Genomic DNA, 72089 nt, shown 5'->3' with positions numbered 1-72089 from the left:
AATTTGTACAAAAACTACTCAGATGCCCTTGGATCCCATATCCAACGACCTCGAAGCTCGTATCACCGTAGCATCTAAGATGAAGGAGGACATCATATTCTCCTGTATGTAAGAATATCATGTTCTACCACACCTTAGATGCTTTGGTGATACAAGATCTTCGGAGCCGTTGGATTTGTGACCCAACAACTCCTCGGTGGTTTGAATGGTTTTTTGCAGAAAAGCCCCCAAAGAGTTCGGCCACTGCTTACAAGCACAAAGACTGCTCAGATGCCATTGGATCTCAGATCAAATGACCTCGAAGCTCGTATCACCGTAGCATCCAAGCTGCGAGAGCACCTGATGTTTTCTCGCACGGGTGAATATGAGGTGCTCCCGCACCGTAGATTCTATGGTGATACGAGTTCACGGAGATCTAATGGCCCACAGTAGGAGGTTTGAATGTTTTTGCAATATACGACTGAGAGAGTTTGGGAATTGTGCAGAAAGTACAAGTACTACGCATGTGCCAACTGATCACAGATCATACGACCTAGATGCTCGTATCACCATAGCGGCTAATTAAGCTATGGGGAGCACCTAATATGAGCAATGGGGAGTCGTTGGATCCAAGATGCAGCGGCACACACGAGGCCTGAATGTTTTATTTGCAAAAAAACCTTTGGAGAGTTTGGAAATTACGCATAATTACAAAGACTACTCCCAAGCCATTAGATCTCACTTCCAACGATGTAAAAACTCGTATCCAAGGTTGTTAGAATCGCAATTCTGTTATACAATTCTATGACTTTACGATCCAAACTTACCCATCTGATTCTACGATTTTAGTTCATAAAATCTACGTTTCTACGATCCTGGTAGTGACGATTCTATGATTTACGATTCTACCATCAGAGCTCCGATCTGATTCAAAATCGCAATTCTAACAACCTTGGTCGTATCACCATAGCATCTAAGCTGTGGGGTGGACGTGATATTCTATGTCGTTGTCATTTTTGTTCGTAAACTTGCAAAATACGTGTAACTCATGCCGTTACTTGTCTAACCGCGCAAAGTGTTTGTTCAAAAAAACCATCCTACACTGAAATATCGGAACAACACACGGGGGTCCCACTTGTCATTGATCAAATTTGGACCTAAAACTAACAAATCTGAAAGACGAGATTCGAACTGGCAATCTGGACTACAAAGTATAAGTTGATAGCCTGAAACAACAATGGTTGTTGGATTTATCCCATATCTTGATTTTATACAGTATTACGTTGAGTAGAGTAGAGGGAGTGCCTCGTCAACACGTGCATGACCGTTGACTCACTTACTGGTGGGCCCTAGGTCTGCGATCTCTCTCTCTCTCTCTCCTCTCCATCGTCTAACCTTTAGACGCATGGGCACACACGAAGAGTGGCTCTAGCTTGCCGTGGTGTTATTATAACTAAAAATAGCTTCGAAAATAGAAGAATCGCCTAGAACAAGAGATGTTGTGGTTGGTCGAGACAGAGCTAACCACACCTATCCTCCATGCCACGTTAGCATGATGAAGCTGTGTGGCTAGTGGATGTTTTCGACCGACTGGCTGGGTCCCGAGGTCGAACCATATGTACTACTACGTCTGATATATTTTAACACGCACATTTTTCCTCTCTGCCGAGACGTGGCACACCCTACCGCGCGGTTTCAGGGTCCTCCTGGGTGGTGCACGCATATATTCTTCCTTGCCGAGACGTGGGACGCCCTACTGCGCGTTTTCTGGGTCCTCCTCGGTCGTAGCACCGAAGCAAGTAAAGGAGTCATCAAATCACGAAAGATCACCTTTCCCGCCGAGTACATCAATGAAGCACGATGGCTAGCTAGTTGAGCTAGTGCGACCCGATTAGCTAGGCCGCCGTCAGATTTGTTTTTTCACCCTTTTCTTATCTCCTTGCCGGTAGGTAAATTTAAATATCTAGCGCGGCATTGCTCTAGTCTTTGGGTGCGGCAGGCACGGCAGGATTTTTAATTTTTTGATTGACGGGAGCAGGCACGGCAGGATTTTTAATTTTTTGATTGACGGGAGCATGCGCGGCAGTAATTAGTCATGATGACTCCGCCTGTAAAACCCACTGCTCCTTGATGTGAGAAGTCCTCGACTGGTGTTTTCCCATGGTGAAAACCTAAAGATTCCCCGCTCCTCGGCTGGCTCCCTCCGCCTTCCCGTAGATTGCATTGCCTTTCACCCATTTCGCCCCCTTTGCTTCCTCTCCCCATTGCTTTTACCTGGTGCCCTGGCGGCGCAGCAGATCACGGAGTCTGAGGTGAGGCGCCTGACACAGGTGCTCGAGGCCAAGGATGCGGAGCTCAGGGCCAAGGACGTGGAGCTCCGTGAGCTCAAGGAGGAGAGGAGTGCCATGCTCCTCCGTTATGTGCGGGAGTTCACGGAGCTTCAAAAGCGGCAGGCGTCCACCACAAAGATGCTTGAGGCGTCCGCGGCGTTGCTGTAGAAAGCGGGAGATACGATAGGCCGTCAGGGGAGGCGGCTGGAGCGCGAGCGGGCCGATCGTGACGAGGTCCAGGATCGCCTCAGCCACTTGGTGGACCAAGTTGCCACGCACGTGTTGCGGCTGCGCGATGCCTACCGTCGTGTCAGCGTGACCATGCCGACAGTCGGGCTAAACACGTTCAACCACCCCGTCGACTTCAATGAGCTACGGCTTCCTGACCTGGTCTCCTTCTTCACCTATATCTCCGAGGAGCTGAGCCGTCTCCGCGCAATGGTGGGGGCGGAGCTGGACAAGGAGGGGTTGTGGGTTGCCGTCGCCGTTGCCGGGCGAATCCCTCTCAGGGCTCCGTCACTGGAATCCATTCGTGCCATTGGAAGCCGTCTTTGACGAGCTGGCTCCTGTCGACCGGGAGCGGGCTCTGCGGGCCGTTGCACCCTGCATCACCAACGTCGTGCGCCTCGAGAAGCAGAGGGACTTCGGTGGTGTTTAGGCGTCCTCTGCATGGGCATGGGCATGTCCATGTCTCGGTGCAACATGACCGTTGGATCAAAATCAGACGGTGCAGATCAGTCACTGTAGCACAAAGCGTGTTGGTGTGTTTGGTTGCATTCTCATCTCAATATAGTTACATTACTGTTCATATAGTTGACATGCGCACAACATCATTTGTTATCGTCATATCTTACTCCTACACTAGCAACAAGATTACGTAGTACTGACGTATGAACCACTGCACATGCCTAGTAGTAGGAGCACTGTGTATGTTCAAGTGGCTACTGTGTTTCGCACTCCTCCGTCGTAAGAGTGGAAACGCTTGCTGTGATCATTTTTTTTCTTCAGAAAAAATAGTGGACTCCCTCTACCATGCGCATCCTCCTCGACGGTCGTCGGGAACTTTGCTACTCACTTTCGCCGATGTGTGGGACAGCCATCATCAGGGTCATGCACTAAATTACTCCGTAGTAGAGTGCCCAACTGCACGGTAGACTTCCCCGATCAAAGCGTCGCAGTAATGCCCAATGAGCCGTCAAATCACAAAACCCCCTCCTTTCCAGCAGTAAGTTGGATGGACGAAGCAACCATCATTTCACTCTTCTCTCTCAGCTTCCTCTCTACCCAACCCTCGCTTCTCCCTCATCTTGTTCCTCATTTCTTCAAGAAAACCCCGACCTGCTTCTGCCATTGTTCTTCTCTCCCAAAGAAGGAAAGGTGAGCGCATCAATGGTGTTGATTCTGGCCAAGGCCCGGTCTTGCAACCCTGAGATTGGTCCTATGACTCCCTCTCTATTCTTCTTTTGGGTTTGTGATTATGGTTTCTTTTCTTTTATTTCTATTTGACAGTTTCTTGATGGACGCTGGAGCACCAGCCGAAGTGATGTCTATGGCTCTGGCAAAAACCGTCGAGGCTCATGGTACGAAGAAGCATAAGCACCCCGCCGAGACTACCGCAGACAAGCTCAAAGCCATCGCCCTGTCCAAGCCGCCCTCTCCGGGATCCCTCATTAAGCAAGTCCAGGTAATATCTCTTCTTGACGATCTTTTTCTCGATCTTGATCGTGTTTTTTCATCTAACACTCAGTACTAGTACTAGTAGTACCACTATTTGGGTGATCTTGCATGTGATTTTTGTGTGCCAAATGGCGGTTCTAAATTCCTGTTTTGACCAAAACATGCGAGAGGTTGACACTGATTTCTTATAGATTACTTTCAACTACTTTATGAACATCAATGCTACCTTTGAAGCAGGTATATTTGCATCAATAACTTGTGTTATGGATATTGGAAGTAATCCCTCTGCTCTCATGCCTTTGAAGACATGTTCTAGTGTCTTTGTTCACTCATTTCTGTGCGTATATGTAGTCATATATGGAGTAAAATATCGAGAATCATCTTATATTTCTGAACGGAGGTAGTAATAAAATATTTGGTTTCTGTTTGAATTAGAACCAAGTCTACGGTGGAGATGAAGTTCTCAAAGTCATGCCGTGTGAATTGGAAGACCTGAGGATGAGTTCTACTGCTAAACTATCCAGCTGTTGTGTCCTTGTCGCCACGTGTCCTGAACTAGTGTTTTCATGTAGCATTGTTGATAGGCGTGTTCTCGATGCTGTACTTGACCACAACAATTTCCTGGTTGTGCCTTCGATTATGAAGGGTGTGGTTCTTGTAAAGCTTCCCGACAAATCTGATGCGGCCTGTCTTCATCGTCATGTTTATGAGTGGAAAGACCACTCTGCTAGGTTCTCCAAAGTTGAGGAGAGGGTGATGGTGCCGGTAGACATCTCTCACGAAGTCCATGGCCTAGTCAGTTATGCGGGGTTCATCCCGTAGGTCGGTGGCAAGAAATAGTCTGCAGAGTTTAATTAGTGCAACTTTGCTTGTCTGTAGTACGTACTATTGTTCAGTACTTGATTTGTGTTTCTGAACCGTGTATTGTTTAGTACTGCCGCTTGTGGTGTGTGGTGAGTCATGAGAACAGTCTATGTTAATGTCTGTCCACTCAATTTAGTCTGTATATTTTCAAGTATCCAGATCATCTTTTTTGTGAGGACGGTTTATCAATTATGGTTACACTCCAATATCTGTATGCATTGCAGGGTTTATCGCACCCACCATGATTTCCAGTCCCATGGATGTTCGGTCCATATGATTTGTCACGACCTTTGGACTGTCCTGCTTGTGGGAGTAGGCGGGGGCCCTGCATGCCACGCGTAGTTGGACGACCAATCTTCTGTTTAGTACTTCAACATAGTGATTTCCTAGTAAGGATTCACTCGTGTTACATCAAGTAAATCTTATTGATTTACTGTCTAGATCTTATTGATTTAATGTCATGTTTTCTTTCTTTTGCTGCAATTTTACGATGCAGGTTTTGCCATGTGACATTCATCACAGAATAAACCGTTTGGTTTGCTCTACGATGGATATTTTTGCAGGTTTCACTTATTATGTCGTGTCAGTAACGAAGGCACTGTCCATCACTTATATTACTGGAAAAAATTGGATTAGTCTGTTGTTTGAGTACAAGCTGAATCCCTATGATGAACTACAGTTTGGTTTAACAAACACGCAACAATTAGTCCTTCTCGCATTTAAAAGAAAGGAAGAAAAAGACCGGATCACGGTCACGGCGCCTAGTCAAGTTAGAAAGCTGATCAGACACGATCGCTGCTGTCTCGCACATAGGTACAACCTTCAGCAATGGATCGAGCACCGGCAGTTGCTCTTGCACTGACAGCGGCAGCAGCTCAGACTGATCTAGCTTAGGATTGGGCACCGATCGCGTTAGCGGATCAGGCTGATCTACCGGAGGATCGGGCATCGACACCGGGACCTGCTCCGATACCGGCACCAGCTCTACAAGGAGCACCATCTCCGGCAGCCGCAGCGGCACTACCAGTCGCACCGGCATGGGCACCAGCAACGGCTTCGACACCTGCACCAACACTTGCACTTGCATCTGCTCCGGCCCGTGCAGCGGCAATGGAACCAGCAGTTGCACCAGCAACAAACTGGGCTGCAGCTCGTACTTCATATACCAAAGTCCTTACAAAAACCGGCATGTCCACCTTCTTGGTAAGCATTGGCCGCCCAAGTGCTTCGTTCTTTTTTCTTTCCATCTTGTTTCACATGATTCACTGTGTTGATCTAACTGTTTGTGTATGTCTTCTGATAACCCACAAGTATAGGGGATCAATTGTAGCCTCTTTCGATAAGTAAGAGTGTCGAACCCAACGAGGAGCTAAAGGTAGAACAAATATTCCCTCAAGTTCTATCGACCACCGATACAATTCTACGCACACTTAACGTTCGCTTTACCTAGAACAAGTATGAAACTAGAAGTACTTTGTAGGTGTTTTGGATAGGTTTGGAAGAATATAAAGAGCACGTAAATAACAATTAGGGGCCGTTTAGATAAAGATACAACTAAATTAGTTTTAGTAGAGAGCTTTTTGTCACGAGAAAGTTATTTGTCTCTAGGCAATCGATAACTAGACCGGTAATCATTATTGCAATTTTATTTGAGGGAGAGGCATAAGCTAACATACTTTCTCTTCTTGGATCATATGCACTTATGATTGGAACTCTAGAAAGCATCTGCAACTACTAAAGATCATTAAGGTAAAACCCAACCATAGCATTAAAGTATCAAGTCCTCTTTATTCACATACACCATGACCCACTTATCCGTGTTTGTGTTTCAGTCACTCACGCAACACAGACAATAAGCAAACCATTAACATATTGCAAACCCTACAGCGGTGATCCCTCACGCTTGTGCAACACGGAGAGCACCATAGGACGGCACCAATAATAAAACATGCAACTCAAACCAATCACGATCATCAATTAACCCATAGGACAAAACGGATCTACTCAAACATCATAGGATAGCCATACATCATTGGGAAATAATATATAGTGTTGAGCACCATGTTTAAGTAGAGATTACAGCGGGTAAAAGAGGGGTTACACCGCTGCATAGAGGGGTTAGATTGGGTGATGACGGCGGTGAAGTTGTTGGTGTAGATTGCGGTGATAATGATGGCCCCGGCGGCACTCCGGTGCCACCGGAAGCGAGGGGGAGAGAGCCCCCTCCTTCTTCTTCCTTGACCTTCTCCCTAGATGGGAGAAGGGTTTCCCCTCTGGTCCATGGTCTCCATGGCGTGGGAGGGGCGAGAGCCCCTCCGAGATTGGATCTGTCTCTCTGTCTCTTTCTGTTTCTACGTTCCTGATCTGGCCTTTCACCGTTTCTTATATTCCCGGAGATCCATAACTCCGATTGGATTGAAATTTGAACACGATTTTTATCTGGATATTGGCTTTCTTGCGGCGAAAGAAGGGCAACAACCGCCTTACGGGGTGTCCACGAGGGTCAGGGGCGCGCCCCCTGCCTCGTGGCCCCCTCGGGCATCATCTCGCGTTGATTCCACTTCCCATAATTCACATATATTCCAAAAAAATTCTCCGTCAGTTTTTATCCTGTTTGGACTCCGTTTGATATGGATTTTCTGCGAAACAAAAAACATGCAACAAATAGGAACTGGCACTGGGCACTGGATCAATATGTTAGTCCCAAAAATAGTATAAAAAGTTGCCAAAAGTATATGAAACTTGTAGAATATTGGCATGGAACAATGAAAAATTATAGATACGACGGAGACATATCAGCATCCCCAAGCTTAATTCCTGCTCGTCCTCGAGTAGGTAAATGATAAAAAAGATAATTTTTGACGTGGAATGCTACCTAGCATAATCTTGATAATGTAATCTAATCATGGCATGAATGTTAAGACATGAGTGATTCAAAGCAATAGTCTATCATTTGACATTAAGACAATAATACTTCAAGCATACTAATAAAGCAATCATGTCTTTTCAAAATATGTAACATCCCAAAATTCTAAATTTTGGAATGTTATATGAAATAGATAGATTTGATTGATTGTTTGATTGTTGTGTGATTGATTAACTGAAAGTGAGTGAATTTGAAACTTTTGAAAGTTAAATGAGAGGGAATAAAATGACTTTCCCAAAACTTTCACTTTGCTTTCTAATGTCCATGAATTCAAATTCTTTTTCAAATATAAAACCCTAGAGAGCAGATGACATGACTTCTTCCATTTAATTAAATGAAAAGGGTATTTGAAAATATTTGAATTTTATTTGAAAATATTTCAAATTCAGAAACTTTAAGCAACTCAATGATTTTCATGAGAGAAGATAAAATGACTTCTTCAAAACATATGAAATATGAGTTGGAAGTTTTAAAAGAATTAAATTCAAAGACCCCATGAAATTATTTTCAATTCGGAGTTATTTGGGTTTTATTCAAATTATTTTTCTCCAAAAATAAAATATAAGGAAAATAGGGTAAAATGATTCCCTACATCAGAAAATTGGAGACAAATAAATTTGAAATCATTTTGGTATTTTTAAAATGATTTTTACTGGGTTTTATTGCACCAGTAGCACTCTTTGATTTATTTGAATTTTTTTGGACTTTATTTGACTCTAGAATAATGTTCACTTTGTAGAAAATATTTTTCTGAAAATTTTGATATATTATATGTCTATATAATATTTTATGTTTGTTTTGTTTTATTATTTTGTTGACTGTGTTTGAAAAAAACTTTCTTTCCCCGCCGTCGACTGGGCCGGCCTAAGGCCCGACCGCGGCCCAGTACAGAGCGCCGCCCCTCTCCTCCCGAGCGGGAGTCCCGCTCGGGCACGCCGCCGCGCCGCCATGGGAGGCCATGCCGCCTCCGGCCTCCGCCTCTGCCCCTTCCCCACGCTACCTCGGAGCCGCCCTCCCCTTCTATAAAGCCGCCGCCCTCCTCTCCTCCTCGCTTCTCGCAGCCGCGCCCCACGCCGCATCTTCCGCCGTCGCCAGACTTTGCCGCTGCCGCAACCGCCGCTTCCCATCGCTGACGCCGCTCCGCGCTGCAGCCACCGTCGCCATCGCCCCGTACATCCGCCGCCACCGCCTCGCCGCCATCTCTGCCGCCTGCACCCGCGCCCGAAGCCGCCGCCGTTCGCCCCGTCGCCACTGGACTCCGCCGCCGTTGACGAACCGCGAAAACCGCCGGTAACCGCCGCGAACCGTCGGTTTCTTTCGGCTTATTTTCGGTTCGGCTTTTCTTTTAAAACCGATCGGTTTTGTTTCTTTAGTTAGGATAATTAGTAAACGTTCACTAGTTTATCTTCTTTAGCAAACAGTTTTCGTTCATTAGTGATCGGTAACGAACGTTCACTATTTAGTCTTTTTCTTTTATTTTAGATTTCTGCGAGGGACCTATCCGTAGTGTTTTTTTATAGATTAGTCCCTCTGTTTCAAACGATCATAACATTCACACCGTTTATCCAAATTCGATGAAACCAATGCCCACTTCTTTGTCATGAGCTCCTCTATCCAGTAAAACAACTTAAACATGTTTTTGAAATTTTAAAATATGAATTAGATCATATTTGAATTAGAAACTTCTTTTGTTCATAACTTGAGTGTTACAACTCCGATTTAGTTGATTCTTTTTGCAAATTGAAGCTCTTGACCTAAACTTTCTGATAAGGCCAAATTCACATAATTTTGGAACTGTTAGAAATTGTTTTATGTTGCAAGAGTGATTTGCTTGGTTTTGAAGCTTTCCGAATTGTCTTCTTCGATCTTTCTGATCTTTTGAGTGATTGCTTATGTGTGGTTACTATTGCTTGCTCTTGATAGATTGAACGGAGTGTGGCGAATAGAACTATCAGGAGTTATGAGTGTGAGTCATATTCATCAATTGTACAAGGCAAGTTCACACTTTGATCATATCCCTTTCATACCCAGTTTTTATGCATTAGTTTCAACCCTCAAACATTGCATGAGTAGGATTGATAACATGTGGGTATTGGGAAGTAGTTGATGAGGTAGGAACCTATTGTCTTGCATTCAACCCCTGGGAGCTACTACGTTATGCTTATACTGCTATGCTATGCTCGTAGACGTGGATTGGTTGAGTGTATTCATGAAAGATGTGAGAGTTATCATTAATGGTTAACTTAAGGTGGCAACTTTAATACACATCAGGGTGGATTGGTTGGGGCACCCTGGAGTACCCAGTGGTTTGCACGGGCACCTGGAGAACCCAGTGCTTGCCCAAGGGGATCCCGGAGGACCCGTGTGATCACCCTATGGAATGCCACCCAGGCTCAAAGGGATCATAAGATTATTCATGCTAGAAACTTCCGTGTGCAGCCACAAGCCATTATGGGCTCTGGCATAGTTGAGTAAGTTGCGTGAGCTCTTGAAGAGGTAGACTAGCAGATGTAGTGGTTTGTAGGTGGTACTGTCTACCTAGAGTAGAGAGTTAATGCTTCAGAAAGACTGTGTCTCGAATCTCCGACCATGGATGTATTCGAGTCTTGTGGGGAAAAGTGTGCAAACCTCTGCAGAGTGTACAAACTAATCATGGTTAGCCGTGTCCCTGGTTATGGACATCTTAAGTATCTGGTTCTTGAATTATCATGTTGATCTCATCACATTACTTAAATAATTTGTTGGGTTATTGATGTTAATTTGGGATTGAGTTGGAGGAACCTTCTCAATGTTTTCACCAAACTTTGTAGTTAAATAAAATATATTCCTTTGCGGTAGGGAAAAATTGGCTTTTCGCAAAAACAGTATAACCATAGAGCTTTTCCACCAGCCAAATATGCATGTAGTGATAGCTATTATTCATCATTATCCTATGGTGTGAATTTGCCAGTACATTCAATGTACTGACCCTTTGTGGCTGCAACGTCTCATGTTGCAAGAATCTTACGACGAGTAAGTGATACGCTACGGTTACAATTTCTACACTCAACTTTGCCGTTGGTGTTGAAGGGGATCCACAATCTTGTTGTTACTTCCGCTATTTGGATTGAGGTAATAGTATTTACGTTACTTTATACATGTGATTTACCTCTGTTATAAATCCTCGAGTACTGTGTGTGTCAGCATACCAATCCAGGGATGACACTCAAGCACAGAGCCTTGACCGTTTGAGGTTGGGTCGCTACAAGATGGTATCAGAGCACATGTTGACTGTAGGACGTGACCCTAGAAACCGGCAAGCCATAGGAAAAAATTTCTCTACAACTTCATTTTCAAAAGATCTTTTACCTCTCTTCTCTTCTGAGCTTATTCAAATATTGCCTTTTAGTGAGACTATACCCCTTTCCCCATTTGAGCACTCGAAGATTCAACTGATGAGTCCACTCCAAGAAGTACAAGACATCGGACAACTAAGACCACTTCGGAAAGAAGAGGATTTTACCGTGCATTATAAGAATGGAAACTACAATGGTTGAAGGCTCCGAAGACTAGGGGAATTTGAAGGCTCTGAAGAATTTCCGGATTTGTATGACCTAGGAAGGCTACCCTTATGGAACTTGGCAGACTATGGAAGCTGTCAATACCCGAGATCAAGGTGTATCAGAAAAAGACCGGAACATGGAGCATTAGAACTCAAAGTTTTGTCCAGAAAACCCTAAGACAGGAGATATCAAGTATGGAATGAAAGCTCATGGCAGTAACATGGGCATAGACACGGTTATCCATGATGTCATCGCCCGCTGATGCTATGGTCACCATGCTGAGTTAAACATGCATTTCTTCAGAATGATTGGATGGTAGAAGGCTGATGGGGCATCTATCAGCAAAGGATGCAGTTTTAACCTTAGCTGGTGTATCGCCAGGATCTGGAGTATCAAGAAGTTTAGGGTGGACCTTTAGGAAGCCGTATATAAGGAAGCAGTTCGTAAAGAACTCAGGACCCAGAAGCTGATAGTAGCCAAGCTGGAGGAGCAAAACCTCGAGATACCGGAGATTCGTCAGGAACTGGAGAATAGTAGGACCATGGTTTATGCCAAGGATGTTGAAACCCAGAAGTTTGGAACGCAACTCCAGTAAATATTAAAGGACTTCACGAGAGAGTTCGCGTCAATAGAGATGATATGGCAAAAGAACTTGAGAAGGACAAGCACGATCGGAATAAGCCATCGGAGACATGAACAAGACTTGAAGAGTTGGCGACTTTGAAGATTTATTGACCTTTAGAAGACCAACCCCTGTTATATACCTACGTTAGAGGCGACGATTGTGAGCTGTCATTTGTTTGATGTTTTTCCGACAGCCACAAAACAAAATCGGTCTTTTCAAAACTTTTGATTGCATTGTGTGTATCCCTCTCTATCTCTCTTATCCCACCCCCAAAACCCTTGGACCCAATAGAGGACGAATGGAGATGATCTTGTATTTTCTGGACCGATGAGTCAATTGGAGACGGACCGATAGATTCAGAACATGGAGGATCACATGAAGAATAACCCTATAGTCGGAAAGGATATGACCCAGCATGCTCTTCGGTGCTTTGAAAGAGGTGCTGCTACTAGGTGCAGGATGTAACAAACCATCAATGGATGGCAAGGAGTAACCACTTGGGAAGAATTTAAGTCGACTTTGCTAAAGTCTCGGTTTGTGTCCTAGAAATTGAAGCATTATAGAAATGATAAGAAGAAACCCTGTGCATGCAAGCTTTGTGGAGAAATAGGACACAACCATAAAGAACACAAGGGTGAATGCCCACATTGTGAAGAAAGTCACCCAGCTGAAGAATGCCCAACTAGACAGATTACTTGTTTCTTGTGTGAAGGGACTACCCACTACCCTGCTCAGTGTCACATTTACCCCATGGTACAAAGAACCATCCAGCAAAAGAAAGAAGCAATGAAAGGAGCCCTCATGGAAATTTTAGAAGAACCTGTGATGAAGGAAGAGGTGGAGGACACACGCAAAGAGGACCCAATTAAACCCTGCACCAAGTCGTGCTATTCATGTGGAGAAGAAGGACACATCTCACAGGATTGTCTGAATGGGAATCTAGTAGAATTCCCGACAAAGGAAGTAGAGTATGGCCCACGGGAAATAGAAGCCCTAATTGGAACAGAAAAGTCCAGGAAGAGAAATAGATTGGATTCCAGGAAGGACCTGAGTCATATCACCTGTTTCAGGTGCAAGGAATCAGGGCACTACTTCAGCAGTTGCCCAAAATGGAAGCCGAGGACCCAAGGAGGCTATGTAGTCATAAGGAAACCACGAGACTTGTCGGAAGTATTATGTTTTCGCTGTAATGAAGCAGGGCACTTTGCTAGGGATTGTCCCAAGGAGGAGACTTGTGATAATTAGTTGTGTTTGTGAGAAGTAATGTAGTAGTAGTAGTAGAAGTAGTGGGAACAACTCTTTTGTATTGAGGTGTTGAGTTGAGGCATGTAATGGAAATGCAAGAGATTGAAGTAATTCAAGAATCAATAAAGTTAGCACCATTGGTACTGATTTGGATTTTATGAGCAGTGACTCTATGAAGGAAGATTTTGACAATTTTCGAGGATATGAGAAATATGGTCTATGGAAGAGTTGGATGCATTTTAAGGGTGATAGTACCCTGTGAGGAGATTTGACCCCTGGAAAGGATAAAGATATTCCACGGAGTGGACTTCGAACAAAATAAGTATGAGTATTGTCTCGATATGTGGGATACCCCAAGAGTATGAAGGGATAAAGTACAATTGGATATAAAGGAGGTATAATGTTGGTAATATGGAACAATTGTAACTCCATGATGAGTTTGATTAATCACGTCTTAGTTTGGTACAAATAGAAGGAAGGGAGACAGTACAATTGGATGGATTTAGGAATGCTAGGAAGCTGGATGTTGGAATAATGATCAGTTGCCCCGATGATGAGTTCAAGGATTACAAGTGATGAGATGGGCCGTAACCCACAGGCCCAGGACCTGCCAAGAAGCAAGCACACTCTTGCTGAAGGAAAAACCCTGGAAGAAGTTACGACTTTATCAACAGACGATCTTATAGGAGTACGCAAAACCTGATAGTTGTGAAGAAACGATAGATGTTTGTTTGGCTTGCAGAATCAATGGATTTTTTCCGAACTTGGTTCGTCGACAAGAGGAATTCTGCAATGCTTGTGAGGATGACCGAGTGTTAGAATGTGAGATTCGCTAAACCATATACAAGGTAATGATTTGGGTGCGGGATGGATTGATCACCATACCGACTTACTCTTATTATTCGCCTTGCTATACGGGATGGTAAATCTGAGTGACTTACCTATAGCAGAGAGACGATGATTTAAGCCTTGTTTAAACTTTAGAATGGTATGACAATTTTTCCCCTTGTACAAGGCAGCTGTTGCCAACCGTAGGATATACGCTGAGGTTCAACCCAGACCCATTTCCTGCAGGAGAAACCATAAATTGATGACAACCATGAGATATCGTTAGTTGCTTAGTATTGGCGCCAGACCCGTCAGCTCAGAAGACCCACTCACAGAAGAACCTTATCAAGATGAAAGGACAGAAGAATTGCGGTAAAGGTTATGCCACTACCGGAAGAGCCCAGAGAAGGAATTATCCTGAAGATCTGAGAAGATCGACACCGTCAACAATAAGGATGGAGTATATGAGTTTTAATGGAACCGTAACCATGCTTCTAAGGGTGGTAGCACCCCAGACCCCCTGTGATGATCAATGGATTTTGAGAGGACCCCAAACCCTAACCTACTTCTTGCTAGCCTCTCTGAATCTCGAGGACGAGATTCATTTTAAGGGTGGTAGGTTCGTAACATCCCAAAATTCTAAATTTTGGAATCTTATATGAAATAGATAGATTTGATTGATTGTTTGATTGTTGTGTGATTGATTGACTAAAAGTGAGTGAATTTGAAACTTTTGAAAGTTAAATGAGAGGGAATAAAATGACTTTCCCAAAACTTTCACTTTGCTTTTCTGATCTCCATGAATTCAAATTCTTTTTCAAATATAAAACCCTAGAGAGAAGATGACATGACTTCTTCCATTTAATTAAATGAAAAGGGTATTTGAAAATATTTGAATTTTATTTGAAAATATTTCAAATTCAGAAACTTTAAGCAACTCAATGATTTTCATGAGAGAAGATCAAATGACTTGTTCAAAACATATGAAATATGAGTTGGAAGTTTTAAAAGAATTAAATTCAAAGTCCCCTTGAAGTTATTTTCAATTCGGAGTTATTTGGGTTTTATTCAAATTATTTTTCTCCAAAAATAAAATATAAGGAAAATAGGGTAAAATGATTCCCTCAGAAAATTGGAGATAAATAAATTTGAAATCATTTTGGTATTTTTTAAAATGATTTTTACTAGGTTTTATTGCACCAGTAGCACTCTTTGATTTATTTGAATTTTTTTGGACTTTATTTGACTCTAGAATAATGTTCACTTTGTAGAAAATATTTTTCTGAAAATTTCGATATATTATATGTCTATATAATATTTTATGTTTCTTTTGTTTTATTATTTTATTGACTGTGTTTAAAAAAACTTTCTTTCCCCGCCGTCGACTGGGCCGGCCTAAGGCCCGACCGCGACCCAGCCCAGAGCGCCGCCCCTCTCCTCCCCGAGCGGGAGTCCCGCTCGGGCACGCCGCCGCGCCGCCATGGGAGGCCGTGCTGCCTCCGGCCTCCGCCTCTGCCCCTTCCCCACGCTACCTCGGAGCCGCCCTCCCCTTCTATAAAGCCGCCGCCCTCCCCTCCTCCTCGCTTCTCGCAGCCGCGCCCCACGCCGCATCGCGCTGTCGCCACACTTCGCCGCTGCCACAACCGCCGCCTCCCACCGCTGACGCCGCTCCGCGCTGCAGCCACCGCCGCCGTCGCCCCGTACATCCGCCGCCGCCGCTTGAGCCTCGCCGCCATCTCCGCCGCCCGCAGCCGCGCCAGGAGCTGCCGCCGTTCGCCCCGTCGCCACCGGACTCCGCCGCCGTTGACGAACCGCGAAAACCGCCAGTAACCGCCGCGAACCGCCGGTTTCTTTCGGCTTATTTTCGGTTCGGCTTTTCTTTTAAAACCGATTGGTTTTGTTTCTTTAGTTAGAATAATTAGTAAACGTTCACTAATTTATCTTCTTTAGCAAACAGCTTTCGTTCGTTAGCGATCGGTAAGGAACGTTCTCTATTTAGTCTTTTTCTTTTATTTTAGATTTCTGCGAGGGACCTATCTGTAGTGTTTTTTTATAGATTAGTCCCTCTGTTTCAAACGATCATAACTTTCACACCGTGTATCCAAATTCGATGAAACCAATGCCCACTTCTTTGTCATGAGCTCCTCTATCCAGTAAAACAACTTAAACATGTTTTTGAAATTTTAAAATTTGAATTAGATCAGATTTGAATTAGAAACTTCTTTTGTTCATAACATGAGTGTTACAACTCCGATTTAGTTGATTCTTTTTGCAAATTGAAGCTCTTGACCTAAACCTTCTGATAAGGCCAAATTCACATAATTTTGGAACTGTTAGAAATTGTTTTATGTTGCAAGAGTGATTTGCTTGGTTTTGAAGCTTTCCGAATTGTCTTCTTCGACCTTTCTGATCTTTTGAGTGATTGCTTATGTGTGGTTACTATTGCTTGCTCTTGATAGATTGAACGGAGTGTGACGAATAGAACTATCAGGAGTTATGAGTGTGAATCATCTTCACTAACTGTACAAGGCAAGTTCACACTTTGATCATATCCCTTTCATACCCAGTTTTTATGCATTAGTTTCAACCCTCAAACATTGCATGAGTAGGATTGATAACATGTGGGTATTGGGAAGTAGTTGATGAGGTAGGAACCTATTGTCTTGCATTCAACCCCTGGGAGCTACTACGTTATGCTTATACTGCTATGCTATGCTCGTAGACGTGGATTGGTTGAGTGTATTCATGAAAGATGTGAGAGTTATCATTAATGGTTAACTTAAGGTGGCAACTTTAATACACATCAGGGTGGATTGGGTGGGGCACCCTGGAGTACCCAGTGGTTTGCCCGGGCACCTGGAGAACCCAGTGCTTGCCCAAGGGGATCCCGGAGGACCCGTGTGATCACCCTATGGAATGCCACCCAGGCTCAAAGGGATCATAAGATTATTCATGCCAGAAACTTCCGTGTGCAGCCACAAGCCATTATGGGCTCTGGCATAGTTGAGTAAGTTGCGTGAGCTCTTGAAGAGGTAGACTAGCAGATGTAGTGGGTTGTAGGTGGTACTGTCTACCCAGAGTAGAGAGTTAATGCTTCGGAAAGACTGTGTCTCGAATCTCCGACCATGGATGTATTTGAGTCTTGTGGGGAAAAGTGCGCAAACCTCTGCAGAGTGTACAAACTAATCATGGTTAGCCGTGTCCCTGGTTATGGACATCTTAAGTATCTGGTTCTTGAATTATCATGTTGATCTCATCACATTACTTAAATAATTTGTTGGGTTATTGATGTTAATTTGGGATTGAGTTGGAGGAACCTTCTCAATGTTTTCACCAAACTTTGTAGTTAAATAAAATATATTCCTTTGCGGTAGGGAAAAATTGGCTTTTCGCAAAAACAGTATAACCATAGAGCTTTTCCACCAGCCAAATATGCATGTAGTGATAGCTATTATTCATCATTATCCTATGGTGTGAATTTGCCAGTACATTCAATGTACTGACCCTTTGTGGCTGCAACGTCTCATGTTGCAAGAATCTTACGACGAGTAAGTGATACGCTACGGTTACAATTTCTACACTCAACTTTGCCGTTGGTGTTGAAGGGGATCCACAATCTTGTTGTTACTTCCGCTATTTGGATTGAGGTAATAGTATTTACGTTACTTTATACATGTGATTTACCTCTGTTTTAAATCCTCGAGTACTGTGGGGGTCAGCATACCGATCCAGGGATGACACTTAAGCACAGAGACTTGACCATCTGAGGTCGGGTCGCTACAAAATAACCTGGCCAAAGAAAGTTATCCCTATAAAATCATATGGTGTGGCTATGCTCCATCCTCACCACACAAAATATTCAAATCATGCAGAAGCCCGATGACAAGCCAAGCAATTGTTTCATACTTTTGATGTTCTCAAACCTTTTCAACTTTCACGCAATACATGAGCGTGAGCCATGGACATAGCACTATAGGTGGAATAGAATATGATGGTGGAGGTTGTGTGGAGAAGACAAAAAGGAAGAAAGTCTCACATCGACGCGGCTAATCAACGGGCTATGGAGATGCCCATCAATTGATGTCAATGCGAGGAGTAGGGATTGCCATGCAACAGATGCACTAGAGCTATAAGTGTATGAAAGCTCAAACTAAAACTAAGTGGGTGTGCATCCAATTTGCTTGCTCATGAAGACCTAGGACATTTGAGGAAGCCCATTGTTGGAATATACAAGCCAAGTTCTATAATGAAAATTCCCACTAGTATATGAAAGTGATAACTCAAGAGACTCTCTATATGAAGAACATGGTGCTACTCTGAAGCACAAGTGTGGTAAAAGGATAGTAACATTGTCCCTTCTCCCTTTTCTCTCATTTTTTTCTCATTTTTTTATTTTTTTAGGCTTCTTTGGCCTCTCTTTCTTTTTTTGGGGCTTCTTTGGCCACTTCTATTTTGATAACCTCACATGGGACAATGTTCTAATAATGATGATCATCACACATTTATTTACTTACAACTCAACAAAGATATGACTTTATATGAATGCCTCCGGTGGTGTACCGGGATGTGCAATGATCTAGCATAGCAATGACATCAAAAAAAGGACAAGCCATGAAAACATCATGCTAGCTATCTTACGATCATGCAAAGCAATATCACAATAAATGCTCAAGTCATGTATATGATGATGATGGAAGTTGCATGGCAATATATCTCGGAATGGCTATGGAAATGCCATAATAGGTAGGTATGGTGGCTGTTTTGAGGAAGATATAAGGAGGCTTATGTGTGATAGAGCGTATCGTATCACCGGGTTTGGATGCACCGGCGAAGTTTGCATCAACTCTCGAGGTGAGAAAGGGCAATGCACGGTACCGAAGAGGCTAGCAATGATGGAAAGGTGAGAGTGTGTATAGTCCATGGACTCAACATTAGTCATAAAGAACTCACATACTTATTGCAAAAATCTATTAGTCATCGAAACAAAGTACTACATGCATGCTCCTAGGGGGATAGATTGGTAGGAAAAGACCATCGCTCGTCCCCGACCACCACTCATAAGGAAGACAATCAATAAATACCTCATGCTCCAACTTCGTTACATAACGGTTCACCATACGTGCATGCTACGGGAATCACAAACTTCAACACAAGTATTTCTACAATCCACAACTACCCACTAGCATGACTCTAATATCACCATCTTTATATCGCAAAACTATTGCAAGGAATCAAACATATCATATTCAGTGATCTACAAGTTTTATGTAGGATTTTATGACTAACCATGTGAATGACCAATTCCTGTCATCTCTCTAAATAGATATAAGTGAAGCAAGAGAGTTTAATTCTTTCTACAAAAGATATGCCCAAGCTCTAACAAATATAAGTGAAGCAAAAGAGCTTTCTATAAATGGCGGTTTTCTATGTGTAGAGAAACAGGCAATCCAAACTTTAAATGATATAAGTGAAGCACATGAAGCATTCTATAAAGCCATACTCAAAAGATATAAGTGAAGTGCAAAGAGAATTCTATAAATCAACCATGGACTATCTCATACCAGCATGGTGCATAAAATAAAAGTGAAAACTAAATGCAAAAGACGCTCCAAGATTTGCACATATCACATGAACGAAACGAAACCGAAAACATACCGATACATGTTGAAGAAAGATGGGATGCCTTCCGGGGCATCCCCAAGCTTATACGCTTGAGTCTCCTTGAATATTTACTTGTGGTTCCTTGGGCATCCCCAAGCTTGAGCTCTTGCCTCTCCTACTTCTCCTCACATCGAGACATCCTCAATCTTCGAACACTTCATCCACACAAAACTCAATAGAAAGTTCGGTAAGATCCGTTAGTATAATAAAGCGAATCACTACTCTCAGTACTGTTGCAAACCAATTCATATTTTGTTTTTGCATTGTAGCTACTGTAATATAACTTTTCCATGGCTTAATCCACTGATAGAAATCGATAGTTTCATCAAAACAAGCAAACTATGCATCAAAAACAGAATCTGTCTTAAACAGGACAGTCTGTAGTAATCTGAACATTGATCATACCTCTGGTACTCCAAACATTCTGCCAAAATTAGGAAAAATAAAAAATTTGTATAGAAAGACAGTGCAAAAAGTTTCAGATCCATTTGACGTTCCAGTAAAAAATGTAAAATCGCGCACTACAGCCAAAGTTTCTGTTTTACACCACAAAACCAACAAGCAATGTAAACATCCTAAAGGAAAATCTTGGCACATTATTTTTATTTTCAAACTATATAAAAGCACTCAACAGAAATAAATGACTCTCTAAAACTTCCGGGTTGTCTCCCTGGCAGCTCTTTCTTTAAAGCCATTAAGCTAGGCATAAAGTGCTCAGGTAACGAATCCACCCGGATCCCAAGGTATATCAAAGCCAATTTTAATTAGCAATGATTTGTGATTTAGTAGTGAGCACAAAGTGAAATATATCATGCAACAACGAAGTCTAACTCTCTTCCTATGCATCGGCATGTCATAAAAGAATAATTCATGCACACATAGTAACGGCTAATGCATAGTATAAACAGTTTCTTGCAATTTTATCTTATTGGAAACATGGAGAGGCGGAGATGTAGTTCCTCTCTCATAATAATTGCAAGTAGGAGCAGCAAGCACATGCATATTATATCTATCAAAATCACCATGTGTAGTAGTAAAACGCAACCCATCAATATAATCCTTAATAAGGGCAAACTTCTCCGATATAGTGTAGTCGGGAGAATTCAAAAAGATAATAGGACTATCATGCGTGGGTGCAATAGCAACAATTTCATGTTTAACATAAGGAACTATAGCAAGTTCATCTCCATAAGCATAATTCATATTGGCATCTTGGCCACAAGAATAGCAAGCATCAAGTTCGTCCAAAAGGGATATATCAAAAGAATCAACGGGATCATAACAATCATCATAGCATTCATCCTTCGGTAGATTCGAAGGGAATTTAAACAATGTACGAGTTGAAGAGTTACTCTCATTAGAAGGTGGGCACGGGTAGCTAATCTTCTCTTCCTTCTTTTGTTCTTCGCTCTCCTCCTCATCTTTTTCATCCAATGAGCTCACAGTTTCATCAATTTCTTCTTTCATAGATTCCTGCAAAATATTAGTCTCGTCTTGGACAGCGGAGACTTTCTCAATAAAAGCATCAATATCGGCATTGTATTCATAATTCTCATAGCAATATTTAAGTATAGCTAAATTTTCAGGTCTGTAAACAGCATCATCAAGATTTTCACACTCTTTAAACAAAGATTCAATTTCATAAGCACCCATAAAAGCAACAAATTCTTCTATTTGTTCCACGTCATAGTAATCATATATACCATTAGCATAAGAAGCCAAGGTTTTATCATCATTAAATTTGCATGAAAAGGGAAGGTGTGGAGCCTTCATCCCAGAGCAACAAGTATAATCATATCTCAAGCATAGTTGCCGAGCATACCAATGCAACATATGAATTTGATCGCATAATACTTTCCCTTTTTGAGTCAAGCGATAATCCCTAAAGTATTCACGTTGATCCAACGTGTCTCCCATAACATAATTGAATGGGGTTTTCTCAGGATTATCAAAGTAGTACATAATATCTTTCACATAATGAGCATTGAGGGTTTTAGGAGGTTCCCCATCTCCATGAGTAGCAAGTAAACCTAATTTTTTTTGGTATTTCGTGTTCCATATCCATAACTAAAGATAGAGAACAACTTAGAACAGAAAATAAAAACTACTTAGTGATAAAGCAAACAAGCACACACGAGAATATTCACCCCACGCTATTTCTCTCCGGCAACGGCGCCAGAAAAAGGTCTTGATAACCCACAAGTATAGGGGATCAACTGTAGCCTCTTTCGATAAGTAAGAGTGTCGAACCCAACGAGGAGCTAAAGGTAGAACAAATATTCCCTCAAGTTCTATCGACCACCGATACAACTCTACGCACACTTAATGTTCGCTTTACCTAGAACAAGTATGAAACTAGAAGTACTTTGTAGGTGTTTTGGATAGGTTTCCAAAAATATAAAGAGCACGTAAATAAAAATTAGGGGCTGTTTAGAGAAAGACACAACTAAATTAGTTTTAGTCGAGAGCTTTTTGTCACGAGAAAGTTATTTGTCCCTAGGCAATCGATAACTAGACCGGTAATCATTATTGCAATTTTATTTGAGGGAGAGGCATAAGATAACATACTTTCTCTTCTTGGATCATATGCACTTATGATTGGAACTCTAGCAAGCATCAACAACTACTAAAGATCATTAAGGTAAAATCCAACCATAGCATTAAAGTATCAAGTCCTCTTTATTCCCGTACACCATGACCCACTTATCCGTGTTTGTGTTTCAGTCACTCACGCAACGCAGACAATAAGAAAACCACGAACATATTGCAAAACCTACAGCAGGGATCCCTCATGCTTGCGCGACACGGAGAGCACCATAGGACAGCACCAATAATAAAACATGCAACTCAAACCAATCACGATCATCAATTAACCCATAGGATGAAACGGATCTACTCAAACATCATAGGATAGCCATACATCATTGCGAAATAATATATAGCGTTGAGCACCATGTTTAAGTAGAGATTACAGCGGGTAAAAGAGGGGTTACACCGCTGCATAGAGGGGGAAAGAGTTAGTGATGGCGGCGGTGAAGTTGTTGGTGTAGATTGCGGTGACGATGTTTGCCCCGGCGGCACTCCGGTGCCACCGGAAGCGAGGGGGAGAGAGCCCCCCTCCTTCTTCTTCTTCCTTGACCTTCTCCCTAGATGGGAGAAGGGTTTCCCCTCTGGTCCATGGTCTCCATGGCGTGGGAGGGGCGAGAGCCCCTCCGAGATTGGATCTGTCTCTCTGTCTCTTTCTGTTTCTGTGTTCCCTGATCTGGCCTTTCACCGTTTCTTATATTCCCGGAGATCCGTAACTCCGATTGGATTGAAATTTGAACACGATTTTTATCCAGATATTAGCTTTCTTGCGGTGAAAGAAGGGCAACAACCGCCTCACGGGGTGTCCATGAGGGTCAGGGGTGCGCATGCCCCCCTAGGGCGCGCCCCTGCCTCATGGTCCCCTCAGGCATCGTCTCGCGTTGATTCCACTTCCCATAATTCGCATATATTTCAAAAAAAATCTCCGTCAGTTTTTATCCCGTTTGGACTCCGTTTGATATGGATTTTCTTCGAAACAAAAGACATGCAACAAACAGGAACTGGCACTGGGCACTGGATCAATATGTTAGTCCCAAAAATAGTATAAAAAGTTGCCAAAAGTATATGAAAGTTGTAGAATATTGGCATGGAACAATAAAAAATTATAGATACGACGAAGACGTATCATCTTCTTGTTTGCAAACAGAGAATTCCTAAAGCAACGAGGGAGTCGTTCAACAATCCGGGCGACCGTGGCCAAGTTTCTCTTACCATGCGCAGCCTTGGTGTGAATGAACCTGCTCAATATACTGTAAGTACAAAGGATGGTCGCATGATGATTGATGCTAAAGGAAGGTCAAGGTTCAAATCTAAATAATATCTTGCGGTAGGAGATGATGTCAAAATCGAACTTTCTCGGCAAGGAGAGATGGTCCAAATCAACTTTGAAATTCTTCAGTAGCAGCACGCAACTGCCGAACTGATCTATCCTTCGAGAGATTTTGATGTAATACTCTGGCATGGTGAAACAAGTGTCTTGTGTGTATAAGTAGTACAACAGTATCGTTGATAGAATTGCAACTCTGATTGCTTGTTAGGAACTGTCGTTTGATTTCATTCCAACAGCTGCCGTGCTTTATTCAATTTTGTGTATTCGCCTTGTGACAGCATCTAAAACCAGCGCCGTACCGACCGCTTGCAATATGAAAAGCGTTGAGGTAGAACACATGGGCCCCCAAATATGCAGGCCCACCGGCCTATGGCCCAAAGTCCAGAACCGTGAGCCTGTCTCAGTATTTCTCAGATGAACCCCCATAATGCCCGTGCGTTGCACGTAACATCAAGATGCATTTGTATGAGTATTTTATGTTGTGAGAGAAAAGGATGAACGAGGGAAGGTCTTATTTGCAAATGTGGAGAGGTGTGTGGGTACCTTTTTGCAAAATTGCCATAGTTTCCTTCCTATCCGTCAGATATAAATCGGACGGCCTATATTGCAGGATGGCAGGCACACCATCATCACCAACTCGTCTATATCGTGTTAAAAAAACTCTGTTTTTTATAAATATATATGTTATATATATTCCCCTTGATTTTTCTTATGTATAAAGTTGTGGTATAAAAGATCTTTGTATTTCTTTACAGAGGGAGTATCTCTCTGTCAAAAATATATTTATGTGTAACTAGTTACTCCTGTCTTTCTACTTCCTTTCACTAATATGTGGGGCATCCGGCAAAGGGGTCCACGTGCCATATGCACCAAATTAGAGTGCACAACTGCACGGTAGACACACCCCGGTCGTAGCGCCGCAGTAATGCCCAATGAGCCATCAAATCACAAAAACCCCCACCTTTCCAGCTTTAGCAGTAAGCTGGACGGACGAAGCGGCAATATTTCACTGGGCCTGAATCCCCTTCTCCCTCGTCTGCTTGTTCAGAGAAAACCCCCGCTCGGCGATTGCATAGGGTTTTCTCATGGAGAACCTGGTACGAATTCTTCATCCATCCCCGATAAATCCAAGTCCCTTGGTCGCGGGTACTCCTAGGATGGCAGCCGCCGCCGTTGATGCATTTTTCTTCCTACTGAATCTAGTGTGTTTCATTTGCAGTGCCCAAAGTGCGAGGACCCTACAGGTTTCTGCGCCCTCGGCGGGACGCCACACTTGTTCCTTCTCATCCTAACACAGGATTTTAAAACGCGCACAGTATGTTCCTAGAATCCTCTTTTCTATCCGGGAGGGTGGGGTTTTTTGAACATGCTGTCGACTAATTTGGAAATTTGGATTGCTATATTTGGATAAAAGGTACTAGTACCATGGTCAACACTGACGTGAAGGAGGAAATTATTTCTAGATTTGGATATAGGGAATACATTGTGTTCTCACATTATTTTTCCTGCAGTGCATTCCTTGCTCTGCCAGAACACATGTACTCAAGATGCTCGGCCTTTCCATAAGTAAATACACCAGTTTAATGGTCACAGTGAAGACAAGCCATGGATATAACTTTTGAGTTGGGTTCATGAACCAAGAAGATCGCTGCTTTTTTTATGGCCGAACTTGGATAAACTTTCTCAAGTGTTACGGACTGAAAGTTGGCGCACGAATGTTGATGGAAATAGCAGAACCTGGTCTCATCTTCACTGCGATCTTCCACCCCGACGTCGTTCCAATTGTTCATCCATGTTAGTTTTGTATCTGGTTCTTGCTTCTAGCCTCGATTACTTCTTAATCCACCTATTATGTCTAACTAATCATAATTTAACTTTAGAAGTAGCAACGAATCTCTCACGAAGATGCTACTTCTAACTAATATTTTTTTATAATTGGTAGCATGTGTAGGTTTTTTCAGAGTTAAGCAGGCTACTCGTTTGTTATTCTATAAGAACTCGGCTGTTACTCATGGCACTGAAGCTGACTTGGACGACATCCACAAGTTCCTACACTTTATTGATCGCCTTGAGGTCCTTGTGGGGCGTTTCAATGGTGGAAGGCCATGTGGGACATGTGTGCCACTGCTGCACTCGTTGAAAAGGTCCAACTGTGTAGAGAAACTTATGGTACGAGCTGTTTTCTGTTATATATGTTGTTCATAAACTCTTGCTTATGCACAGTTTTACAGCTGTGATGTTCTTGAAACAGGAACTACCCGGGTCTATTGTTCCTATACAGATGCCTGACCATGGTCGGGTCAGACTTGCGCTTGATCACGACATGATGTTTATGTCGACCTACTCCATTCCCCTTGGAGGTGAAAAGATACTTATTCATGGGTGGTCTCAAATAATGAAGGCCCGTCCATCTTGGAGAATAGGACAGAAGATTATGTTCCTGCTTTTCCATGGCTCTAAAGCGAATATCCTATTTATTGACCACATTGCGAGATGAAGCCGGTTTTAGAAGGTTGTGGATGCACTGGGTGGCGCCTAGGCCTTGTCCTGGGGCTTGGCGGCCTCACCCTTTGCTTAACTGTAGGCAAAGTAGCACTGTTCGAGGCGTGATTTGTACGGTTGAACCTATATAAGTACTCATACTGCTTTCAGCTATGGTTGTTAAGTGCCCTTGCTGGTTTCAGTTAAGGTTGTTAAGTACTCCTGCTGCTTTTATAGTCTGTCGTGTTTCTTTAGTTCTGTCTTCCTCCAGCCGCCAAAACCAAACTAGCATCGGCGGGGCCGCCTGCTTCCGCCTCCCACCGCTGGTTGCGCCTCAGCGCACGCATCGCCACCCCACCGTCTCCTAAATCATTAACACCGACCTCTGAGGCCTCGCTGCCGTCCTCCGCGTGCTTTGGTGTGCTCGCCATGGCGCTCCCTATCGCATTGTCAACATGGTCAACAAACAAGAGGAATCGGCAGAGGATTGTACGTGGAGAGGATGACAGTAGGGGCCCACCATGTCCATGGCCGGACGCAAGGAAGTTCCTCATTTTTTGTTATATATATATACTCCATTGTCAGCGTATGGAAAAAGAAAATGCTTCCTGCTAGTGATTTCCTGACATCTGGGACCCACGACATTGTCAGCGTATATAGTCAATAGATAAGAGAACATCACAAGATCGGCTGACACCTGGGCCGTAGCTACTCGAGCAGTATTTTTTTGTTATTGTTGAGACGGAGCAGGTTTCAACTAGGCTGTGGCCCATCTAGCCCAGGCTTATATTTTATGTTCACCACATGACCAGCCCAGCTATTTTTTGTTTGTGAAAATGAGCCCAGTTTATTTTTTCTGAAGAATACCCAATCCAGGCCTACTTATTTTTCTACGCCCTAATGGGCTGCAACTCTTTCAAGACGCCTGCAAATCTTGAAAGTAATATGAAATGGGTTGTAAATATAAAAAACAGATGACAAATTGGCAATTACTTTATAATTTCTGAATTTTTTTCACATTTTCAGATTCCAATTTCACTGGGCTTTAACCTAATTCAAATATATATTCAAATTACTTTAAATCTAGCTCGACATTTCGGTATTAAAAATAGTTTGGAACCCACAGAAATATGCGAAATTTTGTTTACATTTTTAACCCTGGCCCTGGCCAACAAAAAAATGGACTGCAATAAATTGCATAAGAAGTTGCAATGAGCTAAATATAAATTATTAAAAAATTAGGGAATGGTCTGACTTGTGGGCCTATTAAGTTGACGTGTATGCAAGATTTTTTTTACTTATTGTATACGACAACAAAGGATTCTAGCAGACGTAACAATTGGATGTCAATCCAACGGCCATCGTGTTTCTTCAATCTCTGATCTTCTTGCTCCAGCCGCCAAATCCAGCGCCGGCGGGACCGCCTGCTCCCGCCTCCCATGGCCGGCTGTGCTGCCGCGCAGGCCTCACCACCCCCTACTACTCCCACCGCTGGTCAGGCCATCCCTCTACTCACCCACATCCCTCCACTATTGTGGCTTCGCCGCCTCCAGGTCATTCCCTTCCTGGGTCTCGCCGTCGTCCATCACGCTGGTGTTCTCGGCACGGCGTGGTCAATGTTGTCAACAAACGACAACATCAGAAGAGGGACGTACATGGAGAGGCTGACAATTGGGACCCACATGGTCCATGGCCGCACGCAAGCAAGTACCTCCTTATTACGCCAAAAAGAATGAATACTCCCGCTGACAGCTCGGACCCACGAGCTATATCTTCGCACGCAAGGAAGTGCCTCCTTATTACGCACAAAAAATGAATACTCCCCCTGCTAGCTGGGACCCACTATAGTGGGAGGCTGACTTGTGGGCCTACTAAGTTGATGCGGATGGAGGGCTTTGTCAACTTAGTCGACAAATGATTCTATCACCAGTGACCGTTGGATTGTGAACATCCAATGGTCATCCTGCTTCTTCAACCTCTGATTTTCTTGGTCCAGCCGTCCAAACCACCGCGTGCTCTTGTCTCCTGTGGCCGGTTGTGCTGTCGCGGAGGCCTCATCGCCCCCTACTACTCACACAGCTGGCCGGGCCCTGCAGCGACGGCTGCCTCACACCGCAGCCGAACCAGTGAACCCTCGTACTCCCCTCTGTGTGGGCATCCACTGCCGCGTCTTCCCCGGCCAGGTCCGCGTCATTCCCTTCCTAGGCCTCGCCGTCGTCCACCGCCTTGGTGCTCTCGGTGCGGCGTGGTCAATGTGGTCAACGAACGACTTCCATCGGAAGAGTACTATACGTTGAGAGGCTGACAACTGGGTCCACGGCCTGTGACACCCAAATTTTTTTTAATTGGATTTTTTTTCAAACTTTTATTTTGATTTGAGGAGGGTATTTAAATTTTCTTCTAAAGAACTCCCCCCCCCTCAAAAATTTTCTTTTATGACAAGTATTTTGTTTTGATTCACCCAAGACTTGGTTTTTGGTCTTGGAGGTTTTCCCTTCTTATTTGGACTCAAAACCAAATGCTTTTCACTTGGGAAAATTTCTTTTGAAAAATCTTTTCAATAGCCCTATGGCATTTGGAGTTGTCTTCTCCCCTTTTCAAATATCCCTCACGCCATGACATGAGTGGAAATCCCCTCCCATAAGCCTTCCCCCATCTTTGGATCATGATATACTTCAAATCCAGCAAGTTGAACCTCCCCATAATTTCTTTTCCATTTATTTCTTATCAAAAATTATTTCTGCCTTCTATTCTAGCTCTTGGAGATTTACAAAGGAGCTACCTTTTCTACTTTGAATTTTGCCTCCAAACCAATTCCCCTAGCTAGTCCTTTGAGCCCTCAACCAGGATCCATGAAGATCCACTGGTCTCCAGTTCAAATATTTCAAATTATTATTGCTGCAAGTTTGGACCTCTTTTGCCAAATTTGATGAAATTCAATTGAAATCTCCTCCTAAAAATCTGAGAAAATACAGGCAGCCTCTGGGTGCATTGAGAGGTCACCTCACCAAGTCCCAGCTCCAGAAATTTTTTTCTTCATCCCAAATCATTTCGTCGAACACCTACTGGACACTGTTGCTATCATGTTCAGAAAATTCAGTCAAACAGTTTCAGAACTACTGTCGTTTTCTTCAGAACCCGACGTCAATCTCGCCAGTGCCGCAGTGGCGCCTTGCTCCCTGTCCCCTCCTCCTTATCCCTGCGCCGCACGATCTCCTGGAGGCTTGCGGGCGTCAGCGACGAGCAGGAGGAGGTGCGCCGCCCCGTGAGCGACGGCAGTGGCGGCTTTGCGACTGCCAGAGAGAGGCACAGCGTGGACGGCACCGCCCAGCGCCGCCCAAGCCACCGGAGGCCGCCGCGTGGCCATCCACTCCCCCGTGCGCGCTGACACCCTCGTCGTGAACTACTAGGCGCGGAGCGCGCTCTCTGCCGCCGCCGTGCCCGTACGGCCGCCCCGTCGAGGACCGACGCTATTACGCCAAGACTGACCAAGTTTAGCGGGGGAACGGCACCAGTGAACCTCCCTGATGCTGCCTGGCCACCTAAACCCACTGCCCAATCACTGCCTCGCCGTAATCGCTCGCCGGAGATTTCCCGTTCACGGCCACCCCCTCGGATCGCCTATAAATAGAGGCCCCGAGCTCGAACTCGAACCCACACCACCTCTACACACCTCCAACACCACGCCAAGCCACTGGAAGAGCCCCGAGGGAGCCTTCTTCCCCAGTTCCGGCCGCCGCGACCCGCCACGGGACCCAGCTCGATTCGCTCCCGTGCGTGAACCCCTACCCCTCAACTCTTGCCAGTAGCCTTCTAGTGCATCCACTCTGCTGACCCGCGCTTCAATTTGAAGTTTGCAGCACCCACTGGAGTTCTCCACCATCGCCCGAGCCACCGTCCGCCGGAGAAAGTGTCGCCGTCGACGTGGTGCTCCCCGACGGACAAGTCCACCACCCACCGACGCGGAAGAACACACTAAACCTCTTGGTACCCTCCGATCTCCCTGCCTCGCCGTGGTTCAACGCCGGCGACCACCGCAGCCTTCGGGCGCCGGCGAAGTTTTAAACATGACATGTGGGACCCCCCTGTCAGCCTCTCTCTATTTTCCCCTCGAACCGTTTTCTGTTGACACCTTCGGGCAGAATACGCTTTCTCTTTGGGCTGGCGCGTTTCTTTCCGAACCGTTTTCTGTTTTCTCAGTTAAGCCCCTGGATCTTTTCTGTTTCATCACAGATTAGTCCCTGGACTAAAACCCTTATAACTTTTTAATAAAAGATGATTTTTGATTGATTCTTTTTCTGACAGTCTTATATTTTTGTCTAGTTTTTTATAGTATTTATTTGTAAAATTTTTGGAACAATTTTTATGCACGCGTCGATGTTCACGTTAGTGTACGTTTTCGCTATACCGTAGGTTCCGGAAGAGGTGACGGAGCCGCGAACTTCGCCGAGCTAGACTCCAACTTCTCCGAACCAGGCAAGCATGTTTGAAACTTTGATATGATAGGTGTTTTGCATGTATGCTTGAATGGTTTGTGCATGGCATAAGAGCATCGGTGAGCATCTCGTTGCATGTGAGGCAACTATCCGTGTGTTCCGAAGTTACCGTGATCTCTGATGAGAGATGGCCTAGTCATGTGGTGACATGAAAGGCAGTAAGGTGGCATTGTTGTAGCAAGCCAGCCTTACGACATCCGATAAACTCCGACGTTAACGTGGACAGAGTCACGTTATCGTTCTTCCCTTTCCGTGCTGCCACATGTTTCCTGCCAGAATACGGTTTAGTAAGTTGTTAACCTCTTTCCGTGTACACACCAGATAGAGGGGCCGGGATGAGGGTTCCATGGCCCTAGATTAAAGCCAGTCATCCGGTCAGGGGGCATGGGTGTTTCCGGTTGGGACCGAGAGGGGGGCACCCCTTAGAGCGCGTGTATATAAATTTGATCCCATGCTACGCGAGGTTGTAGCCTCCCCGTCTCAAAGTTTTTCTTGAACGTTGCCGAGGGTGATTCCTGGCTTCGGAATGTTGAATGGGTGTGTACTGGTTAGATGTGTTTCTTCCAAAACACCGTAAACGGAACTAGTCCTTGTGACTACTGAAATCCGTTGGCTGTGGTTAAAGTACAAACTCTGCAGAGTCAAATCCTTCCGAGTCATCGTGTTCATGGTCAAGGACCATGGCCAGTATATCCATATCTATGTCAGTCCCCGTGGTAAATCCCCGGTGAACAAGCTTGAGTAGTGTATCCGTTGAATTGTTATTCCTGTGGATGGACTAACCCTTTGTTTATTTCGTACTTGAATATTCTCTTGAAATGTATTAAATTCATGAGCTACTAAATTACTAAGTTGTGCATGTAAGCCCTTTATGTGATGTCGCTCAGACGTCCGACTGTGGCATTCTTGTCATTTACTTTCAATATAAGCCCTTTATGTGATGTCGCTCAGACGTCCGACTGTGGCATTCTTGTCATTTACTTTCAATATAAGCCCTTTATGTGATGTCGCTCAGACGTCCGACTGTGGCATGCACTGTTATTTAATTTTCCCATTATAAGCCCTTTATGTGGTGTCGCCTTGACGCCCGACTGCGGCATTGTTATTCTTTTTGTATCCCTTCGAGGAGTCATTCAGACACTCGATCGGCCCTCAGCATTACTTTGGGATTTCGGGAGGACTACCGCCCGACTTCTCTTTTGCTTCCCATGCATTATTATCTCATTGTCTAAGTGCGCTTGTTAATCTGTTCACATGCATCATGTTTACATTTGTTATATCTTATGTCCGAACTGTCTTGCGAGTACTTTCATAGTACTCACCTGGCTTGTTGATTTGGCCAGATGTTGACGAAGGCGATCTCATGGATGAAGAGTTTGATAGTGAGTCCGACGCCTAGAGGAATCCCAGTCAGTCCCGTGCGATCCTGTATATTGGTCACTTGTATTATATACGCTTCCGCCACCCATAATAAGTATCCTCGAGCCTAACTCCGACGCTCGAAGAGTTGTTAGATTTCAGGAGTCATATCACCCACTTCGCTGCGATATTTCCACCACCGCTTTTATCGTGAGTTAGTAGTATGCCACCCTATCCGCCTTTATGTGTTATTGGCGTGTTTGTAATAAATTGTTGAGCAGTCTCTGCTCAACCTTGTATTATATTCAGTACTCCTGGTATTTTCTTCTGTGATCAAGATTTTGTCTACCAGTAAGAAGGATTCTTCTCTACTGGTACGTAAAAGGGATCGATTTCTCAATAAATATTTTTATTGGAAAACCGGTCGTGACAAGCTTGGTATCAGAGCCAGGCTGACTGTAGGAAGCCACTAGGTGCGATCGCTAATCGTTTATTAGCGTCTTTAGTGCTTTTTCAGCATTTTAGCAAATGTAGCTATTTTCTGTTGGTCATCATAAATTTATGATTTGACTACTCAGAATTTTTGCCTACTTTTGTAGATGGCTGGCAACGGCTGCGAGACTCGGGTGTTCACTAACGTGCCTGAGGGGTTTGTCAAACTCCTCGTCTCCATCACCAAGCTCGCGATCGGGCCAGCGACTCGTCCGGAGTTCACGCTTTATCAGCACAAGCTCAGCGACGACGTGTCTATGCACCAAGTTGTGGTGCAATTCAAGGGAGGACGTTCTGCGTCTCGCCACTTCCGTTTTGTGGGAAGGGCCATGCCTACGGAGAGGCATGCCATGCAGATGGCTGCCCGTGAGGCGATAGCTCGCCTTCGGGACATTCTTCCTATGATGAAGACTCGTCGCTACCGCTACCTCCCATGCCATGTGCCATATACTTGTCACTATGCATTCGCCTGCCATAGGGGAGAGCGAGATGAAGCCATCGAGATGGTTGTGGAGTATCTCAAAGCTCTGGAGGAATCTTTCGACAACCTCGTGGACGATCTTGTGGCTGCCCGCATGGACTTAGTTCGGGGCGGTCCTGCCAGCAGGAAGGAGCTTCTCCACATGGCACTGCCACTGACTTTCGTCTCGTCCTCAGCATCTTATGCACCGGCCATTTTGGCCACTGCTCGCTGTCTGCCTACCACTGAGGAGTTCGACCGAGTCATCGCTCCTACTCCAGTCAGAGCTGCACTGCCTGCCGCACCCGCACTGCCGCCTGTCGCTCCTGCGCCATCACCTCAGCGCAGTGCTACGTGCTTGGAGCCTACTAGGGAGGAGGTGGAGGTTGAGTCTCCTGCACCGCTGGGTCTTACCCTCGGCAAGGGGAAGGACATTGTCACCATGTCCGACTGAGTGCGCTTAGTAGCCGCGCGTTGCGCCTGCATGTATGTTATGTTCTATGTACTTAAGTTTGTAGCAGTTGTGTGCGCTGCATCCCGGAGGAGTGTGCTAGTCTAAATAACATGTCAGGAGTGTGTACGCACATCCTGAGTGATGTATCGTATGGTTGCGTATCGCGTGTAAGATATGTGCTAGGCAATCCTTCTCCGTGCAAAATCATTTATGTTTTCTTGAAAAATCTTGAGGTCTTTTGATTTTTTTGCCTTTGCAAGATTTTCCTTGTTCCACACAATTCTTCTCATGAGTTTTGCAAAATAATACCCCAGAGTGGAAAATGTCTCGTCCGTGGACTCGTTCCATGCCCAATCAACCAGAAGAAGCTTATGGAACACAGACCAGCAACAACTTCACTCAGGGACAGTCTAGTCAACAGGACAGCGAAGCAGCCTTATCTCAAGTATGCCGCCTCTTCGAGCAAAGCCAACAGCATCACCAAGAGATGATGAATCACGTCATCAATATGGGGAACCACCGTGAGCCATACCAACCACACTCCAAGTTGTCTGAACTGCAGAAGACTCGCCCTACAACGTTTGCTCACACTGATAGGCCGCTTGAAGCCAATGATTGGCTTCGTGACATCGAAAGAAAGCTGATTATTGCACAGTGTTCAGATCATGAGAAGGTGCTTTATGCACCCCACTACCTTACTGGAGCAGCTTCAGCATGGTGGGAAAACTTCCTACACATGCATCCCAGTGAACACAACATCACCTGGGAAGAGTTTAAGGAAGGCTTTCGTGGGGCACACATCCCCAGGAGCATCATAAAAATCAAGAAAAGAGAATTTGATGACCTTAAGTAGAGAGGCATGTCCGTGACAGAATACAATGGTCAGTTTACCCAGCTATCTCGTTATGCCTACGATGAGCATATGACTGAGAACAAAAGGATGGAAAAGTTTTTGGACGGCCTGGCACCAGCATTAAGATGCCAACTAGTCGTACACACTTTCCCGGATTTTAAAACTTTGGTTGACAAGGCCATTACCTTGGAGAATGAGCGCCGCAGTCTGGAAGATATTCGTAAGCGAAAGAGGGACAAGACGACTCTTGCTCGCAACAATCGAAGCAAGACTGAGGTTCCGAGGAATGAAGCAAGAAAATCCACGACTATCGATCTAAGGCCAACCAGACAGTTTCATTCCAGGGACAAGGACTTCACGTACCGTCCAGGAGTCACTTGCTATGCTTGTGGTGAAGAAGGGCACTATGCCAAACAGTGCCCAAAACCAAGGAACCCGGCCCCCAAGCCGAACAATGGTGGGAATAATCCAGCCCCCAAGCGCAACAATTTCAACCCCAACAACAATCACAGGAAGGGTCACCTGAACCATGTGACCAGGGAAGAAGCGCAGAATGCCCCAGACATCGTGCTCGGTACGTTCCCTATCAACACAGTACCTGCCACGGTTTTCTTTGATTCTGGAGCTTCCCATTCGTTCATTTCGAAGAGTTTTGTTTTACAACATGGTTTTCCGATACTTCCCTTGGAAAAATCTATGATCATCAAGTCCCCCGGAAATAAGCAGATCGCTCAGAGTTACTGCCAAGGAGTGATCATTGAGTTCGAAGGACTAAAGTTTCAAGCTAATCTCATCATGTTGGAAAATAAAGGATTGGATGTCATCTTAGGGATGGACTGGTTGACCACCAACAAAGGATTTATTGACTGTTTCAATCGGACCGTGATTCTCACCCACCATCACGGTAGGACAATAAAAGTTACCGCTCAAGAGAGACCACGGCCGCGGCAACCAAAATTGAACAAAGTGGACATTTTAGAACTGAGAAAAGTCCCCGTGGTGTGCGAATTTCCCGACGTATTTCCTGAAGAACTACCAGGCATGCCACCAGACCGAGAGATAGAGTTCAGCATTGAACTAGCACCTGGCACCACTCCCATCTATAAGAAACCTTATAGAATGGCACCCTCAGAATTGGTAGAATTAAAGAAGCAGATAAAGGAATTACTGGACAAAGGATTTATTAGAGCCAGCTCCTCACCTTGGGGTTCGCCAGTATTATTCGCCAAGAAAAAGGATGGGACATTGAGACTGTGTATAGACTATCGAGCTCTCAATATGGTCACCATCAAAAACAAATATCCGATGCCACGGATAAATGACTTGTTTGACCAGCTCGCACAAGCCAAGGTGTTCTCAAAAATTGATTTGAGATCGGGATATCATCAATTGAAAGTACGGACAGAAGATATCCCTAAGACAGCATTCACCTCCAGATACGGATTATATGAGTTCACAGTAATGCCTTTTGGACTGACGAACGCCCCCGCATATTTTGTCCACCTCATGAACAAGGTGTTTATGAAATTTATGGACAAATTTGTTGTGGTATTCATCGATGATATTTTGGTATACTCAAGGACACCAGAAGAGCATGCTGAGCATCTCAGAATTGTTTTGGGAGAATTAAGGAAACATCAATTGTACGCCAAATTTAGCAAGTGTGAATTTTGGCTAAGGCAAGTTGGTTTCCTAGGCCATATATTAACCCAAGAGGGCGTGGCCGTAGACCCAGAAAAGGTCAAAGCCATACTTGACTGGAAACCACTAGCCAACGTGACAGATGTGCGGAGTTTCCTTGGAATGGCCGGATATTACAGAAGATTTATTGAAGGATTCTCCACTGTAGAAAAACCAATGACACAGTTGCTCAAGAAAGACAAGACGTTTTTATGGACGGAAGCATGCGAGAAAAGCTTCCAAGAACTCAAGAAGAAACTAACAACAGCACCAGTTTTGACCGTGCCAGACATACACAAGAGTTTTGAAGTATATTGTGACGCATCCCGGAAGGGCCTCGGATGCGTACTAATGCAAGATGGCAAAGTGGTCGCGTATGCTTCCAGGCAGCTACGGAAGCATGAGGAAAATTATCCAACTCATGACTTGGAGCTAGCAGCGGTCATCCATGCACTCAAGGAATGGAGGCACTTTCTGTTGGGAAATCGTTGTGAAATATATACGGACCATAAGAGCCTTAAATATATTTTCACACAACCAGAGCTAAATTTACGGCAGCGACGCTGGTTGGAATTGGTCAAGGACTATGATGTCGGCATTCACTACCATCCAGGGAAAGCAAATGTAGTGGCAGATGCTCTTAGTCGGAACCCCAGCTCGGACAGCGACAGTCCACAAAACTTGAGGCCTGAGTTTCAGCAGGAGTTCGCTAGACTCAACATGGTGTTAGTCTTTGAGGGCACCATATCAAATCTGGAGATACAACCCACCCTAGTGGAACAAATTAAGAAGGCTCAGCAGGGACATCCCAGCATCGAAGGTATAAAGAGAAAGATGAGCCTTGGCAAGGCTGCAGAGTTCGTCACAGACAATGAAGGAATATTATGGTACGGGGACAGACTTTGCGTACCTAACATTGAGGAACTCAAGCAACAAATCCTAACCGAAAGCCACACCGCTCCATACTCGATCCACCCTGGAGGAACCAAAATGTACAAAGACATTCAGGAAAGATTTTGGTGGCACGGTATGAAAAGAGATATAGCCGCATTTATTGCTTGTTGCGATTCTTGTCAGCGCATTAAAGCCGAGCATCAAAAGCCAGCAGGGCTACTCCAGCCAAACAGGATACCTGAGTGGAAATGGGATGAAATTGGAATGGACTTCATCGTCGGACTACCTCGATCGCAACGCGGAAATGATGCCATATGGGTCATCACAGATAGGCTAACCAAGGTAGCACATTTCATTCTCGTGAAGACGACCTACTCCACTCAAAGGCTTGCCAAGCTTTATCTCTCCCGTATAGTTTGTCTGCATGGAGTCCCAAAGACTATAATATCCGACCGAGGCACTCAATTTGTCTCAAAATTTTGGGATCACCTGCAACAAGCTCTGGGCACGCAACTAGCTTTCAGTACAGCGTACCACCCTCAGACTGATGGACAAACGGAACGCGTGAACCAAATCCTAGAGGATATGCTGAGAGCCTGTGTACTTACCTATGGATCCAGTTGGGAAGAAAGTTTGCCACATGCCGAGTTTGCTTACAATAACAGTTACCAAGCCAGCTTACAAATGGCACCCTTTGAAGCATTGTACGGATGGAGGTGCCGTACCCCACTGAATTGGTCAGAAACGGGTGACAGTCGTATCTTCGGCCCAGACATGCTCAAGGAGGCCGAGGAGAAAGTTAAACAGATCCGGGACAGACACAAGACAGCCCAAAGCCGACAGAAGAGCTACTACGATCAAAAACATCGTGAGGTCAACTTTGAACCCGGTGATTACGTATACCTCCGAGTGTCTCCTATGAGGGGCCTGCAACGGTTCAAAATTAAGGGGAAGCTAGCCCCGAGATTTATTGGACCATTCTGTATAGTGGCACGAAGAGGCACAGTGGCCTACAAACTAGACCTACCCAAGGAACTGTCAGACGTCCATGACGTGTTCCACGTCTCACAGTTGAGAAAATGTGCGAGTAACCCGGAGAAGCATGTATCTCATGAGATCATTGATGTGCAACCAGACCTCACCTACAGAGAGCGTCCAGTAAAGATTTTGGAAGAGTCTGAAAGGAGGACCCGTCAGAAAACAACAACAAATTTCCAGGTTCAGTGGAGCAACCACACCGAGGATGAAGCTACATGGGAAAGTGAAGATTTTCTCCAGGCAGAGTATCCATATCTATTTGAGGATCAGCAGAAATCTCGGGGACGAGATTTTTCCTAAGGGGGTAGGTGTTGTGACACCCAATTTTTTTTAACTGGATTTTTTTCAAACTTTTATTTTGATTTGAGGAGGGTATTTAAATTTTCTTCTAAAGAACTCCCCCCCCTCAAAAATTTTCTTTTATGACAAGTATTTTGTTTGGATTCACCCAAGACTTGGTTTTTGGTCTTGGAGGTTTTCCCTTCTTATTTGGACTCAAAACCAAATGCTTTTCACCTGGGAAAATTTCTTTTGAAAAATCTTTTCAATAGCCCTATGCCATTTGGAGTGGTCTTCTCCCCTTTTCAAATATCCCTCATGCCATGACATGAGTGGAAATCCCCTCCCATAAGCCTTCCCCCATCTTTGGATCATGATATACTTCAAATTCAGCAAGTTGAACCTCCCCATAATTTCTTTTCCATTTATTTCTTATCAAAAATTATTTCTGCCTTCTATTCTAGCTCTTGGAGATTTACAAAGGAGCTACCTTTTCTACTTTGAATTTTGCCTCCAAACCAATTCCCCTAGCTAGTCCTTTGAGCCCTCAACCAGGATCCATGAAGATCCACTGGTCTCCAGTTCAAATATTTCAAATTATTCTTGCTGCAAGTTTGGACCTCTTTTGCCAAATTTGATGAAATTCATTTGAAATCTCCTCCTAAAAATCTGAGAAAATTCAGGCAGCCTCTGGGTGCATTGAGAGGTCACCTCACCAAGTCCCAGCTCCAGAAAAAAATTCTTCATGCCAAATCATTTCGTCGAACACCTACTGGACACCGTTGCTATCATGTTCAGAAAATTCAGTCAAACAGTTTTAGAACTACTGTCGTTTTCTTCAGAACCCGACGCCGATCTCGCCAGTGCCGCGGTGGCGCCTTGCTCCCCGTCCCCTCCTCCTTATCCCTGCGCCGCACGATCTCCTGGAGGCTTGCGGGCGTCGGTGACGAGCAGGAGGAGGTGCGCCGCCCCGTGAGCGACGGCAGCGGCGGCTTTGCGGCTGCCAGAGAGAGGCGCAGCGTGGACGGCGCCGCCCAAGCCACCGGAGGCCGCCGCGTGGCCATCCACTCCCTCGTGCGCGCTGACACCCTCGTCGTGAACTGCTGGGCGCGGAGCGCGCTCTCTGCCGCCGCCGTGCCCGTGTGGCCGCCCCGTCGAGGACCGACGCTATTACGCCAAGACTGACCAAGTTTAGCGGGGGAACGGCACCAGTGAACCTCCCTGATGCTGCCTGGCCACCTAAACCCACTGCCTCGCCGTAATCGCTCGCCGGAGATTTCCCGTTCACGGCCACCCCCTCGGATCGCCTATAAATAGAGGCCCCGAGCTCGAACTCGAACCCACACCACCTCTACACACCTCCAACACCACGCCAAGCCACTGGAACAGCCCCGAGGGAGCCTTCTTCCCCAGCTCCGGCCGCCGCGACCCGCCACGGGACCCAGCTCGATTCGCTCCCGTGCGTGCACCCCTACCCCTCAACTCTTGCCAGTAGCCTTCTAGTGCATCCACTCTGCTGACCCGCGCTTCAATTTGAAGTTTGCAGCACCCACCGGAGTTCTCCACCATCGCCCAAGCCACCGTCCGCCGGAGAAAGTGTCGCCGTCGACATGGTGCTCCCCGACGGACAAGTCCACCACCCACCGACGCGGAAGAACACACTTAACCTCTTGGTACCCTCCGATCTCCCTGCCTCGCCGTGGTTCAACGCCGGCGACCACCGCAGCCTTCGGGCGCCGGCGAAGTTTTAAACATGACATGTGGGACCCCCCTGTCAGCCTCTCTCTATTTTCCCCTCGAACCATTTTCCGTTGACGCCTTCAGGAAGAATACGCTTTCTCTTTGGGCTGGCGCGTTTCTTTCCGAACCGTTTTCTGTTTTCTCAGTTAAGCCCCTGGATCTTTTCTATTTCATCACAGATTAGTCCCTGGACTAAAACCCTTATAACTTTTTAATAAAAGATGATTTTTGATTGATTCTTTTTCTGACAGTCTTATATTTTTGTCTAGTTTTTTATAGTATTTATTTGGAAAAAAATTGGAACAATTTTTATGCACGCGTCGATGTTCACGTTAGTGTACGTTTTCGCTATACCGTAGGTTCCGGAAGAGGTGACGGAGCCGCGAACTTCGCCGAGCTAGACTCCGACTTCTCCGAACCAGGCAAGCATGTTTGAACCTTTGATATGATAGGTGTTTTGCATGTATGCTTGAATGGTTTGTGCATGGCATAAGAGCATCGGTGAGCATCTCGTTGCATGTGAGGCAACTATCCATGTGTTCCGAAGTTACCGTGATCTCTGATGAGAGATGGCCTAGTCATGTGGTGACATGAAAGGCAGTAAGGTGGCATTGTTGTAGAAAGCCAGCCTTACGACATCCGATAAACTCCGACGTTAACGTGGACGGAGTCACGTTATCGTTCTTCCCTTTTCGTGCTGCCACATGTTTCCTGCCAGAATACGGTTTAGTAAGTTGTTAACCTCTTTCCGTGTACACACCAAATAGAGGGGCCGGGATGAGGGTTCCATGGCCCTGGAGTAAAGCCAGTCATCCGGTCAGGGGGCATGGGTGTTTCCGTTGGGACCGAGAGGGGGGACCCCTTAGAGCGCGCGTATATAAATTTGATCCCATGCTACGCGAGGTTGTAGCCTCCCTGTCTCAAAGTTTTTCTTGAACGTTGCCGAGGGTGATTCCTGGCTTCGGAATGTTGAATGGGTGTGTACTGGTTAGATGTGTTTCTTCCAAAACACCGTGAACGGAACTAGTCCTTGTGGCTAATGAAATCCGTTGGCTGTGGTTAAAGTACAAACTCTGCAGAGTCAAATCCTTCCGAGTCATCGTGTTCATGGTCAAGGACCATGGCTAGTATATCCATATATATGTCAGTCCCCGTGGTAAATCCCCGGTGAACAAGCTTGAGTAGTGTATCCGTTGAATTGTTATTCCTGTGGATGGACTAACCATTTGTTTATTTCGTACTTGAATATTCTCTTGAAATGTATTAAATTCATGAGCTACTAAATTACTAAGTTGTGCATGTAAGCCCTTTATGTGATGTCGCTCAAACGTCCGACTGTGGCATTCTTGTCATTTACTTTCAATATAAGCCCTTTATGTGATATCGCTCAGACGTCCGACTATGGCATTCTTGTCATTTACTTTCAATATAAGCCCTTTATGTGATGTCGCTCAGACGTCCGACTGTGGCATGCACTGTTATTTATTTTTCCCATTATAAGCCCTTTATGTGGTGTCGCCTTGACGCTCGACTGCGGCGTTGTTATTCTTTTTGTATCCCTTCGAGGAGTCATTCAGACACTCGATCGGCCCTCAGCATTACTTTGGGATTTCGGGAGGACTACCGCCCGACTTCTCTTTTGCTTCCCATGCATTATTATCTCATTGTCTGAGTGCGCTTGTTAATCTGTTCACATGCATCATGTTTACATTTGTTATATCTTATGTCTGAACTGTCTTGCGAGTACTTTCATAGTACTCACCTGGCTTGTTGATTTGGCCAGATGTTGACGAAGGCGATCTCATGGATGAAGAGTTTGATAGTGAGTCCGACGCCTAGAGGAATCCCAGTCAGTCCCGTGCGATCCTGTATATTGGTCACTTGTATTATATACGCTTCCGCCACCCATAATAAGTATCCTCGAGCCTAACTCCGACGCTCGAAGAGTTGTTAGATTTCAGGAGTCATATCACCCACTTCGCTGCGATATTTCCACCACCGCTTTTATCGTGAGTTAGTAGTATGCCACCCTATCCGCCTTTATGTGTTATTGGCGTGTTTGTAATAAATTGTTGAGCAGTCTCCGCTCAACCTTGTATTATATTCAGTACTCCTGGTATTTTCTTCTGTGATCAAGATTTTGTCTACCAGTAAGAAGGATTCTTCTCTACTGGTCCATAAAAGGGATCGATTTCTCAATAAATATTTTTATTGGAAAACCGGTCGTGACACGGCCGCAGCAAGGAAGTGCCTCCTTATTACGCGCAAAATAATTATTCCTCCACCTGACAGCATGGACCCACCAGACAGGCCACCGTATTTCGTGAAAAAAACATTTCCCCCTGACTGTTGGGACCCACCAGCTACATCTTCGCACGCAAGGAAGTGCCTGATAGTCGGGACCCACCCGGTCGAAGCGTACGTAGCGTTGTCATTCTGGTCACGAACGTGTACGTACATACGATCGGTCTGTCTGCAGGCTGCAGCGATGAATCGTGGCCGTGCAAGGAAGGGCTCGTGTCGTAGTAGAGGCGCGCACGTGTCGTAGTAGAGGCGCGCACGTAGCATGTACACGTACATATAGCGGCCAGGGTGCAAGAAAGTAAATACGACCACGTACGTACATACGGGTGGGGTCTCGAACGCCTACTCGCGCATACGTACGGCCAGGGCTCGTGTACATGGCTGTGGCTGGGTCGGAATGGAGAAACTGCGTCATCGTTGTGTTCATGGGGAGCCAACCGGCAGGGTCGGAAAGGAAAGCGTCGTCGTGTTCATCGGGAGCCAACAGGCTTGGACGAAACAGGCAATGAAAACGAGGCCTGCCGTATCGCAGAACGGAGGAAACGGCCTTGTGTTCGACCGGCCACAGTCGAAACGGGATCCTGTTCATTGGGAGGTGTTGAGGATATAAACCTTAGAGTCACCCGCCAGGAGGGGCCGGGTTACTCATAATGGTCATCGTACGAAGCCCGGCGCCAAGCATGAAGACGGCGGGCCAAAGATGGGCTTAAGACCCGGAGGTGGCTTAAGGCCCGTAGTTACAACCGCCATTATGGTAGAACTTGTAGTGTAAGATAAGAATAGTTGAGAGTCCGAGCCGGACGCTCTTATGAACCGACCGGGACTCTGAGAGCCGCTGGGCGTCAGCCTCTCTATATAAAGGGACGACCCGGCGGCGGTTCAGGAGGAGAAAAAGATCTCGTCGAGGCATAGCAATTAAGCTCCCTGGTCATCGAAACCCTAATCAATACCACCTCAACTGGACGTAGGCTTTTACCTTCACCGTAAGGGGCCGAACCAGTATAACCCTCGTGTTCCTTGTCCCATTTAACCCCTTCAAGCTTCCTAGCTGCGATGGCTCCACGACTAAGTCCTAGCTCGAGGACATCTGCCGTGACAATTCCACGATAGTTGGCGCCCACCGTGGGGCCCGCGCACGGTGGATTTGAGTTCTTGAAGGGCAGCTTCGAAGGGCTCAAGGGATACGCTGTGGGCCGGATGACCAAGAGTCATCGCGGCAAGCTCTACATCGACGATGCAAACTGGGGCCCCGACGCCGGCTCAATTGAGTACGGGTACCGGGTCCCCTTCGGCGGAATTCATGTCTTCATTGGCAAGATTGGTGAGCCGGGCCCTGAGCCGGATCTCTGCGCCGGTCTCATCGAGACGGCTCAGCGTGCACGACCCGCCCGGGCCTTACCTGCCTTGAAGCATGCTTTTGTGGGATGTATCCATGGAGGGCTTTCTTATGGATCTAGATCTGGTGATGAGACGGCCGCCGGCTCTGACGGCGAGTCGTCCACAGATGAGTCAAACTCGTTGTATCAAATTCAAGATGGCAGGCTTAGGGGTTGTTCCGATGGTGACAGTATTCCGGACCCTTTTGAGCCGCCGAGCCGGGTTGGAATCTTCATGGCCGGTGCACAGCCTGTTCAGAACCCTGCTGCGGGGTCAGGAAACCCGGTACCTTCGCCGGCTCAGGTGTTGATGGATCTCACGGACAAGATGACGGCCCTGTTGACCGCCACGGTTGACCCGATGGATCAAGCTCAGCATGACGCGGAGGTGGCGCAGTTAAAGTTAGATCTAGTGAAAGCCAAGGAGGATCTGGCGGCGGAAGGGATCAGGATGGCTGCGGAGAGGGCGGCTCTCGACGCCCAGACTCAGTTGATTCAGGCGCAGTCCTTCCGGCTCACGATGGATCAGAACGCGTCCAATGAGGTCATGAGAAGGAGGCATCAAAAGGCCCAATCTCGACTCCCTCCGGTCTACGATCCTCGAAACCTCTTCAACACGCCAGGTGCAGGGTCTAGTAACCAGCCGGGGATCATAGTGCCCGGGTCTGGGACCCCTGTTCAGCCACAAGTGATGGGCCCTCCCCGGGTGAACCCTGCCCCGCCTCAGTATGTGCCAATACCACCGGGTCATTATGCTAACCCGCTGGAGAACATGGTCGCCGCAGCAGCACGGCTGGCGGCTCTCCCAATTGACGGCGACTCTCCAACGGCTATTGAAACCCGGCGGGTCAGAGAACTCCTTCAGACAGCGCTGGCGCAGCAAGAGGCGTATTCTTACAGCCGGGATAGGATCCACTCAACCCCTCGTCCAGGCCGGAGCCCGAGTTATAGCAGACACATGGTCTCAGCGACCGGCTCAAGTAATGTCCGACGCCATGACCCGCCCCCTGGCCATGGCCCGGCTCATAACGGAGCCTTTCACGCAACAGACCAAGACAGAGCGCGGCAAGAGGCGGAGCAGGTGCCTCAGTTGACGGCTTACCAAACACCCCCGGCTTATCCAACGACTTCTGTCGACGTGGGTATCCCTATGAGGACTGGAGGTGTCCCTTGTTTAGTGCCGGCTCTCCGCAATGAACGTCTACCCAAGGACTTCAAGGGGCCTAGGAAGGTGCCTAATTACACGGATGATTTACAACCCGGAGCCTGGATCGAGAGTTACGAGATGGCCATGGAATTGCTGGAGGTCAGTGAAGCGGCGATGGCCAAGTACTTCACCATGATGCTAGATGGGACCGCCCGCACTTGGTTGAAAGGGCTACCACCGAATTCCATCGGGTTTTGGGCTGAGTTGAAAGCCCGGTTCATCCAAAACTTCAAAGATACCTGTAGGCAGTCTATGTCAATTGTGGATTTGACTAACTGTAAACAGCAGGAGGGTGAGTCTACGACACATTGGGTTCGCCGGGTCAAGGAGATAATACATTCATCTGATAAGATGGATGCCGGCTCTGCAGTCTTAATGTTGGAATAGAATTGTCGTTTCCTGCACTTGAAGATGAAACTCGGGCGGCTTAAGCGCGACTGCAATGATATGGGTACGCTGATGGCAGCTCTCGTCAAGTACGCCAACTCTGATAGTACCAAGGACACCGCTTCAGATGATGAAAGGACAGGGAAGGGAAAGAAGAACGGCAATGGCAAGGGTCCTCAGCATAACCCGGGGAACCAAGGAGGTGGCAAGCGTAAAGCCGACGGCAGCCTAGAGTTTGTGGCCAACGCCAGCTCACAGGGTAATAACCAGCAACACAAGGGGAGGCCACCTCCCCGAGCCGACGGGTCGGGCCCGACGCTGGAGCAGCTGTTGAATGAGCCTTGTCCAAGGCATGGCTCTAGGGAGAAGCCAGCTACTCATCTATGGAAGGATTGTGCAATCATGAAGGCCTTTAAGAATTCCAATGCCTTTAATAGCAACAATGGCCCGGGCGGCGGCTCAGGCGCTGGCAGTTTTCATGGCCTGGGTGGTGGCTCAAATTCTAATCCATAGAACGGTCAAGGGGGCTTTAATCAGCAGTCTGGCCAGGGTCATCAACAGCAGCCGGGACTTGGAGATTGACATGGTGAAGCAGATACAGCATAAGTCTGAGGTACCACTCTACTGCTTACTGCATAATCATATTTACCATACTAGCCCCCAAGTCTACGACTTATGATAGAATATGTTGTAGACTTAATTTCCGGCTTACTTCCATGAACCGGTAATTTGTAGATAGAAACTTTCGACATGCATTAGCCCCCAAGTGCCAAGTGTCTTTGCTTGGAAAGTGCTTGGGACTTTAAATCGCATAATAATTGTTCATACTATAACCCGGAAATTGTGCAGGCTGCTTGCAAGAAATTCGAGGCTGACATCTCGGGGCTTAAGAACTGCCTGAAGACTCAGGAAACTGAGACCCGGAAGGCAGCCGGAAGGTGGCCTTGGAGTGTGAGGAAGGCGATGCAGCTTATGCAGAATCTGTTTGTGCAATAGAGGAGTTGAAATTTTACAAGGACAATGTTGACCCAATAGATATGACCTCTCTGAAAAAGCCGACTACGGAGCATGAGCCAGCAATGAAATTTAAGTCGGCTGATGAGACTAAACTTGTTGATTTTGTTCCAGGTGATTCATCTTAGCAGTTTAGCATCAGTGCCAATCTGGATCCAAAATAGGAAAGCGCGCTCATCGAGTTCATCCGTGAGAATAGGGACATTTTTGCATGGAAACCTTCTGACATGCCAGGTGTACCTAGAGAACTCGCTGAGCACACTCTCAATGTCGATCCAAAATTTAAGCCGGTCAGGCAATTCCTTCGGCGGTTTAATGAAGAGAGGCGGAAAGCCATTGGTGAAGAGGTGGCCCGGCTCTTGGCAGCCGGGTTTATTGTTGAAGTCTTTCACCCAGAGTGGTTAGCTAACCCGGTGCTCGTGCTCAAGAAGAATGGCACCTGGAGGATGTGTGTGGACTACACGGACTTAAACAAGGCATGTCCGGCCGATCCTTTTGCCCTTCCCCGTATTGATCAAATCATTGATGCTACGGCGGGTTGCGAGCGCTTAAGTTTCTTGGATGCTTATTCCGGATACCATCAGATTAAAATGGCAGTTAAGGACCAGGAGAAGACGGCGTTTATCACTCCCTTTGGAGCCTTCTGTTATGTGTCTATGCCTTTTGGACTCAAGAGTGCACACGCGACTTATCAACGTTGCGTACAGAACTGTCTTCATAACCAGATTGGGCGCAATGTTCATGCCTATGTGGATGATATTGTGGTTAAGTCCAGGGAGAAGGAAACCTTGATAGATGATCTGAGGGAAACCTTTGATAATCTCCGGGTCTACAAGATGATGCTTAACCCGGCCAAGTGTGTTTTTGGTGTTCCTGCAGGCAAGCTCTTGGGTTTTCTGGTTTCTAACAGAGGCATTGAAGCTAACCCGAAGAAGATCAAGGCAATCACCTCTCTGGCTAGGCCGGCGTGTATAAACGACGTCCAGCGCCTGGCGGGTCGTATTGCTGCTTTAAGCCGGTTTATAAGCCGATTGGGTGAGAAGGCCATGCCATTGTACCAGTTGATGAAGAAAACTGATGCCTTTGTCTGGAATGATGCTGCTAATACTGCTTTTGAGGATTTGAAGAGACAGCTGGCAGAACCCCCAATCCTTGCTGCTCCGGTTGACAAGGAGCCTTTATTGCTATATGTAGCTGCTAACACACGGGCCGTCAGTGTGGCTGTGGTGGTGGAGCGCAAGGAAGAGGGTAAGGAGCATCCGGTTCAGCGGCCGGTTTATTATGTGAGCGAAGTGCTCATCGAGTCCAAACAGCGGTATCCACATTGGCAGAAGCTTGTTTATGGTGTGTTCATGGCAAGCCGGAAGATTAAGCATTATTTCCAGGGTCACCCTATCACTATGGTTAGTTCTGCTCCCCTTGGAGATATCATCCAAAACAGAGAAGCCATAGGGAGAGTGGCTAAGTGGGCTATAGAGCTCAGGCCTCATGATCTAAAATACGTACCACGCACTGCTGTAAAATCTCAAGCTTTGGTGGATTTCATCAATGATTGGACAGAGCTACAAGTGCCCTAAGAAAAGCCGGATAACACATATTGGACTATTCACTTCGATGGGTCCAGGCAATTGGAGGGCTCGGGGGCTGGAGTTGTATTGGCTTCCCCTAAAGGTGACAAGTTCCATTATGTGCTACGGTTGATGTTTCCTTGCACTAACAATGCGGCTGAGTACGAGGCTTTGCTCCATGGTCTTCGGATGGCTAAGGAGATGATCTTGAGCCGGGTAAGGTGCTTCGGCGACTCAGACTTAGTGGCTCAACAAGTATCAGGCAAGTGGGATTCCAAGGACCCTCTCATGGCGGCTTATCGCCGTGAAGTTGATGCCATTGCTGGACACTTTCAGGGTTACCAGGTAGAGCACATCGATCGCAGGAAGAACGAGGCGGCTGATGCTTTAAGCCGGCTGGGCTCTCAGCGAAAACCGGTGCCACCCAATACTTTCCTGGACGTCTTGCATAACCCTTCTATTAAGTTGCCTACAGAGGAAGACTTGGCTGTCCCTGACCCGGAGGCACAATTGGTGGCGGCTCTTCACATCATCCCGGACTGGACAGTGCCCTATCTGGCTTACATGACCCGGGGAGATTTGCCTAAGGATGAAACTTTGGCCAGACAAATAACCCGGCGGTCTAAGTCAATGGTTGTTATCAATGGTGAGCTGCATCGCCGCAGTGTTACGGGAGCGTTCCAACGTTGTGTCTCCCCTGAGGAAGGTCAAGAAATCCTGCGTGAGATTCACGAAGGGGATTGTGGCCATCATGCCGGCTCAAAATCCCTTGTGGCCAAGGCTTTTCGTCATGGTTTTTATTGGCTGACGGCTCATGCTGATGCAGAGGACTTGGTCAGTAAATGTGATGGTTGCCAGAGGTTCTCACGACGGGCTCATGTGTCGGCTCAGGAGCTGAGGATGATACCAATCACTTGGCCATTTGCGGTCTGGGGGCTTGATATGGTTGGGCCTTTTAAAAGGTCCAAGGACAAGAAGACCCACCTCTTGGTGGCAGTTGAGAAGTTCACAAAGTGGGTTGAGGCAGAGCCCGTTAGCAAGTGTGACGCAGCCACGGCGGTTCAGTTCATGAAAAAGGTGATATTTCGCTTCGGCTTTCCACACAGCATTATAACTGACCACGGCACCAATCTATCTAAGGGTGCTATGGAGGAGTTTTGTCAACGAGAGCATATTCGACTTGATGTTTCATCAGTGGCTCACCCTCAATCCAATGGTCAAGCTGAGAGAGCTAATCAGGAGATTCTGAAAGGCATCAAGCCCCGGCTTTTGGTCCCTTTGCAACGGACGCCGGGTTGTTGGGTGGAGGAGTTACCCTCCGTGTTATGGAGCATCAATACTACTCCTAACAGGTCTATGGGTTACACGCCTTTCTTCATGGTTTATGGAGCGGAAGCAGTCCTCCCCCGTGACATCCGTCATGACTCGCCTCGAGTGGTAGCTTATGTTGAGGCGGATAATGAACAGGCGCGCCAAGATGCTCTTGACTTGTTGGACGAACAGCGTGATGTGGCAGCGGCTCCCTCAGCAATTTACCAGCAAGACCTGCGCCGTTATCACAGTCGCCGGGTTAAGTCCCGGGTCTTCCAGGAAGGTGATCTGGTGCTCCGGCTCATCCAAGATCAAACAGATGCGCACAAGTTATCCCCGCCTTGGGAAGGGCCCTTTGTGGTCAGCAAGAACTTGCACAACGGGTCATACTACCTTATTGACGTTCGAGAGCATAAAGATTCACGTAAGTCGGAGGAAGAGACCCGTCGGCCGTGGAACATAGCTCAGCTTCGGCCTTATTACACTTGAGTCACCGGCTCTCATAATGTACATATTTCTATAAGCCATGTATATATTATGATAAGCAATAAAGCAGGACCTCTGTCCTTTTTTCTCCTCCAAAGGTAAATGTGTTGTTTCCATTACAAGATCACATGGTAACTTGGAGGTGGATCCGGCTTATGATCGTATTCGGATCTAGCCGTACGCAATATAATCACTTGGGGGCTTCCTGTTCAAACATAGGTCGTATTCGAACCAAAGAGAACATAGCTGTCGACCATTTGATTGGCAAAGTGCCGAGCTCATTGGGGAGTTTTCTTTGATCATATTTGAATCATAGCTGAACCCCCTTTGGGAACCGACGTGGATCGTATTCGAATCAGCGTCGTTAAACAACTCTTAAGGTCATTTGGGGGCTTCCTGTTCAAACATGGGTCGTATTCGAACCAAAGAGAACATAGCTGTTGGTACCCTCTTGATCGGCATCGCCAAACCCACTGGGGGCTATATGATCGCATTCGAATCTTGGCTCAACCCCTTTGGGACGGGTCTCTGGTCGTATTCGAACCGGAAGCCCCTAAGTTTTGATTTTCTGATTTACAACAAGTTCTTCTGGTTGTATCAACAGTGTACACGGCGGTTCTTATTCTGCCGGCTTAACTTTGATTCACAAGTGCTAGTCGCACACAATCAGCATTATCAAGACTGGTAAACCGGAGTTGAGGTACCAACCTTATTATCCAGGTTATATAAACCGGAAGTGTACTTGAAGGCCTGTAAGTATGTTCTTACGGTTAAATCTAGGACATAATTGAGGACCAGTCTTTGGTGACTTAGATTCATATTCCGGGTTATATGTATGAGACTATGGTTCTCAGTGCGGTAAGCCGCCTAGAGACTCGTGACTTGTTTTTCTGTGCAGGATAGTTAAAGACAGCTATTTGAGCTTAAGGAAAATGAATGATCAATTATGACCCGGAAGAATATAAGGAAGCAACTTCAATGGAATTAAGCATTCAACATGTGCACGATGGCACGACAAAGTTAAAATGTTGATCCTATTCTATTACAAGACTCCCCGAGTCCAAAAAGGTGAAGCATTGTTTAATAAGCCGCCTAAAGAGTCAAGATGCTGGCCGGGTCGAAGCTTCCGGCTCATCCCTCTCCGCTCCTCCGGCTGTTCCCAAGACCTGGAAGGTTGACGATTTCCAGTTAATGCCGCTCAAAGCTTCAAATTGAGCTTCCTCGTCAATTAACCCGGCCGGGTCAATTTCCGGGGCAAAGGTGTGCTTACGAGTCGGCGGGACTAAGCTGATGGCTTCATAATGCGGAGTGGGGATCCTCTGATTCTCTGCATCATAGCCCGGCTGGTACTTGGTCAGATCAGTGTCATTCCCAATCAGGGTGGCCACCGGGCGTACGATCTTCACATAGGCAGCAAAGTCCTTTTGGTCGAAAGGGGTGCCGTCTTCCTTCAAGCTGGGGTAACCAAGTGCAATGTCAGCCGGGTCTAGCTCTGGAAGGAAAGCCTTGGCCTGGCTCAACGCAGCTATGGCTCCGGCTCTTGCAGAGGCCCGTCGCAGCTCTTGGACACGCTGAGGAAGAACGGCCAGCCGGCGAAGTACTTCCGCCAGGTGAGTCGGAACCTCATTAGATAGGGCCACCACGGCCAAAGCGCGCTGTGACCCGGTGTAGAGTTGCTCCACCAGGGTGTCCACGGCCTTCAGCTTGGTTAGCACGTTCTGATTGAGGTTGGCGCTTCTGGGACCTGTTTAGCAAAGTAAGATAAGCCGTTCTCAGTGATGGGAGTTATGAGACATAAAGACTGTAAACTTGTTCAAAGCCTGCAGAATGACTTACCGAAGATTGCGGCGACCATCTGTGACACGTGGCGCTTTAAGCCGGAGAGTTCGGCGGTTCTCTCCGTCAGAGTCTTCTCCGCCTGTTCGGCCCGGCTTACCAGAGCAACCTTCTCTTCGGCCCAAGTCTTCCTCTCAGCTTCAAACTTCTTCTTCAGTTTCTCTTGAGCAGCAATGCTGGATTCAAATTTGGCGTTGGCCTTCCGGGTCTCAGTTTCCTGAGTCTTCAGGCAGTTCTTAAGCCCCGAGATGTCAGCCTCGAATTTCTTGCAAGCAGCCTGCACAATTTCCGGGTTATAGTATGAACAATTATTATGCGATTTAAAGTCCCAAGCACTTTCCAAGCAAAGACACTTGGCACTTGGGGGCTAATGCATGTCGAAAGTTTCTATCTACAAATTACCGGTTCATGGAAGTAAGCCGGAAATTAAGTCTACAACATATTCTATCATAAGTCGTAGACTTGGGGGCTAGTATGGTAAAGATGATTATGCAGTAAGCAGTAGAGTGGTACCTCAGACTTATGCTGTATCTGCTTCACCATGTCAATCTCCAAGTCCCGGCTGCTGTGCACTTGATTGACATAGCCGGAGATGATCTCTCCAATGCTCAGGTTGGCGTAGTTGGTGATGTCCAGCTTGGCCCGGTGGCGCTCTAGCAATTCTTCCTTCTCAGAGCACTTAGCCAGCGCAGTGGGTCTCCCCGGCTCGACAAACTCCGTCCGGGTGATTACCATGTCCGGGTCATCGGCCGGCTGAGCCGGGCTGGAGATATCCGGGTTGGTGGAAGTCTCCATGGATGGTTCATCAGTTGGAGCGGTGGCTTCAGGAGCAGAGGTAGCTGGCGGCTCTTGAGCTGAGACCTCCGGGTCAGGCAAGACCGGCTCTTCGACCGGCTTATTCTTCTTTGCTCTTTTACTGAGCTTTGCTTGAGCACTGAAAGGACACAAGATTAGTACAAAAGTATGAGTAAAGATAAGCACAGCAAGAGATGATCATCATTACCCGGGTACGGTCTTGAAAGCCGGCAGGTTCAATTGCATAGAGTCGCCAGAGGAGGGTGAAGTTTCCTGATAATTCGAATCAGAAGAATTGAGCGGTTGACGTATAACACCCGCCAAAGGATGAAAAGGATATAAGTTGGAGATAACCTCGGTCCGGCGCTTCCTCGACGCTTCAGGTAAGCCGGAGGAGAGGTCTGCATCTTTGTTGGTCCGGGTGTGCCGCCGGCTCTCATGAATCTGTTGCTTCAAAAGAAATTGAGGATCTTGATAAGCTAAAGGATGTGAAAATCTTACTTTCCGGGTTACTCTTCGGACTTTCAGCCTTGGCAAGGGCTCCGAGTCGGAGGAAAGTATCATTACCTCTTCAGTCACCGGGTTACTTGCTCTGGTGTCATCCTGTGAGTAATCAAGTTAATAAGGTGGCCAAAAGACAGCAGAAAAGCGGAATACAACAAGAGCTTACAGGTTCAGGGGTTACCTCAGACTCGGAGCTGTCACTTAGTTGAAGCAGCTCTGAGGCAATAGGCCTGCTTCCCTTCTTGCGAGGAGCGGCTCTCCTGGCAGCTTTCTTAGCCTTCCGGGCCTTCTTGGCCGCCTCATGGTCATACTTGACCTTCCAGAATTTATCATCAGCCTGAAAAATACAATGAAGCCTTCTTAAGGTTCAGATGAAAATTATCTAAGGAGAAAATAAGATGTTTAGATCAGCGGCTTACCGCTGGGGCCGGGTTGGTCTTGCAGAAGGGGCTTAAGCCGGTCCTCCCGCAGTCTGCCAAGCTCTCATTCAAGAGGGCCTTGGTCATGTCTTCAACAACGTCTTCAGGAAGATCGTTGCGGCTGTGTCGCAGGGGGTCATCCTTCCGGCCCGTGTAATCACATATTAAGCCGGGGCGGCGGCTCAAGGGGATCACCCGCCAGGAGATCCAAACCCGGACCAGATCAATGCCGTTGAGGCCGTTGCCCAGGAGAGCCTTGATCTTTTTGATGGTGGGGATCAGAGGTTGACGCTCCGCCTGAGTTAGTTTGTCGGGCAGAGGGTGGTTTGGTTCCAGACGCACGGCACGAAAGCCGGGCAGAGGGCTCTCGTCAGCCGGAGACGTGTCATGGCAGTAAAACCACGTCTGGTTCCAGTCCTTTGGATGGCTGGGCGGCTCAGCGTAAGGAAAGAGGCAGTCTCTCCGGCGTTGAATGGATATTCCACCAAGTTCCAGGCTCGGCCCGTTGGCGCACTCATTCTGGCGGTTCAAATAGAATAGCTCTCTAAAGAGCAGAATGCTGGGCTCTTCTCCAAGGTAGACTTCACAGAACACTTGGAAGTTGCATATATTTGACACAGAGTTGGGTCCTATGTCTTGTGGCCGCAGATCAAAGAAGCTCAGCACGTCTCTAAAGAATTTTGAGCCGGGCGGTGCGAAGCCCCGGCTCATGTGATCCGCAAATATTACCACTTCACCATCCTTTGGTTGCGGTCTCTCCTCTGACGGGTCAGGGGCACGGTAAGACATGACATCCTTTTTGGGTAGGTAGCCCATCTTCACAAAGTCCGCTAAGGTTTCATCAGTGACGTTGGACCTCAGCCAGTTGCACGTGATGGGTGCTTTGGGAGCTTTGGGAGGCATGGTCAAAGTCGGAAGCCTATGATAAAAGGACATGTCCGGTTCAATTATAAGCCGGAGGATGTTTACAGTTCAATGTTTAAAATGGCGGCTTATGAAGGGGCCTAATGACATATGGTTAAGTGCATCGGGTTATCTAATCCGCTGAAGGTAGTGAGAGTAATTCAAATTGTCTGCAGCTTTATCATAAAAGAGCCGGCAAATTTTACGGCGCGTGGCTTCTTTGAGCCGGAAATGTAAGCCATCATAGTTCAGCAGATGCAGTTTTTTACTAAGTGTGGTGAAAACAAGTTTCACAGATCGCAGTGAATATTTTGGATCAAAATGGTCGACTAAAAGGAAAAGTTTCTAGACCTAAAACAGACGCAGAAGAAGTTCATAAGTTCGAACGGAGCCTTTATGCAATGAGAAGGGATCTATGTACATTGGAAACGGGCGTGAAACAACTACCGCAACAGTTCTATACAGTCTGAAGATCAAGAAAGGTGGTAAAAATGAAATCTACCGAGAACTCGCGAGGAACGGCGAAGAACACGGGAAGAACAGAAAAGAACCTAATGTGGATCTACTCTATGGAGTGGCGAGGGCTTACGGGTGCTAGTGAGTCGCGGAGGTCGCCGCCGTTTTCTCTAGACACGACAGGTTGATGCAGCGGCCGGAGTTGGTGAGGACGAGGAGATCTGCGGCGGCGGCGGCGGAGCTCGGGCGACAGCGCAGTAGGCGAGGGGAGGAAGAAGGAGGCGACGAGTGGCACGAGACTCGTGGGCCGGGCTATTTATAAGGTGAGGCTCATAAGTGGGCGCGAGAAACGAGGAGGCCACGGCGCAGTTATCTCACCATAAAAACGCCTCGATTTTCGGGACGGCAGTTAAAGATAAGATCCGTTGCGGATATGGTGGAGTAAAGAATGGACTTAATGGAAGATGACGTCACGGCGGGTCACTCGGAATCCAGAAGATGACGTCACGACGGGTTATAGCCTTTACACAATTGTAAGCCGGAGATTTTCTATCAAAAGGATTGAAGATTGACATGAGCCGGCTCAAATCAATCTGGGGCCTAATGTTGAGGATATAAACCTTAGAGTCACCCGCCAGGAGGGGCCGGGTTACTCATAATGGTCATCGTACGAAGCCCGGCGCCAAGCATGAAGACGGCGGGCCAAAGATGGGCTTAAGACCCGGAGGTGGCTTAAGGCCCGTAGTTACAACCGCCATTATGGTAGAACTTGTAGTGTAAGATAAGAATAGTTGAGAGTCCGAGCCGGACGCTCTTATGAACCGGCCGGGACTCTGAGAGCCGCTGGGCGTCAGCCTCTCTATATAAAGGGACGACCCGGCGGCGGTTCAGGAGGAGAAAAAGATCTCGTCGAGAGCCAGGCATAGCAATTAAGCTCCCTGGTCATCGAAACCCTAATCAATACCACCTCAACTGGACGTAGGCTTTTACCTTCACCGTAAGGGGCCGAACCAGTATAACCCTCGTGTTCCTTGACCCGTTTAACCCCTTCAAGCTTCCTAGCTGCGATGGCTCCACGACTAAGTCCTAGCTCGACGACATCTGCCGTGACAATTCCACGACAGGAGGGGTCTGGTGTACCGCAAAACGGAGGAAACGGACCTCCTACGGTGGAAATGGGGTCCTGTTGATCGGGAGGGGTGTGGCGTACCGCAAAACGGAGGAAACGGACTTGTGTTGGAGCGCTACGGCCGAAACGGGGGTCCTGTTCATCGGGAGGGGTGTGGCGTACCGCAAAACGGGACTCCACGGGATACTGTTCATCTCCACCGTCGACCTCCTCCAGCCTCCACGGGCTACTGTTCATCCACCATCGACCTCCTCCAGCCTCCACCTGCGACTGTTCATCCACGGGCTCCTGTTCATCTAGCCTCCACCGCGCGCTCCTCCACCGGCTACTGTTCAACCAGCCCTCTCCACGGGGGTCCTATTCAACCACCCCTCCACGGGCTACTGTTCATCCAGCCCTCCACCGGCTACTGTTCAACCAGCCCTCCACCGGCTACTGTTCAACCAGCCCTCCACGGGGTCATGTTCATCCAGCCCTCCACGGGGTCCTGTTCATCCACCGGCTCGATTGATCAGGGTACTGTTCATCCAGTGGCAACGGCCCCTACTACCACGGGGTCCTGTTCATCCAACCCCCACCGGGAACTGTTCATCCAAACCCCTCAACAACGCTCACTGTTCATCCAGGGAAAGAGGCAGCAGTGTTCGATCGGCTTCAGTTAGCAGCAGTAGCGAAGGAATCACACTCGTGTTCAGTTAACAGCAAGGGATTGATCGATCGCTCGGGTTCAGTAACGCGTAGCCTGCAGTGCAATCGCTCGGGTTCAGTTAGAGCCCAGCGCCTCGCACACACGCGCGTACGTACGAGAGAAACGCACATCGCTCGGCCCCCGACCACCCACCATAACCGGGAACTCCCCGATATTTTCCTCGCCCTCGCTTCTACCATGTTTTTTCCGTCATGGACGGCCCAAAGAATGTCATGCAGTTGTGTCTCCGGCCCGCCCAGGACGAAAAGCCCATTTTCTGTCATGATTTTTTGTCATAGAAGTAGGACCCCACCACATCTATGATGATACCAGGTTTTGTCACAATTCTCGTCATAGAAGTGTCATAAGTATGACAGAAACTTTTTTCGTTTGGCCCAAAATGTCACGGATGTGTCTTTTTTTGTAGTGGTAGGAAGAATACCGTACCCAGATTCGTTCATATCAGTATCACCGATGACAGCATTAGCGGACTTGCCGCTCTTCTCATGTTCGCGCTCCTCAAAGCGGTTAGGACACTTCGGATCCCAATGATTAGGATCACTGCACACATGGCAAAGTCCCTTCCCCTTCTTAAGAATTCTTCTTGAAGTTGGTAGAATGTGATGGCTTGTTCTTTGTATCAAACTTCCCTTTGCCCTGAGGTTTGTTCTTGTTGTTTCTGAACTTACTGGGCTGGAAGTTCTTCTTCTGTACCATGTGGGCACTAGAAGCTCCCTCGGCAACTCGAGCACGTGTGTCATTTGCTCTCGCCTTCTCTTCAACATCGAGAGTACCAATGAGATCCGAAACGGAAAACTCCTGTCTCTTGTGTTTCAGGGAAGTAGCAAAATTGTTCCACGAAGGCGGAAGCATGGCAATGATGCCTCCGGCAACACACACTTGAAGTACTCAAGTTCTTTTGCGAGCGACTGTATCTCATGAGCCTGTTGTATAACAGAGCGCTCATCAGTCATCTTGTAGTCATAGAATTGCTCCATGACATGCAACTCGCTGCCAGTGTCCGAGGCACCAAACTTGGCCTCGAGCGCAGCCCACATGTCCTTGCCGTTGTCAAACAACATATACGAATCCACAATGGAATCATCAAGAACACTCAGAAGGGCGCCTTTAAAGAGAGTATCGATCTTCACAAAAGCTTCCAGCTGTGCTGGATTAAGATCGCCCTCAGGCTTGCCCTTAGTAGCGTCATACCAGCACATGGTCTAAAACCAGTAGACTGCTCTCGTGCGCCACCTCTTATATTGTAGCCCCTTAAAGGCAGGTGGCTTCAAATGCGTAGTAAAACCACTCGGAGTAAATTGCCTATAGTCAGGTTTTTGGATTGATGAATATATGAGCAAATTACTACGAGATTTAATCTGAATAAACAGAAGATAAATCATGACAGCACTAGCAGAGATTAAACTAATCATGCGAACTAGCATAGTAGACGAATAGATCACATCTAGGGCACATACTAGAAACATGAATTCTACCACGATCTCGAACAAGAACGATAGAATCACATACTGTGCAGCAGCAGCAGCACTGCTGGCGTCGATGTTGTCGCCCATGTCATTGAGGATGAGGTTGCCGAGGTCGGGGAAGAAGTCATCGTTTTTGAAGTCATCGCTGCCAGCAGTCGCGTGAGTGCGCTCCCCAAAAACCTGATTGCCCGTCTCCCGTACAGGATCACGAGAGGCGGGGTTCCGGAGGCCTGCTGTCCCTTCTTGCGGTGCACGCCAGAAGGAGGGATGGAGAAGACTTGCGTGGCGGCGCAATGCTTTGTAACGGTGGTGTGAAACCATACGATACGGCGGCGGCTAGGGTAGACGTCTGCCTGACTATATAATGCGGGACAGGTAGGTCGTGGAAAAACCCACGTCCAAGTAACAGCCCCACAATCCAAAAGGATCGGAAACGGCTGAGTAATTAATGCGTCCATTAATTATTAATTAATGACTTATTAATTTTTCCCGAGTAGCAAAAATATAGACAACGTGCATAGCTCTGTCCTCGGCTCAGCTCATTCCCGCAACCCGCGACGCGTCGTGACGAGGCGTGGCGTGGCGAGGAGGAGGAGCGCGCGTGTAGGTCTCCTCTTCTCATGCTCGTACAAGTGGTAGAAGAGCTCACCTTATAAAGAGGTGCAACTCTCTCTCAACTTATGGGGTGGGACTAAACTTTAGTCTCACTCACACCACTCACATGTGTGCATGAATGGGCCAAGAGAATTTCAGAATTTTAGTTGGGCTTTGGGCCAAAAGCCCACTAGCAAATTCCTACAATCCCCCACAAAGTCTCATTGGCACATCTCACCATTTAGTTCCAAAACATTGTTTATATACCGGTGCTTAGTGGAGACTGTGAATTTGAACTTCCACTTAGAGTTTTATGCTACACTAGATGACAACTTGAATAGTGGACTATGCCTTGAACTACAAGTTTTCTGCGAGACTAGTTTCACACAAATTCTTATCCGATACTGGGCTGCCGCAAGGCTTCCCCGCGGGTGGAGCGTATACGCCATACACCAGGGCATTTCATGAATTTATTAGAGAGCACCCAATTCTCATAGACTGCGACGTTAACAGTCAAATTCGTATAGGTGTGTTCCTCGGGAGATGCTCTGCAGGGCAACATCTCTGCTTACCCGAATAAGCCACTTGGAACACATTAAGATAAGTATCAACCTGCCATGCAGATCAGGAGAGTATTGCATCTTCACGGAGTGGGATAATTAAAATAGGGATACTCTCCTCCTAGCTGACCAACAGCTTGTCTCCCACTTCTACTTCACGGGATCTCCGATCACATAGAGTGGGTTACCACTGTGGACAGCTCATGCGGTGGGTCTCAAACCCATCTCCATCGATGCATTATCTATCATATTACGCGATAAACCCTTTGTGAAGGGATCTGCCAAGTTTTTCGACGTTTGGATATAATCCAACGTAATAACTCCGGAGTTCTTCAATTTTGTGACAGATTTCAATCTCCTCTTCACATGCCTTGAGGACTTCATATTATCCTTAGAACTGTTTATCTTGACGATCACAGTTTGATTATCACAGTTCATCAGGATGGAAGGTATTGGTTTTTCAACCATAGGTAAGTCCATCAAAAGCTCATGAAGCCACTCTGCTTCAACAGTGGCAATGTCTAATGCTGTGAGTTCTGCTTCCATAGTTGACCTCGTTAAGATGGTCTGCTTGCAAGACTTCCAGGAAACAATGCCACCACCAAGTGTAAAATCATAACCACTTGTGGCCTTAATCTCATCAGCATCAGATATCCAGTTTGAGTCATTATAACCCTCCAGTACCCTTGGATACCCGGTGTAGTGCATCCCATAGCTCGCAGTGCCTTTCAAGTAGCGCATAACTCTCTCAAGCACATGCCAATGATCATCTCCTGGTTTTGGGACAAACCGGCTCAGTTTGCTCGCAGCAAACGAGATGTCAGGCCTCGTGGCACTCTCCAAATAGATAAGCGAGCCAATAATCCGAGAGTATCTCAGTTGATCTCTAGCAATTCATCGATTCTTTCGAAGCAAGACACTAGCATCATATGGAGTTGCAGAAGGATGGCAGTCGCTATACCCAAAACGACTCAAGACCTTTTCCACATAGTGAGACTGAAGCAGTGTAATACCACCATTCTCATCTCTCAACAGCTTGATATTTAAAATAATATCAGCTACTCCTAGATCCTTCATCTCAAAACAGCAAGATAAGAAATCCTTAACCTCCTTGATTAAATCAAGTTTGGTTCCAAAGATCAGTATGTCATCAACATACAAACAAAGAATAACTCCTTCGCCCCCACCATGGCGATAGTACACACACTTGTCACCAAATCGTTTACTACAAAGCCTGCAGGAGTTAATGTTCTTTCGAACTTCTCATGCCACTCCTTAGGAGCTTGTTTAAGGCCATATAAAGACTTTAATAACTTGCACACCTTTCTTTCTTGACCAGGTACTACAAAACCATCGGGCTGATCCATGTAAATTTCCTCCTTCAACTCTCCATTGAGAAAAGCCGTCTTAACGTCCATTTGATGAACAAGAAGACCGTGTGAGGCAGCCAGTGATAGTAGCACCCAAATAGTGGTCAGTCTAGCCACAGGTGAATGAGTATCAAAATAGTCTTCACCTTCTTTCTGAGTATAACTCTTAGCCACAAGCCGTGCCTTGTACTTTTCAATCGTACCATCAGGTCTAAGCTTTTTCTTGAACACCCACTTACATCCTACAGGTTTACTGTTGGGGAAAGCGGTAATTTCAAAAATTTCCTACGCACACGCAAGATCATGGTGATGCATAGCAACGAGAGAGGAGAGTGTTGTCTACGTACCCTCGTAGACCGTAAGCGGAAGCGTTATGACAACGCGGTTGATGTAGTCGTACATCTTCACGATCGACCGATCCTAGCACCGAAAGTACGACACCTCCACGATCTGCACACGTTCGGCTCGGTGATGTCCGACGAACTCACGATCCAGCAGAGTGTCGAGGGAGAGCTTCGTCAGCACGACGGCGTGATGATGGTGATGATGAAGCTACCGGCGCAGGGCTTCGCCTAAGCACTACAACGATATGACTGAGGTGGATTATGGTGGAGGGGGGCACCGCACATGGCTAAGGGATCAATGATCAACTTGTGTGTCTATGGGGTGCCCCCTGGCCACATATATCAAGGATGGAGGGAGGAGGAGGCCGGCCCTCATAGGGCGCGCCCAAAGTGTGGTGTCCTACTAGGACTCCCTAGTCCTACTAGGATTCCACCTCCCACATGGAATAGGAAAAGGGAAGGGAGAAGGAGAAGGAAGGAAGGGGCGCCCCCTTTCCCTAGTCCAATTCGGACCAGTCCATGGGGAAGGGGCGCGGCCACCCTTGAGGCCTTTCTCTCCTTTCCCATATGGCCCATTAAGGCCCAGTTCGAATTCTCGTAATTCTCTGGTACTCCGAAAAATATCTGAATCACTCGGAAACTTTCCGATGTCCGGATATAGCCTTCCAATATATCAATCTTTACGTCTCGACCATTTCGAGACTCCTCGTCTTGTCCCCGATCTCATCCAAAGGACTCTGAACAAACTTCGGTCATCAAATCACATAACTCATAATACAAATCGCCACAGAACGTTAAGCGTGCGGACCCTACGGGTTCGAGAACTATGTAGACATGACCGAGACACGTCTCCGGTCAATAACCAATGGCGGAACCTGGATGCTCATATTGGTTCCTACATATTCTACGAAGATCTTTATCGGTCAAACCGCATAACAACATACGTTGTTCCCTTTCTCATCGGTATGTTACTTGCCCGAGATTCGATCGTCGGTATCTCAATACCTAGTTCAATCTCGTTACTGGCAAGTCTCTTTACTCCTTCCATAATGCATCATCCCGCAACTAACTCATTAGTCACATTGCTTGCAAGGCTTATAGTGATGTGCATTACCGAGAGGGCCCAGAGATACCTCTTCGACAATCGGAGTGACAAAACCTAATCTCGATCTATGCCAACTCAACAAGTACCATCGGAGACACCTATAGAGCACCTTTATAATCACCCAGTTACGTCGTGACGTTTGATAGCACACAAGGTGTTCCTTCGGTATTCTGGAGTTGCATAATCTCATGGTCTGAGGAACATGTATAAGTCATGAAGAAAGCAGTAGCAATGAAACTGTAATGATCATAATGCTAAGCTAATGAATGGGTCTTGTCCATCACATCATTCTCCTAATGATGTGATCCCGTTCATCAAATGACAACACATATCTATGGTTAGTAAACATAACCATCTTTGATAAACGAGCTAGTCAAGGAGGGGCATACTAGGGACACTTTGTTTTGTCTATGTATTCACACATGTACTAAGTTTTTGGTTAATACAATTCTAGCATGAAAAATAAACATTTATCACGAAACAAGGAAATAAATAATAACTTTATTATTGCCTCTAGGGCATATTTCCTTCAGTCTCCCACTTGGACTAGAGTCAATAATCTAGTTCACATCGCCATGTGATTTAACAGCAATAGTTCACATCACCATGTGATCAACACCCATAGTTCACATCGCCATGTGACCAACACTCAAAGGGTTTACTAGAGACAGTAATCTTATTCCACATCGCCATGTGATTAACACCCAGAGAGTACTAAGGTGTGATCATGTTTTGCTTGTGAGAGTAGTTTAGTCAACGGGTCTGCCATATTCAGATCCGTATGTATTTTGCAAATTTCTATGTCAACAATGCTCTACATGGAGCTACTCTAGCTAATTGCTCCCACTTTCAATATGTATCCAGATTGAGACTTAGAGTCATCTGGATTAGTGTCAAAACTTGCATCGACGTAACCCTTTACGACGAACCTTTTGTACCTCCATAATCAAGAAACATATCCTTATTCCACTAAGGATAATTTTGACCGATGTCCAGTGATCTACTCCTAGATCACTATTGTACTCCCTTGCCAAACTCAGTGTAGGGTATACAATAGATCTGGTACACAGCATGGCATACTTTATAGAACCTATGGCTGAGGCATAGGGAATGACTTTCATTCTCTTTCTATCTTCTGCCGTGGTCGGGCTTTGAGTCTTAATCAATTTCACACCTTGCAACACAGGCAAGAACTCCTTCTTTGACTGTTCCATTTTGAACTACTTCAAAATCTTGTTAAGGTATGTACTCATTGAAAAATCATATCAAGCGTCTTGATCTATCTCTATAGATCTTTATGCTCAATATGTAAGCAGCTTCACCAAGGTCTTTCTTTGAAAAACTTCTTTCAAACACTCCTTTATGCTTTCCCAAAAAATTCTACATCATTTCCGATCAACAATATGTCACTCACATATACTTATCAGAAAGGTTGTAGTGCTCCTACTCACTTTCTTGTAAATAAAGGCTTCACTGTAAGTCTGTATAAAACTATATGCTTTGATCAACTCATCAAGGCGTTTATTCCAACTCCGAGATGCTTGCACCAGTACATCGATGGATCGCTGGAGTTTGCACATTTTGTTAGCACCTTTAGGATTGACAAAACCTTCTTGTTGTATCCTATACAACTCTTTTTTAAGAAATCCATTAAGGAATGCAGTTTTGACATCCATTTGCCAGATTTCATAAAATGTGGCAATTGCTAACATGATTCGGACAGACTTAAGCATCGCTACGAGTGAGAAAATCTCATCATAGTCAACACCTTGAACTTGTCGAAAACCTTTTTGCGACAATTCGAGCTTTGTAGATAGTAACACTACTATCAGCGTCCGTCTTCCTCTTGAAGATCTATTTATTCTTAATGGCTTGCCGATCATCGGGCAAGTCAACCAAAGTCCATATTTTGTTCTCATACATGGATCCCATCTTAGATTTCATGGCCTCAAGCCATTTCGCGGAATCTGGGCTCATCATCGCTTCCTCATAGTTTGTAGGTTCGTCATGGTCAAGTAACATGACCTCCATAACAGGATTACCGTACCACTCTGGTGCGGATCTTACTCTGGTTGACCTACGAGGTTTGGTAGTAACTTGATCTGAAGTTACATGATCATCATCATTAGCTTCCTCGCTAATTGGTGTAGGAGTCACAGGAACATATTTCTGTGATGGACTACTTTCCAATAAGGGAGTAGGTACAGTTACCTCATCAAGTTCTACTTTCCTCCCACTCACTTCTTTCGAGAGAAACTCCTTCTCTAGAAAGGATCCATTCTTAGCAACGAATATCTTGCCTTCAGATCTGTGATAGAAGGTGTACCCAACAGTTTCCTTTGGGTATCCTATGAAGACGCATTTCTCTGATTTGGGTTCGAGCTTATCAGGTTGAAACTTTTTCACATAAGCATCGCAACCCCAAACTTTAAGAAACGACAGCTTAGGTTTCTTGCCAAACCATAGTTCATACGGTGTCATCTCAACGGATTTAGATGGTGCCCTATTTAACATGAATGTAGCTGTCTCTAATGCATAACCCCAAAAACGATAGTGGTAAATCGGTAAGAGACATCATAGATTGCACTATATCCAATAAAGTACGGTTTATGACATTCGGACACACCATTACGCTGTGGTGTTACGGGTGGCATGAGTTTGTGAAACTATTCCGCATTGTTTTAATTGAAGGCCAAACTCATAACCCAAATATTCGTCTCTACGATCAAATGGCAGAAAGCTTTATTTTCTTGTTACGATGATTCTCCACTTCACTCTGAAATTCTTTGAACTTTTCAAATGTTTCAGACTTGTGTTTTATCAAGTAGATATATCCATATCTGCTCAAATCATCTATGAAGGTTAGAAAATAACGATACCCGCCGCGAGCCTCAACACTTATCGGACCGCATACATCAGTATGTATTATTTCCAACAATTCAGTTGCTCGCTCCATTGTTCCAGAGAATGGAGTCTTAGTCATCTTGCCCGTGAGGCATGGTTCGCAAGCATCAAATGATTCATAATCAAGTGATTCCAAAAGCCCATCAGCATGGAGTTTCTTCATGCGCTTTACACCAATATGACCTAAACGGCAGTGCCACAAATAAGTTGCACTATCATTATTAACTTTGTATCTTTTGGCTTCAATATTATGAATATGTGTATCACTACGATCGAGATCCAACAAACTATTTTTATTGGGTGTATGACCATCGAAGGTTTTATTCATGTAAACAGAACAACAATTATTCTCTGACTTTAAATGAATAACCGTATTGCAATAAACATGATCAAATCATATTCATGCTCAACGCAAACACCAAATAACATTTATTTAGGTTCAACACTAATCCCGAAAGTATAGGGAGTGTGCGATGATAATCATATCAATCTTGGAACCACTTCCAACACACATCGTCACTTCACCCTTCACTAGTCTCTGTTCATTCTGCAATTCCCGTTTCGAGTTACTAATCTTAGCAACTGAACTAGTATCAAATACTGAGGGGTTGCTATAAACACTAGTAAAGTACACATCAATAACATGTATATCAAATATACCTTTGTTTTGCCCTCCTTCTTTTCCACCAAATACTTGGGGCAGTTCTGCTTCCAGTTACCAGTCCCTTTGCAGCACTTAGTCTCAGGCTTAGGTCCAGACTTGGGTTTCTTCACTTCAGGAGCAACTTGCTTGCTGTTCTTCTTGAAGTTCCCCTTCTTCCCTTTGCCCTTTTCTTGAAACTAGTGGTCTTGTCAACCATCAACACTTGATGCTTTTCTTGATTTCTACCTTCGCTGATTTTAGCATCGCGAAGAGCTTGGGAATTGTTTTCATCATCCCTTGCATATTATAGTTCATCACGAAGTTCTAGTAACTTGGTGATAGTGACTAGAGAACTTTTGTCAATTACTATCTTATCTGGAAGATTAACTCCCACTTGATTCAAGCAATTGTAGTACCCAGACAATCTGAGCACATGCTCACTGGTTGAGCTATTCTCCTCCATCTTGTAGGCAAAGTACTGTCAGAGGTCTCATACCTCTTGACACGGGCATGAGTATGAAATATCAATTTCAACTCTTGGAACATCTTATATGCTCTGTGGCGTTCAAAACATTTTTGAAGTTCCGGTTCTAAGCCGTAAAGCATGGTGCACTAAACTATCAAGTAGTCATCATACCGAGCTTTGCCAAACGTTCATAACGTCTGCATATGCTCCTGCAATAGGTCCGTCACCTAGCGGTGCATCAAGGACATAATTCTTCTGTGCAGCAATGAGGATAATCCTCGGATCACGGATCCAAGTCCGCATCATTGCTACTAACATCTTTCAACTTATTTTTCTCTAGGAACATATCAAAAATAAACGGGGAAGCTAATCGCGAGCTATTGATCTACAACATAATTATGCAAATACTATCAGGACTAAGTTCATGATAAATTAAAGTTCAATTAATCATATTACATAAGAACTCCCACTTAGATAGACATCCCTCCAGTCATCTAAATGATCACGTGATCCAAATCAACTAAACCATGTCCGATCATCACGTGAGATGGAGTAGTTTTCAATGGTGAACATCACTATGTTGATCATATCTACTATATGATTCACGCTCGACCTTTCGGTCTCCAGTGTTCCGAGGCCATATCTGCATATGCTAGGCTCGTCAAGTTTAACCCGAGTATTCTGCATGTGCAAAACTGGCTTGCACCCGTTGTATGTGAACGTTGAGCTTATCACACCCGATCATCACGTGGTGTCTCAGCACGAAGAACTGTCGCAACGGTGCATACTCAGGGAGAACACTTATACCTTGAAATTTTAGTAAGGGATCATCTTATAAAGCTACCGCCGAACCAAGCAAAATAAGATGTATAAAAGATAAACATCACATGCAATCAAAATATGTGACATGATATGGCCATCATCATGTTGTGCCTTTGATCTCCATCTCCAAAGTACCGTCATGATTTCTATCGTCACCGGCATGACACCATGATCTCTATCATCTTGATCTCTATCAACGTGTCATCTCATGGTCGTCTCGCCAACTATTGCTCTCGCATAGCGATAAAGTAAAGTAATTATTTGGCATTTGCATCTTATGCAATAAAGAGACAACCATAAGGCTTCTGCCAGTTGCTGATAACTTCAACAAAATATGATCATCTCATACAACAACTTATATCTCATCACGTCTTGACCATATCACATCACAACAAGCCCTGCAAAAACAAGTTAGACGTCCTCTACTTTGTTGTTGCAAGTTTTACGTGGCTGTTACGGGCTGAGCAAGAACCGTTCTTACCTACGCATCAAAACCACAATGATTTTCGTCAAGTATGTGATGTTTTAACCTTCAACAAGGACCGGGCGTAGCCACACTCGATTCAACTAAAGTTGGAGAAACGGACACCCGTCAGCCACCTGTGTGTGAAGCACGTCGGTAGAACCAGTCTCGTGTAAGCGTACGCGTAATGTCGGTCTGGGCCGCTTCATCCAACAATACCGCCGAATCAAAGTATGACATGCTGGTAAGCAGTATGACTATTATCGCCCACAACTCACTTGTGTTCTACTCGTGCATATAACATCTACGCATAGACCTGGCTCGGATGCCACTGTTGGGGAACGCAGTAATTTCAAAAATTTCCTACGCACACGCAAGATCATGGTGATGCATAGCAACGAGAGGGGAGAATGTTGTCTACGTACCCTCGTAGACCGTAAGTAGAAGCGTTATGACAACGCGGTTGATGTAGTCGTACGTCTTCACGATCGACCGATCCTAGCACCGAAAGTACGGCACCTCCGCGATCGGCACACGTTCGGCTCGGTGACGTCCGACGAACTCACGATCCAGCAGAGTGTCGAGGGAGAGCTTCATCAGCACGACGGCGTGATGACGGTGATGATGAAGCTACCGGCACAGGGCTTCGCCTAAGCACTACGACGATATGACCGAGGTGGATTATGGTGGAGGGGGGCACCGCACACGGCTAAGGGATCAATGATCAACTTGTGTGTCTATGGGGTGCCCCCTGGCCACGTATATAAAGGATGGAGGGAGAAGGAGGCCGGCTCTCATAGGGCGCGCGCAAAGTGTGGAGTCCTACTAGGACTCCCTAGTCCTAGTAGGATTCCACCTCCCACATGGAATAGGAAAAAGGGAAGGGAGAAGGAGAAGGAAGGAAGGGGGAGCCCCCTTTCCCTAGTCCAATTCGGACCAGTCCATGGGGAAGGGGCGCGGCCACCCTTGAGGCCTTTCTCTCCTTTCCCGTATGGCCCATTAAGGCCCAATACGAATTCTCGTAACTCTCCCGTACTCCGAAAAATACCCGAATCACTCGGAACCCTTCCGATGTCCAAATATAGCCTTCCAATATATCGATCTTTACGTCTTGACCATTTCGAGACTCCTCGTCATGTCCCCGATCTCATCCGGGACTCTGAACAAACTTCGGTCATCAAATCACATAACTCATAATACAAATCGCCACAGAACGTTAAGCATGCGGACCCTACGGGTTCGAGAACTATGTAGACATGACCGAGACACGTCTCCGGTCAATAACCAATAGCGGAACCTGGATGCTCATATTTGTTCCTACATATTCTACGAAGATCTTTATCGGTCAAACCGCATAACAACATACGTTGTTCCCTTTGTCATCGGTATGTTACTTGCCCGAGATTTGATCATCGGTATCTCAATACCTAGTTCAATCTCGTTACCGGCAAGTCTCTTTACTCGTTTCGTCATGCATCATCCCGTAACTAACTCATTAGTCACATTGCTTGCAAGGCTTATAGTGATGTGCATTACCGAGAGGGCCCAGAGATACCTCTCCCAACAATGGAGTGACAAATCCTAATCTCTATCTATGCCAACTCAACAAGTACCATCGGAGACACCTGTAGAGCACCTTTATAATCACCCAGTTACCTTGTGATGTTTGATAGCACACAAGGTGTTCCTTCGGTATTCGGGAGTTGCATAATCTCATGGTCTGAGGAACATGTATAAGTCATGAAGAAAGCAGTAGCAATGAAACTGTAACGATCATGATGCTAAGCTAACGAATGGGTCTTGTCCATCACATCATTCTCCTAATGATGTGATCCCGTTCATCAAATGACATCACATGTCTATGGTTAGGAAACATAACCATCTTTGATAAATGAGCTAGTAAAGTAGAGGCATACTAGGGACACTTTGTTTTGTCTATGTATTCACACATGTACTAAGTTTCCGGTTAATACAATTCTAGCATGAATAATAAACATTTATCATGATATAAGGAAATAAATAATAACTTTATTATTGCCTCTAGGGCATATTTCCTTCATTTGCACCCATAAGGACGGTCAGTGATCTCCCAGGTTCCGTTAGCTAAGATGGAATCCATCTCGCTACGAACAGCTTCCTTCCAGTAGTCAGCATCAGGAGATGCATAGGCTTCTGAAATAGTCCTGGTTGTGTCATCCACGATGAAATCATCACCAAAGGACTTTGCAATCCTTTGTCTCTTACTCCTCATAGGAGTTCCATTGTCACCCTCAATAGGATTCTCAACGTGTTCCATCGCAATGGTGGGTTCAGGAACTACAGTGAATTCCTCACTAGATGGAGTAGGTATCTCCTGGTTTGATGAACTTGACATATCCTTCATGGGAAATATGTCCTCAAAGAAAGTAGCATCATTCGACTCCATAATCGTCCCAACATGCATGTCGGATACCTCAGATTTTATTATCAAAAATCTATAACCAATGCTATGAAAAGCATAGCCCAGAAGAACACAATCCACAATTTTTGGTCCAAGCTTGCGCTTCTTGGGAATTGGTATATTGACTTTCGCCAAACAACCCCAAGTACGTAGGTAAGAGAGTTTCAACCTTTTCCTTTCCCATTCCTCAAATGGAGTCATGGTCGTATGCTTTGTGGGAACTCGGTTTAGGGCATGACACGCAGTCATTAGCGCCTCCCCCCACCATTCCTTGGAGAGACCCGATGTGTCTAACATGGTGTTAACCATATCAGTTAGAGTCCGGTTCTTTCTTTCGGCTACCCTATTTGACTGAGGCGAGTAGGGAGGCGTCCTCTCATGGATTATACCATGTTCCGCACAAAACAAATCAAATCCATTGGAAAAATACTCTCCACCACGATCAGACCAAAGCCGTTTAATTTTTTGATCAAGTTGGTTCTCTGCTTCAGCTTTTATAGTTTTTGAACAAAGTTAAAGCCTCATCTTTTGATTTCAGAAGATACACATAACAATATCTAGTGGAGTCATCAATCAATGTCATGAAGTATCTCTTTCCACCTTTTGTCAACACGCCATTCATCTCACAAAGATCAGAATGTATAAGCTCTAGTGGCGCCAAGTCTCTTGCCTCTGCAGTCTTTTGGGACTTGCGAGGTTGCTTAGCTTGCACACATACTTGGCACTTGGAGCCTTTGAAAATAGAGATTTTCGAAATTAAATTCATATTGGCTAGCTGCGTCATGCGACCAAAGTTAATATGACAAAGTCGTGAATGCCAAATATCAGACTCATTATTGTGGCAAACATTATTAATAACTTTAGTGCAAATATCTGACAAAGACAGGCGGAACAAGCCTCCACCCTCATAGCCTTTTCCAACAAATTGTCCATACTTAGAAATTACAACCTTATTGGATTCGAAAACCAACTTAAAACTACCTCGACATAAACGGGAACCGCTAACGAGATTTTTATTGATGGATGACACATGATGAACGTACTTCAGACGCACGGTCTTCCCCGAAGTAAACTTCAGATCGACCATACCGACACCTCGAACGATGGCATGTGACCCGTTCCCCATCAGCACGCGAGAAGTCCCTATGACCTGGTAAGAAGAAAACATGGAGGCGTCAGACAAACATGTACATTGGCACCGGTGTCAATTAACTAATCAGGAGATTGAAATACTGAAAGGATGGTAGGAAGAATACCGTACCCAGATTCCTTCATATCAGTATCACCGATGAGAACATTAGCGGACTTGCCGCTCTTCTCATGTTCACGCTCCTCAAAGCGGTTTGGACACTTCGGAGCCCAGTGATTAGGATCACCGCAGACATGGCAAAGTCCCTTCCCCTTCTTATGAGAATTCTTCTTGAAGTTGGTAGAATATGATGGCTTGTTCTTTGTATCAAACTTGCCTTTGCCCTGAGGTTTGTTCTTGTTGTTTTTGAACTTATTGGGCTAGAAGCTCTTCTTCTGTACCATGTGGGCACTAGAAGCTCCCTCAGCAACTCGAGCACGTGTGTCTTTTGCTCTCGCCTTCTCTTCAACATCAAGAGTACCAATGAGATGCGAAACGGAAAACTCCCGTCTCTTGTGTTTCAGGGAAGTAGCAAAATTGTTCCATGAAGGTGGAAGCTTGGCAATGATGCCTCCGACAACAAATTTGCCCGGCAACACACACTTGAAGTACTCAAGTTCTTTTGCGAGCGACTGTATCTCATGAGCCTGCTGTACAACAGAGTGCTCATCAGTCATCTTGTAGTCATAGATGCTCCATGACGTACAACTCGCTGCCAGCGTCCAAGGCACCAAACTTGGCCTCGAGCGCAGCCCACATGTCCTTGCCGTTGTCAAACGACGTATACGAATCCACAATGAAATCATCAAGAACACTTAGAAGGGCGCCTTTAAAGAGAGTATCGATCTTCGCAAAAGCTTCCAGCTGTGCAGGATTAAGATCGCCCTCAGGCTTGCCCTTAGTGGCGTCATAGCAGCACATAGTCTGAAACCAGTAGACTGCTCTCGTACGCCACCTCTTATATTGCACCCCCCTTAAAGGCAGGCGGCTTCAAATGCGCAGCAAAACCACTCGGAGTAAATTGCCTATAGTCAGGTTTTTGGATTGATGAATATATGAGCAAATTACTGAGATTTAATCCGAATAAACAGAAGATAAATCATGACAGCACTAGCAGAGATTAAATTAATCATGCGAACTAGCATAGTAGACAAATAGATCACATCTAGGGCACATACTAGAAACATGAATTCTACCACGATCTCGAACAAGAAGGATAGAATCACATACGGTGCAGCAGCAGCACCGCCGGCGTCGATGTTGTCGCCCATGTCGTTGAGGATGAGGTTGCCGAGGTTGGGGAAGAAGTCATCGCTGCCAGTAGTCACGTGAGTGTGCTCCCCAAAAACATGATCGCCCCTCTCCCGTACAGGATCACGAGAGGCGGGGTTCCGGAGGCCTGCTGTCCCTTCTTGCGGTGCACGCCGGAAGGAGGGATGGAGAAGACTTGTGTGGCTGCGCAATGCTCTGGAACGGTGGTGTGAAACCATACGATACGGCGACGGCTAGGGTAGACGTCTGCCTGACTATATAATGCGGGCCGGGTAGGTCGTGGAAAAA

This window comes from Triticum aestivum, chromosome 6D (assembly GCF_018294505.1).
Source record: "Triticum aestivum cultivar Chinese Spring chromosome 6D, IWGSC CS RefSeq v2.1, whole genome shotgun sequence".
NCBI lineage: Eukaryota > Viridiplantae > Streptophyta > Magnoliopsida > Poales > Poaceae > Triticum > Triticum aestivum.
Note: the sequence above shows the minus strand (reverse complement) of the source record.